Consider the following 70,941-nt stretch of genomic DNA (forward strand, 5'->3'; position numbering starts at 1 on the left):
TCATGTGATGATATGGAGTGGATCATGTCATTCAAGGAAGATCAAGCCAAGTGTTGACTCATGATAATGATCAAAAGACTTGATGGAGTTTGGTGCTTGTGTGGCATCAATATTTGGGAAGATGAAATAGAATGTGCAAGGCAAAGGTATGACTTGTAGGGCATTTCATTTCACCGGTCAAAGGTATGACTTGTAGGGCATTTCATTTCACTTGTAGGTGCATGACCGGATTTAGGATAGATGGCCGTACTATCAAGAGGGGCAAACTTGTTTGCATATCGGTCATCTAGAGCCACTTGAGTGATCTAACATTGTGATGTTGCTAGGATCGAGTGGCGTGGTGAGATCAAGTGAAAATCCTTTGAAAATGTTTGTGAAATGCTAACACACATGCACATGGTGTTCACGTGGTGGTGTTGGCACATTTGCAAAGGAGAAGGTGTTGGAGTTGAGGTTGATCAACTTGTGGGAAAAAGAATTAACGGACGGACGGTCTGGCCCTGTTGTGCGGACGGTCCGCTAGTATAATTCATTTGTGTCCAGAGAGGTTGTTTCTCTGGCTTGTGCTGAAAGGTTGTACTGCGGACGATCTGGCCCATGGGCGCGGACAGTCCGCATGTCACTTAACAAATTGACCAGAGACGTGTTGGGTCTCTGGTGGGTTTTAAGAGTGAAGGACGGACGGTCCGCCATTGGGGTGCGGACGGTCCGCCGGTCAGTTGAGAAAATGACCAGAGACGATTTTGCTTCTGGTGGGTTGCACGTTGTGAAGGGCGGACGGTCCGCTCAATGGGTGCGTACGGTCCGCCCCTCAAACTTTAAGTTTGTCTAGAGACGCTGTCTCTCTGAGTGCTCGGAGTATCTGAACGGCGGACGGTCCGCCAATAGGGCGCGGACAGTCCGCGAAGGGCTCTAACGGTCAACTCTGACACATAATCATTGCAGTTCTAGCCGTTGGTTTTGAATTGCGGATGGTCCGGTCTCTGTGAGGCGGACAGTCCGTGAAAACTCTGTTTTCACGAGATCTGAGTGTAACGGCTAGTTTGGGGCCTCCCTCTATAAATAGAGGGAGTGGCCGGCCATTTGAGGAGGCTGTGCACCTTGGGGACTTGGTGTCCATGTGTGAGAGTGCTTGAGAGCCCTCTACTCACTCTAACTTGATAGTAATCATCCGATTGAGTGAGAGAGCGATTCTAGTGCGAATACTTTGAGAGATTGCATCGAGTGGCACTAGGTGATCGTGTTGCAAGCCGGTGTGCTTGTTACTCTTGGAGTTTGCCACCTCCTAGACGGCTTGGTGGCAAGAGGCTCTGTTGAAGCCCGCAAGAAGATTGTGCGGTGCTCCGGAGAAGAGATTGTGAGGGGTATTGTGCTCACCCCGCGGGAGCCGCAAAGAGCAACTCTAGTTGAGCGAGACGTGAAGAGCAACAAGTGGTCCGGCCGGATCATGTGCTAGAGCTCGGTGTGAGCACTCCACGTGGGAGAGTGTGACTTGAGAGTCACCACTAGCAAGAGGATCGGCGGCAACCTTGGAGCTTGTCTCAACGGGGATTAGCTTGGTGGCAACCAAGTGAACCTCGGGATAAAAATCACCGTGTCAATCTTGTCTACTCTTCTCGGTGGTTTGCATTCTCCAAATCATAAGCCTTGTATTTATATTCATCTATCTTGTGCTTGTGTAGTTGCTCTCTAGTGATTAGTTAGCTTGTGTAGCTTGCTAATCATCTTCTTGCTTGTGTAGCTAGAAGTAGATATCCTAGTGTAACTAGTTAGCTTGTGTAGCTTAATTAGTTGCTCGTGCTTAGATTGTGTAGCTAAGCAAGTTGAGCTCTTGGATTTGGATTGTGTATCCTTGTGCTTGAGCATCTAGTGAGCTTAGGTTTGGTTTTGTGCTTTTGCTCATTAGAATTGTGTAGGAGCTCCCCCAGTTTGTGAAGTACTAGTGCTTAGGCTTGTGTGACTTGGCATTAGAATTGTTAGGAGAGCTCTTACTAGCTTGGCACTCCATTTGCTTTGTGTAGGATCTTTTTGGAGGTGCCTTAGAGTCATAGTTAGAGGGGTGAAGTCTTGGCTAAGCGAATAGTTTTAATTCCGTATAAGTTTCGGTTAGCCGGCGCAATTTTTTTTTAGAAAAGGACTATTCACCCCCCCCCCCTCTAGTCCGCCATCTTGACCCTACAGCTTCCGCGGCTCGTGTTGTGAGCGGCCGCGATTTAATTGAGGAATATCTAGCCGCGAAGGTCTGGCCATTGACAAGAGGTTGGTTGCCAGGTAGCTTTTTGAAGGTTCGGGTTGCCGGCTTGAAAGATAGGCTTCCCTTCCTTGTTTTCGACTTGAAGAAGCCTGACGATGTTTCTGATGACATGATCGTCGAAGAGATCGAGCAGGAGGCGATTGCTATCGCCGGTCCTTATCTGACGAAGGAGCGTGACTCTTTCGAAGCTGTTTGCCTCGAGAAAATCAGGGTTAACCGGAACTTCTTGAAGATGGGAGTTGTGTATGGCACTCGCGAAGCTCCTCGAGAGAGGAAGAGGGGGGGCGAGCGTTTCTGTGCCCCCCGCGAAGGTTTCCGAGGGTCGAAGATTCGCCTTTGTCGCTGGCGAAGGTTTCGCCTGTGAAAGAAGTGGAGCACCCCCCCCCCAAGATGAGCTCGAGGAGGACATGAGGTACTACCTTCGGAGCATGATGATGAAAAGGGGGAGGGGGAGAGGGTACCTGCGGGTGAAACCGACGGTACAGGTGGGGGCGCCTCTGTGGGTGCTCCAAAGGATTCAACTGCTTTGCTGATTGGCGACGATGAAATGGCTCCAGGTGCCGTGGATAGCCATTTAATTGGCGCAAAAGATAGGTTTTCTGAACTAGGTATTCCCTTGATCTCTAGATGTTGCGGGCGTGATGAAGGAGCTCGGGGAGTTGCTGGGGCTGGAATCTTCGGAGGCCGGGGTTTCTCAGTTCGCGTCGAGGAGTCAGCCTGCTCTCCCCGAGGACGTGGAGAGTTTTGATGCTGAGGGTAAGGTGCTCTGGTCCCAATTTTTCTTTCCGCTGCTGTGTGTGGTTTTGTCATGTGCCTTGGTGTGTATAGGTTTCATGAAGAGTTTGGGAGTCTATGGGACCGGGAGTCTTCGCCGGATCACGGCGTCGCTGTGCGCGAAGGTTTGTTCTTTGTGTTGTGCGGCGTTGAGTTGTTTTTTATTTTGTGATCTTGGTCTTGAGCCTAGTTTTTGCTTCAGGCTCTACTTGCTAGCCATGCAGTTGTAGGCAGCGCAAGGAAAGATGAGCACAATTTTCTGGCTCGCTCTACTGAGAAGGATCGCCTGATGGAGGAGATCAGCGCTCTGAAGACGGAAAAAGAAGCCTTGGAGAACCTTCGGGGATCTTTGAAATCTGAGAATGAGCTTCTGAAGGGGAAGGTTTCGGAGCAAGAGGAGACCATCGCGAAGATGTAGGAGAAGATGAACCTTGACTAGGGTGTCCTCGAGAATCTTCGGAGCGTTGTGGAGAAAGATGCTGCAAAGGTTGTTAACCTTCAAACTGAGGTTCGTCAGCTCAAAGCTGATGTCGAAAGAAAAAATGGCAAGATCTCGGAGCTTGAGAAGGAGGTTGAGGAGGACCGTGCGATGTGGGAGTCTACCTCACAGGACATCTTAAACAAGAGTGCAGCCATTCGCGAGGAATACCGAAAGGCTTTGGTGTCATTTGGTGCAGAGCCTTCGCCTTTCCCGGAGGACGCCGAAGGTGGTGCATCCGGGCTTCTTGATTGGTTGCTGAACGAGTTCGAAGATTTAAGCCAGATATTGTCCAGCGTGTCAGACAATACTGCAGTCATTGCCTGTGAGAGTGTTATGGCCGTTCTTGCCCACGAAGGTTGTCCGAAGCTTGAAAGGATTGGGCACCGGGACTACGTCTTCCCGGGACCTTCTGAACTTAAGGAGGACACTGCGAAAGTTCATACTGTGAAGAATCTTTTTCATCACAAGTTTTGGAAGGTTTCTGGTCGTGAGATGGTCCGAGAGGCCGCACAGCAGAGGCTAGAGGCGGTCGGTGTTCTATCTTTTCTTTTTGCCTTTTGGCGGGACTGATCTCCTATGGAAGGGATATGCTAACACATGTTTCTTTTTTCCTTGTAGGTGAAGCGGGCTCGGGAGGCGGCCAAAAGCATTGTGGAAGAGGGAGTACCTCCGGGGGATGTCGGTGGGAGCTTTGGCGCCAGCCCGCCGAAGGATCCTGCTGATGGAGGAACCCAGGTGGAGATTTAGTCCCCGGGTGAAGGGAATTTGTTTGTAAAGCTTTTTCTAAGTGATAAACTGCTTGCTACTTTGTTTAGACGATCGTGCTTGTCGGACCTGCTTTGGTTATTTGTCCGTTGCGGATTCATGGCGGAGGCATTGTTGCAAGCGGTTCCGACTGGGAACGGTTTAGTTTTGCTAATCCTAGTGCCAGTGTTGCAGAATTTTTGCAGTCGTATGGCCGAAACTTGTAATTAACCGGTTGTTGACTGACTTGGTGATGATTTGAAACAACTTATCCCATCCTTCGAGATGGTTTGGGTTTTATCCTGTTCCATCCTTTGAGGTGGCCTTGTTTTCGATATGTTCCATCCTTCGAGGTGGCTTCGCGAGCCTTCGGAAGGACGAGAGCTTTTGGTTCTAAAAAGCATCTCCCCCCTCCCAAGCTCTTGTTTCTCCGAGGATTGGTCCTTCGGAGGTTGTTTGCGAATACTTTCGAGAGCGGCTCTATAGGATCAAGAACACCGACTAGAGGGGGGGTGAATAGGCGGTTTAAAATCTAAAACCAATAACACTAGAGAAATTTAATTAGTAACAAAGGAAAGCCCTATGTCATGCTATTACTATCTCTAGATGGGTTTGCAACCTAGGGTGACAAGACACAAATCAAGCTCTAGTAAAGTAAATTGCTCAAAGTAAAGACAAGAATAAAAGAGAGCAAGAGTAGTAACCGAGCTTGACACAAGAATATATCCCGTGGTGTCGATGACTTGCCGGTCACCCCTAATCCACGTTGAGGTGGATTCCAAGAATCAACCGCTCCTCTATCAAGAACCTCTTGATCTTGAGCCGGCTTGAATCAAGGAACCGCTCCACACCTCGATTCCACTAGAGTTGCTCTTCACCACTCCGGTGAGGTGAGCACAAGACCTCTCACAACCGAAATCGGGGCTCCTCAACAATCTCCTTGGAGGTGCTCCACGAAATCCACTTCTCCAAGCCGTCTAGGGAGCGGCAACTCCCAAGAGTAACAAGTTGATGACGCTTGCTTGAAGTTTCCCTAATGCCACAAAGCTCAAACTCTTGATGCAATGCACTAGGAAGCTCTCACACTCTTAAAAATGCAATCTCTAAGCAAGTGTGTGTGAGAGAGGGATGCCTTAGCTCTAATGTGTCAAGAATGCAATCCAAATGGCCAAGAGAGTCACCCAATGGCCGGGCATTGGGTATATATAGACATCCCTCCAAAAACTAGCCGTTACACTCTTTTCTGCGAAGTCGCGGACCGTCCGCGGTTCAAAAACCGGACTGTCCGCCGTTATAAACCAGTGAGTCAGAGTGCATTTAATGCATGTCAGAACTAGCCATTAAGCCCTGGCGGACCGTCCGCGCACCAGTGGCGGACCGTCCGCAGTTAAGAGTTCCAACCCACCAGAGACTAACATCGTCTCTGGAACAACTTTGAGATTAGCCTGCGGACCGTCCGCGCCTCAGGAGCGGACCGTCCGCAGTTTAACTTTTCAGCCCAAACCAGAGAAACAACGTCTCTGGTACAAATTTGAAATTAGCCGGCGGACCGTCCGCGCCCCATGGCTGGACTGTCCGCCGTTCAACTTTGAAGCCCACACCAGAGAGACACCCTTTCTGGTACAAAAATGAAATACAGTAGCGGACCGTCCGCCCACCTGGGCCGGACTGTCCGCCAGCCTACCAGAGCCTCTGCAAGCTCTCTGGAACGATCGCGGACTGTCCGCCCCTCTGGGCCGGACTGTCCGCCAGCCCACCAGAGCCTCTGCAAGCTCTCTGGAAACGGGCGCGGACTGTCCGCCCCTCAGGTGCGGACTGTCCGCCGTTACTCAGTGAGCTCTCGAACTTAGTCTATTTCAAAACTTTTCAAAACGCCGTTAGCCCTCATGCATGCAACTAGACATTTTGAGCAAAATGGCACTAAAGACCCGTCAAGCATGAGTTCATAACCCCTCTTGATAGTACGGCTAACTATCCAACAAATCCGGTCACTTTTCAACCACTAAACGCCTTGTGACCGGTAAAATACAAAGGCCCTATTTTATACCTTTGCCTTGAGCCCGAGCTTTGCTCATCATCTCCAAAATTCCATACGTACACAACCGAATCTCTTTCATCCGTGGATCAACCTATACTCATTATCTCAAATGAAATCGTTAATCCACAAACCGTTGTCATTAATTACCAAAACTCGAATTAGGGGCCTAGATGCTTTCAATCTCCCCCTTTTTGGTAATTGATGACAACACTAAATTTTGGAGTGATAGAAGTTTTCAAGTCAACTTTATACACTAGGCATAAGGTGGACTTGGAATTGAACTTTGGAAGAACTTACTCATTTTCTTGAAAAATTTCAGAATATGGTATGAATAAATTTCCCAAGTTCGAAGAATAGAGAGAACTCCCCCTTGATATGTGCATATAAATTTTCATGAATACCAAGCACATATATATATATTTGAAACTTTTGACGGAGTTTTCCCTACAAGTGGAAATCGAGGTATACAAGATACAAGATATATAGGATATGAACTTTAACATGGTTAGCACAACCTCACAACCACAAGATGAACATAAATAGATAAGAGTAGCACAACCCAACATAGTTCATCACACAATACAACCCAAAAGTTCAAATCCAAACACAAGTCTTAAATAGAGATCAAGCAAGACACAAATAGGCATGAGTAGCAAGCGGAAGCCAAAAGCGAATGATCTCCATGAGATGTCCATGAGCTCCCCCTAGATCCAAGCACTCCAAAGCTTCTTCTCCCCCTTTGGCATCAATTGCCAAGAAAGTCAAACGGCTGGTGGAGGAGGTGGCGGTGGGTAGAACGGCTGGTGCGGGTAGAACTCTGGAGGCGGCACTGGAGCTGGAAACACTGAGTAGAAATGATCAGAAAACCCTGTGAAGGCTGTGCTGAAAGCATCAAAGCGCTGCTCTAGCTGCTCCTGTCTCTGCTCAAGCTGCTCAAACTGCTCAGAAGAGGGCAAATCCTCAAAACGTGAGTCAAGAGCTGCTATATCCGAGTGTAAACTCTCATGAAACCCCTGCATCTGAGCCATCATAGGCTGGAACATTTGCTGCTGCATGTTCTGAAAGTTGAGGTTCATCTGATTCTGCATCTGACTAGCCAACCCCGCAATCTGAGAGGACATGCTCTCCTGCATGGATGCAAAGTATGGATCAAAGTAGCCAGCTGGAGGAGCCCACTACTGCTGTGCTGGAGGATGCGGTGGTGGCATGGCATGCTGAGCTGCAGCTGCTCCCATATGAGCATCATCATCACTATCATCTTGCCCATGTGCTTCGTCATCCATATCATCTCCAGGGAAGGGAGTCAAAGGCCTCAAGAGAAAAGCATTGTCATTCTTGAATGGCCTGAAAGGAGTGTGCTTGCTTTCACATAACCCTCTGAAGCTAGTCTTAACCTTGATGATGGACATAATGTATGGAGCAAAGTACAAGTTCATCTCCATGTTAAGCCTCAAGTCTGCAAGCTGATCCATGATAAGAGCAATGACATTGATTCTATTTCCATTCATGACATGAGATATCACATTCCAATAGTGTCCTCTAATCTTGTCCTTGTTGCCACTCTTAGGCATGAATGTGACTCTAGCAATCTTATTGATCACTGCAGGATGATGCCTCAGACCCTGAGTGCCCCCAAAAGTTCTAGCAATTCCAAGATGTGCAGGCTCATAGAACATGGGATAGTCATTCTCATCTAGAGGGTTTTCTAACACAATATTCATACTTTGCTCACTAGTGATGAGATTATAATCCAATTCATTTGCCTCAGCAAACTGTGCAAATGTAGCACCATAGGTTCTTTTGCCAGTTGTCCACCTAAATGTTTCCTCAACCATATTGATCTCTAGGGTGGCATAGAACTGGCGTATCACAGTTTCATTCCAATCACACCTATGCTGCAGAAAATTAGCTAACCCCATTTGCTGAAATCTATCTACTAGATCAGTCATGACTTGTTGTTGTCTCATGTAGCCTATGTCAATGGTCTGATGTTTGAATACATTTTTCTTAACTAGATGACCAAAGTAAACATCTTTTTGTACCTCGGTTTTGAAGAAAAGAATGTTGGTGTCACGAGGTAAGCTGAATTGATCCACTGCTCTTGCATTGGCATAGCTCTCTGCAGTCCACTGACGGCTAGGTAGATCTAGCCCCATTAAATCTGTAATATCATCATCAACCCCTTCAGTCTCTTCCTCTGAAGACTCATCACCTGCATCTCCTACTGAAGAAGCTGCAGCCATCTCACTAACATTTGGAGCATAGTCCACATCATCCGAGTCATCACTGTCTCTTTGTCTTTTGGAAGACATAGCCTTCTTGATTTTAGAAGCTACCTTGATGATCTTCCGGGGTGGCCTGAGATCAAGATTTAACCATAAGAACAATTACTAAAGCAATAGAATGAATCCTTAATGATATAACTCAATTAAGCACTGATCTGAAAAAACTAATACTAGCGGACCGTCCGCACTTCTGAACGCGGACCGTCCGCGGTTTATGAACTACCACGGCGGACCGTCCGCGTCCAGCAGGCGGACTGTCCGCGACCCATCTGTTCTGCGCAGGAACACAAAATCGCCCTCATCTTTGATTCATCCACATTTTGAGTTTTGATTCAAATCCACCAACCAAAATTAAACTATAGCATCTCCTCATCACTAGGAATAAGATCCCCCAAGTATTTTCAAGAATCCATGGCTAAAAAATAGATCGGAGCATCTAACCCTAACTCTTTCCAATAAAGAAATCCAAGAACAAGAGTTAGGGATTCATTGAAATACCGCGAGGACATGATGCACTATCTTGAGAAGAGTCCGGGGATGTGCTCGGACCGTCCGGGAACCACTCCAAAAGGGCTTGACCTTGTCGTCTTCCCCACGTGCTTGAGAGAGAAAGAGAGAGACACTTTTGGAGTATGTGTTCGGTTTGGTGGGGGAGGTGAGGGGGACATCCAATATAAGTCAAGTCTGGCCGACCCCACAATTCTGTCCAGTCGCGGACTGTCCGCGGTCCTTTGGCGGATCGTCCGCCTTTGAAATTTTTACACTGCAACTGACTGAACTTCCTCTGCCCAACATGCGCGGACCGTCCGCGGTCCTTTGGCGGACTGTCCGCAATGAATTTCTGCGGTTGACAACTTCTCTGCAGAGCCTCTGGTGAACAAGTCCAATTAACTGCGGACTGTCCGCCAAATACCAGCGGACCGTCCGCGCTACCAAAAATCTGACAAGTCTGAATTCTGCCAATTTTCTCAATTCCAACTCCAATTTGGGATCATTGCTCATATAAAAATCCAAAAATCTCAAATATTGCATGAAAACCTTCAAACGACTTATATGAGCAAGTTTCAACAAGAATTCAAAAATAAATCGAGTAGAATCATGAAAACTCATAAATGGCTCAAAAATACCTCAAAAATTCGTAAAAATGAAACAAGAAGTGCATGAAAGAACCATATGCCACATGTGCTAGTTTTCAAGCCACATTTGAGAAGTCAATGATATTTAACTCATTTCTCAACTTGCAAAACCGAGATTCATCCAAAGGCTTGGTAAAGATATCGGCTAATTGATCATCCGTGCCAATACCATCAATCTTGATATCACCCTTGTTCACATGATCTCTAAGAAAATGATGGCGGATATCAATATGCTTGGTTCTTGAATGTTGAACCGGATTAGAGGCAATCTTCACGGCACTTTCATTATCACACAACAAGAGAATTTCATCAAATTTCACACCATAATCTAGAAGAGTTTGCTTCATCCATAATAATTGAGCACAACAACTTCCGGCCGAGATATATTCCGCTTCGGCGGTTGAAAGAGCCACGGAATTTTGCTTCTTTGATGACCATGATACAAGAGATCTTCCAAGAAATTGACAACCACCGGAAGTGCTCTTCCTATCAACCTTGCACCCCGCATAATCCGAATCCGAGAATCCAACCAAATCAAAATGAGCACCCTTGGGATACCATAAGCCAATATTAGGAGAATATTTCAAGTATCTCAAGATCCTCTTGACGGTGGTCAAATGACATTCTCTAGGTGCGGCTTGAAATCGTGCACACATGCAAACACTAAACATGATGTCGGGCCTAGATGCGGTCAAATAAAGCAAACTACCAATCATAGAACGGTAAAGCTTTTGGTCAACCGGGTTACCTCCCTCATCTAGGTCGAGATGCCCATTTGTGGCCATAGGAGTCTTGATTGGTTTTGCATCTTCCATTCCAAATTTCTTCAAGATATCCTTCACATATTTTGATTGACACACAAAGGTGCCTTCCTTGAGTTACTTGATTTGAAGTCCAAGAAAGAAACTCAATTCACCAATCATGGACATCTCAAATTCCCTAGACATCATTTCACCAAATTCCTCACAAAAACTTGGGTTAGTTGAACCAAAGATAATATCATCGACGTAAATTTGACAAACAAACAAGTCTTTACCAATATCTTTAGTGAACAAGGTAGTATCAACCTTACCAATTTTGAAGCCCTTAGAGATAAGAAAATCCCTCAATCTTTCATACCAAGCTCGTGGAGCTTGCTTAAGACCATAAAGTGCTTTAGAGAGCTTGTATACATGATTTGGCTTCTTGGGATCTTCAAAACCGGGAGGTTGCTCAACAAAAACAAGTTCACTAATTTTGCCATTCAAGAAAGCACTTTTCACGTCCATTTGAAAAAGTTTAATGTTGTGAGAGCAAGCATAAGCTAATAAAATTCTAATAGCTTCTAATCTAGCAACGGGAGCAAAAGTTTCACCGAAATCCAAACCTTCGACTTGAGTGAAGCCTTGAGCGACCAATCTTGCCTTGTTCCTCACAACCATTCCATCTTCATTTTGCTTGTTTCTAAAGACCCATTTAGTGCCAATAACATTATAATTCTTGGGCCTCTCAACTAAATCCCAAACTTGATTCCGGGTGAAATTATTTAATTCTTCATGCATAGCATTCACCCAATCCGGATCTCTCAATGCTTCATCTACACGGTTAGGTTCAAGAAAAGATACAAAAGAATAATGTTCACAAAATGAAGCAATGCGAGATCGAGTTTGGACACCCTTACTAATATCACCCATGATTTGATCCACCGGATGATCCTTTGCAAGAACATGATGAATTCTTTGAGGAATAATGGGTTCTTGAGTTGATGAAGAAGGTGCACTAGATGAACCAACTTGATCTTGTACTTGAGAATCATCATTACTTGAATCTTGTATATTTTGTTGTGCTTGATCATTTGAGATAGAAGTTGAAGGATTAACTCTAATAGAGATAGAAGGACCAACTTCATCTTCATCTTCTTCTCTTGGTCTAACATCACCAATTGACATATTTTTCATTGCATTTCTCAACCCATCACTTCTCACATCATCAAGATTTTCTTGTTCATTGTGAGACCCATTGGTTTCATCAAACTCAACATCATATGCTTCTTCAACAATGCCATGTGTTTTGTTGTAGACCCGATAAGCCTTGCTACTAGATGAATATCCAAGAAGAAAGCCCTCATCACATTTGCTTTGAAACTTTGATAACCGAGTTCCCTTCTTGAGAATATAGCATTTGCAACCAAACACTCTAAAATATGATATATTTGGCTTCCTTCCAATGAGCAACTCATATGGGGTCTTGTTATGAAATCTATGGCAATACAATCTATTTGAGGCATGACAAGCCGTGTTGATTGCTTCGGCCCAAAAACTATCCGAAACATTATACTCGGAGAGCATTGATCTTGCCATATCAATCAAGGTTCTATTTTTCCTCTCAACAAGACCATTTTGTTCCGGAGTGTACTTGGTTGAGAATTCATGCTTGATTCCTTTCTCATCACACCATTCCTCAACTCTTGTGTTTCTAAACTCACTTCCATTGTCACTCCTCACTTTCTTCACTTTGAGCTCAAATTCATTTTCGGCCCTTGTAAAGAATTTCTTGAATGTGTCATATGTATCGGCCTTGTCATGAAGAAAGAAAACCCATGTGTATCTTGAGTAATCATCCACTACCACAAGACAATAGCAATTTCCACCAATACTTCTATAAGTTGTAGGACCAAATAAATCCATGTGCAATAATTCCAAAGGTCTCTCGGTTGACATGACACTCTTAGTGGGATGAGTATTTGCAACTTGCTTTCCGGCTTGACATGCACTACAAAGCTTATCTTTATCAAACTTCACATTCTTCAAGCCAACTACTAAATCATGCTTCAAAAGTCGGTTGAGTTGTTTCATGCCAACATGACCAAGCCTTCTATGCCATAACCAACCCAAAGATGATTGAGTGAATAAGCAAGTGGACAAATTTGCCTCTTTAGTTGCAAAATCTACAAGATATACATCCTCATGTCTAAATCCCGTAAAGATGTGATCTTTTCCATCCAAGCTAGTCACTACAACATCATCTTTAGTGAAACTACACTTATATCCAAAATCACAAAGTTGAGTGACCGCTAAGAGATTAAACTTGAGAGAATCAACTAACAATACATTTGAGAGAGAATGATTGCTTGAGATAGGAATTGTACCAACTCCTTTGACTTTGCCCCGGCTATTGTCACCAAAGATAATGTCACTATAGCCACCAACATTCTCATCTAGAGAGGAAAACATCATTTGATCTCCGGTCATGTGTTGAGTGCATCCACTATCAAGCACCCAATGTCTTCCCCCGGACTTGTAATTCACCTACAAAGAGGAAGTAACCTTTTTAGGTACCCAAACTTTCTTGGGTCCTTGAACGTTAGTAACCACATTAGTGACCAAGACTTTTGGCACCCAAATGACATTCTTTTTAGCACCATTTATAGGTATCCCAACAAATTTTGCACTAACATTGCCATTTGAATTTTTCATAAGCATGTAACTTGAATCAAAGGATATGACTTTCTTGTTGGTGCAATTCTTCTCAACATGTCCAACCTTCTTGCATTTTTCACAATATGGCTTGCCACTACTCTTCACAAAGGTAGTTTTGGTTTGCACAAAAGCCTTCTTCCCTTTCTTAGGAATATATCCAAACCCTTGCTTGTTCAAGGTGAACTTTTGGCTTGCCCAACAATGATTAAACTTTGCTCTACTATCATAGCATTTTCTCAAATCATTTGTCAAGCAAGTAACCTCTTTTTTTAATAAATCATTTTTCATAATGAGAGATTCATTGCAAGATGAGTTATCAATTTTAGTGCACAAAGAACTAGTAGAGCTAGAGCCACAAGATTTATCATCAATTAAATCACAACTAACACCAATGCTCAATGTTGCTTTTCTTTCATGACTAAGCAAGGTATTGTGAGCTTCCTCAAGCTTCTCATGAGTTTCTTTGAGATTCTCATGAGAAGTCTTTAGCTCCTCATAGGAATCTTGAAGAGAAGTAAACTTCAACTTCAAGTCCCTCAACTTAGCCTTTTCCTTTGTCATGAATTCATCGGCATCATTAAGCATTTCAACAAGATCATCATATGAAAGTTCATCAAGTTCACCATCTTGTTGTACATTTGCACCACCCTTTGCCATAAGACAATGTGGCGTAGAGAAGAGTGATGGAGCCTCCTTGATGGCGATCCCGGCAACTCCCTTAGATGGCTTATCATCATCATCATCATCATCGGAGCTTGCATCGGAATCCCATTCAACAAAATATGCTTGGCCATTCTTTTTCTTCTTGATGAACTTCTTCTTCTTCTTTTCATCATTTTTCTTGTCCTTTTTCTTGTTTGGACAATTTACAATGATATGACCTACTTCACCACAATTGAAGCAAGTCTTGTCCACAAAAGGATTTTTTCTTGATGATTGACCTCTCTTGCCAAAGTTCTTCTTGCTCATCATTCTATTGAATCTCTTGACAAAGAGAGCCATCTCCTCATCCGATTCTTCTTCTTGGCACCCACTTTCTTCTTCATTTTTGCTATCTTGAGCTTTGAATGCCACACTTTTCTTTTTCACATCAATTTCTCCACCATGAGCTTCATCTTGAGACTTCTTGAACATGTCATGGGTGAGAATTTCTCCCAATATTTGTGTGGGAGTTGCGGTCTTCACATTTGACCTTACAAGTAAGGTCACAATTGTGTCATATCTTTCCGGAAGACATCTAAGAAACTTGTGGTTGAAATCCCCATCCGGTACCTCAAATCCAAGTCCCTTGAGGTCATTCACAATGTCATTTAGCCGGTTGAACATCTCGGCTATACTCTCATCCTTCTTCATGGTGAATTCACTAAAATTCCCTTTGAGCAAATATAACTTGGCCTCCTTCACGGTTGATGTGCCCTCATGAATTTCCATGAGCTTCTTCCATATGTCATTTGCATTTGTGAGACTCTTGACTCTATTAAATTCATTCACATCAAGAGCACTAAAGAGCACATTAACCCCTTGATCATTTAGTGTCTCATTTTCCTCATCTAGGGGTGTCAAACTCTTTGGGTCCAAAATGACATATCCATCATTTACTACTCTCCATAGCTTTCTACTCATGGCTTTGAGATGAGCCGACATCCTAGTCTTCCAATAATCATAATTGTTCCCATCAAAGAACGGTGGCTTCCCAACATGAATCCCATGATCACTAGTCATTGTTCTACTCCAAGATGGTTAAATTCTTAATTAATGGAGTACTTAGCTCTGGTACCACTTGTAGGATCAAGAACACCGACTAGAGGGGGGGTGAATAGGCGGTTTAAAATCTAAAACCAATAACACTAGAGAAATTTAATTAGTAACAAAGGAAAGCCCTATGTCATGCTATTACTATCTCTAGATGGGTTTGCAACCTAGGGTGACAAGACACAAATCAAGCTCTAGTAAAGTAAATTGCTCAAAGTAAAGACAAGAATAAAAGAGAGCAAGAGTAGTAACCGAGCTTGACACAAGAATATATCCCGTGGTGTCGATGACTTGCCGGTCACCCCTAATCCACGTTGAGGTGGATTCCAAGAATCAACCGCTCCTCTATCAAGAACCTCTTGATCTTGAGCCGGCTTGAATCAAGGAACCGCTCCACACCTCGATTCCACTAGAGTTGCTCTTCACCACTCCGGTGAGGTGAGCACAAGACCTCTCACAACCGAAATCGGGGCTCCTCAACAATCTCCTTGGAGGTGCTCCACGAAATCCACTTCTCCAAGCCGTCTAGGGAGCGGCAACTCCCAAGAGTAACAAGTTGATGACGCTTGCTTGAAGTTTCCCTAATGCCACAAAGCTCAAACTCTTGATGCAATGCACTAGGAAGCTCTCACACTCTTAAAAATGCAATCTCTAAGCAAGTGTGTGTGAGAGAGGGATGCCTTAGCTCTAATGTGTCAAGAATGCAATCCAAATGGCCAAGAGAGTCACCCAATGGCCGGGCATTGGGTATATATAGACATCCCTCCAAAAACTAGCCGTTACACTCTTTTCTGCGAAGTCGCGGACCGTCCGCGGTTCAAAAACCGGACTGTCCGCCGTTATAAACCAGTGAGTCAGAGTGCATTTAATGCATGTCAGAACTAGCCGTTAAGCCCTGGCGGACCGTCCGCGCACCAGTGGCGGACCGTCCGCAGTTAAGAGTTCCAACCCACCAGAGACTAACATCGTCTCTGGAACAACTTTGAGATTAGCCTGCGGACCGTCCGCGCCTCAGGAGCGGACCGTCCGCAGTTTAACTTTTCAGCCCAAACCAGAGAAACAACGTCTCTGGTACAAATTTGAAATTAGCCGGCGGACCGTCCGCGCCCCATGGCCGGACTGTCCGCCGTTCAACTTTGAAGCCCACACCAGAGAGACACCCTTTCTGGTACAAAAATGAAATACAGTAGCGGACCGTCCGCCCACCTGGGCCGGACTGTCCGCCAGCCTACCAGAGCCTCTGCAAGCTCTCTGGAACGATCACGGACTGTCCGCCCCTCTGGGCCGGACTGTCCGCCAGCCCACCAGAGCCTCTGCAAGCTCTCTGGAAACGGGCGCGGACTGTCCGCCCCTCAGGTGCGGACTGTCCGCCGTTACTCAGTGAGCTCTCGAACTTAGTCTATTTCAAAACTTTTCAAAACGCCGTTAGCCCTCATGCATGCAACTAGACATTTTGAGCAAAATGGCACTAAAGACCCGTCAAGCATGAGTTCATAACCCCTCTTGATAGTACGGCTAACTATCCAACAAATCCGATCACTTTTCAACCACTAAACGCCTTGTGACCGGTAAAATACAAAGGCCCTATTTTATACCTTTGCCTTGAGCCCGAGCTTTGCTCATCATCTCCAAAATTCCATACGTACACAACCGAATCTCTTTCATCCGTGGATCAACCTATACTCATTATCTCAAATGAAATCGTTAATCCACAAACCGTTGTCATTAATTACCAAAACTCGAATTAGGGGCCTAGATGCTTTCAGGCTCCCCACTTTCTTTGCAAACTTTCCCCGTAGTCAGGATTTTGTTTTCTTTGCGAGGCATGGTCTTTGGAGGAAGGCTGCAATGTTGTGCGGAAGCGTCCCCCCCTCCCTTGTAGTCTTGCTCTGAAGACTTTTGTAATGTATACTTTATTAGTGTGTGATATACACTTTGGACTTAGCCGAAGGTTTCTTGGCTTCGACTCGTTTTGAGTTGTCGGCCCCTTGGTATTTTTTTGTATAGTGTAGAATTTTGATTTTAGCTGAAGGTTTCTTGGTTTCGACTCGTGTTTCGAGTCGACAGCACCTTGGCTTTCTTAGTGTATAGTATACACTTTAATTTTTAGTCGAAGGTTTCTTGGCTTCTACTCGTGTTTCGAGTCGACAGCCCCTTGGCTTTCTTAGTGTATAGTATACACTTTAATTTTTAGCCGAAATTTTCTTGGCTTCGACTCGTGTTTCGAGTCGACAGCCCCATGGCTTTCTTAGTGTATAGTATACACTTTAATTTTTAGCCGAAGATTTTTTGGCTTCGACTCGTGTTTCGAGTCGACAGCCCCTTGGCTTTCTTAGTGTATAGTATATACTTTAATTTTTAGCCGAAGGTTTCCTGGCTTCGACTCGTGTTTCGAGTCGACAGCCCCTTGGCTTTCTTAGTGTATAGTATACACTTTAATTTTTAGCCGAAGGTTTCTTGGCTTCGACTCGTGTTTCGAGTCGACAGCCCCTTGGCTTTCTTAGTGTATAGTATACACTTTAATTTTTAGCCGAAGGTTTCTTGGCTTCGACTCGTGTTTCGAGTCGACAGCCTCTTGGCTTTCTTAGTGTATAGTATACACTTTAAGATAAGTATGTACAGCTTGTTACGGTTACGAGCTGTGCTGACTTAGTTATTTTCAACCTTGGTGCAAATGCGAAGGTCGATGTTTGTGACCCTGTGGTTGCTTCGACATGAGACATTTTCCTGAAGGGAATTATTCATATATTTTGGGGAATTTACATAGGAACCGCCTCATCAGAAATCTCACCTCCGAATTGGAGTTCCCTTCTGTGAGGAAAAGAGTACGGTCCTAGACTCAAAAGAAAGGGAAAATGACGCGAAGGTATGAGCGTGCTTATTTACCGCTCAGCCTTTTACAACTTTTATTCTAGACATGATACTTTTTGAGACTGTCAGCATTCCAGGAATGTTGCAGCTCGTTTCCTTCGATGTCTGCCAAGTGGTAAGATCTTGGCCTGTTGGAGTATAACACAATGTAGGGTCCATCCCACTTGGATTGAAGCTTGCCGATAGTTTCGGCGTTTGGCTTTCTTCTTAGAACCCAGTCTCCTTCGGCGATTTCTCTGTTGACTACATTTTTGTTTCGCCATTTCCTTGTTTCTTCTTGGTATGCTTCTAAATTTTTTGAAGCTTGCAAGATGTCGAGTTCTGTGAGATCTGCTTCTATCGAAGGTTCGATGTTGTTTAGAACTCTGGCACTTTTGTGTTTGAGTTCTTCTAGGCTCATGGCCTCGGCTCCATACAGCAATCTGAATGGGGTAAATTTTGTTGCTCTGCATTCAGTTGTGTTGTGGGACTAGATGACCTTCCGTAGTTCATCTGCCCATTTGCCCTTTTTCAGTCCGAATAGGCATTTTTTGATGGCGTTGAAAATTAAGCCGTTGGCTATTTCCACGGCACCATTGGACTGAGGGTGATAAACTGATGCGAACATGACCTTTGTTCCTACCGAGTGGCAGAATTCTCTGAACAGTTGAGAATCAAATTGCTTCCCGTTATCAACGGTTAGTTCTTTTGGCACTCCGAACCTGCAGATTATGTTTTGCCAGAAGAATTTTCTGACAGCTTCGGAAGTGATGTTCACTAGTGGTTTTGCCTCTATCCATTTTGTGAAGTATTCCACTACAACCACAGCGTATTTGTAGTTGCCTTGAGCTGTTGGTAGGGGACCGACCAAATCCATGCCCCATCTTTGGAGTGGCCACGCCGGAGGTATGAGTTGTATTGGTTGCGAACGTCTGTTTGATTTAGGTGCCATCATTTGGCATCCTTCGCAGGTTTTGACAATCTGTTCGGCGTCTTTCAACACAGATGGCCAAAAGAAACGTTGCCTGAAGGCTTTGGTGACCAGAGGTCTTATGCCAATATGAGATCCGCAAAACCCAGAGTGTATTTCCTTCAGGAGCTCCTGACCTTCAGCCGCTGTTATGCATTTTAGCCAAGGGGCTACTACACTAGATTTGTAGAGTTCGCCTTCTGATAATGTGTAGCTTCTTGCCCTTTGGAACATTCTTTTTTCTTCTTTTTCGTCCGAAGGTTCGAAGTGTCCTCGAACGTATGCCATGATTGGTTATCGCCAGTCTTCGCTTGCAATGGCATTGATCTGTTTTGCTTTTTCTTGCTTTGTGGAGGGCTTCGTAATTTTCTCGTAGAAAACACCCGGAGGTAGTGGCTCTTTGTGAGCAGCAGCCTTTGCTAGTTTGTCTGCTTCTTTGTTTTGGCTTCTTGGGATGTGGATAGCTGTGAAGCCATTAAATTATTTTTAACATGGCTCTTACAGTTTCTAGGTACATCTTCATTTCTGGCTTCTTAGCTTCAGACTCTTTTTCCACATGGCCGGTGATGACCTTCCAGTCAGATTTGATGACAAAATTTGGATGACCCAAAGCTTTCATCTTTCTGAGGCCTAGCAGCAGTGCTTCGTACTCTGTGGTGTTGTTTGTGCAGGGGTCTGTATTGCTGAATTCTAAGCGCGCGACATATCTTAGCTTCGCACCCGAAGGTGACTGAATGATTGCCGCGATGCCGACTCCTTCGTTACACCATGCGCCATCACAGTGTACTGTCCACGGCTCGATTGGGGCTTCTGCCACGAAGGTTGGGGAGGTCCAATCCACAATAAAGTTTGCCAGGACCTGGGATTTAATGGCTGTTCTTTTCTCGAAATCAATGTAATGTGTAAGGATCACCGGGGTGTCCGACCCTAGAGGGGGAGGCGTGAATAGGGTCGCTAATCGCTTTCTATCCTAGGGCTCAATCTATTTGCATAAGATAAACCTAACACGTCATACACATGCTAGTTATGACTAAGGTTTATCTATGCTACTCTCTACTTACCCCTAAAAGACTTGCAAACTATAGCCAAACCTAATCAAACTAACTAGGAAAGTAAAGGCACGCAAGAAGAGTAAATGCGGAAACATAATACGGTAAGTAAAGAGGTAAGGGAGAGAATATGCAAACTCCCGTGAAGACACCAAGACACACGATTTAACGTGGATCGGTTAGGACACCAAGTCCCTCCCTACGTCCACGGCCACTTGTCCAACACGAACAAGTGTGATGCCGAGTCTCTCCGCTCGATCACCGTCTTGCGTTCGCCACCAAGGTTCCCAGCAAGCAAAGGCAAAGTGACCCCAAGTCACCAAGACAAGGCCACCGCCACCGTCTCTCTCGAAGCGTCACCCACGGCACCGTCTTCACTATCGGAGCTTCTCACCAAGAGGGGTCTCCTTCCCCGCACAAAGTGTCGTTGCCACTCCACACCAAATCGAAGGGTCACACGACGAGTACAATGATTGCTTGCCGCAGCAAGGCTTCTCTCAAGGGAGCTCTTGCAAGAACTAATCCCTATTGCAAGCACTAAGCACTCTCACAAGTGTGCTTAAGCCTATATGATGTACAATGATGCTCTATGGTGGTTGGAGGTGTTCTTCAAGTGTAGTAGGCTTCAGCAACTCCAGCACTTCCAAATGAGGCGTGGGATGGCATATATATAGCCCAACCCTTCAAACTAGCCGTTGTGAAAAAGGCTGACGAAATCCCTTAATGCCGGTTGATCCGACGCTCAGTTTTTGTCATCACCGGTTTAACCAGTGAGTGTATTTTCCCAGCAACTAGACGTTACTGCTCCAACGGCTACTTGATCAAATGCACCGACGCTCTTGAAATCATCGTCGGTTTAACCGGTGAGTGCAAGCTCAGAAACCCCCCGAAAAATGGAGTCTCTGGACAACTGCACCGACGCTCACTTTGCCTTGATCGTCAGTTTAACCGGAGCCTGTAAAACTCCTGCTGTTTCTTCGGCCTCCAAGTCCATTACACCGGTGAGTGTAAAACACCCAACGCCGGTTAATCCAGTGTCAAACCCTAGCTCGCAGCTTCTGTATTCATTGCACCGATGAGTGCAATTTGTTCATCATCGGTTTAACCGGTGATAGCAAATTGTCTGCGTCTTGATCTTTTCGACTTGGATCGGGTGTAGCTACGCCGTAGGGACGGCCCTTCGGGCTTAGCTATGCCTATCTTGTCTTTGTCATCACTTGAACCTAAAAGCCTGAGAATGATCATCTTAACAATCATATTAGTCCAAGTGTTGTGTGTGTCATCAATTGCCAAAACATTATATTGAAATATGGTATGAGAGGCCATTTTCGCTACATAATGCTCCGAGAGTTCCGAAGCCCACTTGCTTATTCTTGCAAATGCTTCTCTGTTATGGAAGAGGTTGTGCAATGGTTGATCCGTGATTGCCACAATTTTATGACCTTTAAAGTAGTGTCTCAATTTTCTTGATGCCATGACAACGGCATAAGCGATTTTCTCTAACTCAGAATAGAATAACTTGGACCCTGAAAGTGCCTCTGAGGTGAAGTATACAGGCAGCTATTTTTGTCGACCTTCGATTGTTATTTCCACCACCAGGGCTGCGCTGACAGCCGTTTGTGAAGTGGATGTGTAAAGTAGGAGAGCTTCTTCAGGGTTGGGTGAGGTCATCTTGGTCAGGTTTTCTAAGTAATTTTGCAATTCTCTGAATGCTTTCTTTTGTTCTTCACCCCACTCAAATTTACTGGAGCTTCGGAGAGTTTTGAAGAACGGTAAGCTTCGGTCTGCTGAACAAGGGATGAATCTGTTCAGTGCTGCGATTCTGCCTGTCAATTTCTGCACATCTCTCACAGACTGTGGTTCTTTCATGTCTCGAAGTGCTCTAACTTTGTCTGGGTTTGCCTCTATGCCTTTTGTTGAAATAAGACATCCGAGGACTTTGCCTTTGTCTACTCCGAAGATGCATTTTTTCGGGTTCAGGCTGAGGTTTGCCTTCCGAAGGTTGGCGAAGGTTTCGGCGAGATCTGACACATGGTTCTTCATTTCTGCACTGGTGACCACTATGTCGTCGACATAGGCCAGTACGTTTCTTCTGAGTTGAGGGCCCAGGACTTTTGAGGACATTCGTGAGAATGATTGTCCGGCGTTTTTCAGACCTTCGGGCATTCAGACGAAACAGTATGTTCCGAAAGGGGTTGTGAAGCTTGTTTTTTCTTCATCTTCTCTCTTCATCCAGATTTGATGGTACCCGGAGAAGCAGTCTAAGAGTGACATTAGTTGGCTGTTAGATGCATCATCAACAACTTTATCGATTCTTGGTAAAGGGAAGTCGTCCTTCGGACAGGCTTTGTTTAGATCAGTGAAATCTATGCACATTCTCCATTTGCTATTTTTCTTTTTTACTGGCACAGTGTTGGCCAGCCAAGTGGGGTACTTTACTTATCTTATAACCTTTGCATCGAGAAGCCTTTGAACTTCTAACTTCACTGCTGCGACTTTGTCGTCAGACATTTTGCGGAGCTTCTGCTTTTTGGGCTTTATCTTCGGGTCAATGTCCAGCTTGTGTACTATGATTTCTCGGCTGACGCCGCGAAGGTCGCTGGCTGACCAAGCGAAGACATCTTTGTTTTTGGTTAGGAACTCCAAGAGTTCACATTCTTATTCTTTTTTGAGGGCCGCGCTAATTGTTACTTGCCTGTCTGGTAAGTGCTTGTCAAGTGGCACTTTTTTTACTCTGCACTCTTGCTGGAACGTTTCTTCCTTGTCCCTTTTTTGCTCTTTGAGTGGCGGGGGTTTTTTGTCAGCTTCAACCAGATGGATGTTTCTTTGTCCGGGAGCGACACCCCGTTCGATATCTCTGGCCAATTGTTGGTTGTCTTGGACTGTGATTACGCCTTTGATTGCTGGCATTTTCATGCACAAGTAGAGCTGATGGACGATTGCCTCAAATTTGTTGATGAAGCCACGGCCGAAGATCTCCCCGAAGGATACTGGAAGAGTTATCTTTCCGATGGCATTTACACGTTTGCCCCCGAAGCCGATGAGCGGGACATCCGCTGGCTGCAGGAGGTTGCGGTCGAAGGTGCTTGAAAAGATGATATCTGCGGAGCTTCCCGTGTCGACCAAGATTTTTCCGATGGTCCAGCCTTGTATATTGGCTTCGATTACTAATGCATCTGTATGGGGAAAGCTGAGCAGGTTTACATCTTCTTCAGAAAACACCATGGGCATGTGAGACCATTTTGTTTTTCGGACAGGTCCATCCACCATGATGGAATGAACCTGTCGAAAGCAGTTTCTTCTTTGTTTTTTGTTCTCGAATTCTAGGGATGACCCTCCGAATATTGGCATTATCATGCCGAAGGTTGGTAGTGCTGCAGGCTGGGCATTTTGGTCGGTTTGGTTTTCTTGCTTGAGTGGGGGGCCTGGTGGAGGTGGGGGCAGCTCTTCTTGGTTTGCTTGAGCTGTGGGCGGGGGAGGCAGCCTTGGTTGCTTTTGCTGCGGGGGTTGCTAGTTGATAGGATATGGATTGTAGCCGAAGGTTGGCACTGTTTGGAAATGAGGGTTAAAAGTTGGTTGCGGAGGTTGGAATTGCAGTGTTTGCTGGGCAGGCCAGCTGGTGTGCGCTACGAGTTTGGCATTCTTTTCAGCTTCCATTCTTTCAAGTGTCCTTTTCTTTTCGGGACACTAATTAGTTCTGTGGCCAGCATCTTCCCCATGAAAATGGCAGAACAATTTCTGCGGGCCTTACGAAGGTCCGTGGCCTCGGCCTCTTCCTTTTCCGCGGCCCCTGTTGGACCTGCCCCTTTGATGGTGTTTTTTGGAGCTGTTGTTGTCTTGCTCCTTCGGAGGTTGTGTGGGTGGTGGGATTATGTAAGGATCAAATTCTTCTTGTTGATCTGTATCTTGCGAAGGTTCAACAAGGAGTATGTACTGATTTTGCTGATTGGTGTTTGTTTGATTATTTTGTTGCCAGCTCAGCTGTTGCCTCATTAACTTTCTTTGTTCGACCCTTCGCTTGTGGTCTGCTTCGGACTTTGCATATTTCTCTACCTCCGCATACAGTTCTGACAGTCTTCTTGGTGGCTCTCTGTCGAGGTGGGATGCCAATTGGCTTGGGAGGAGACCTTCGATGAATTTGGTTATTGCGTCTTTCTCAGAGAAGTTTGGAGTTTGTGCTTTTTTCTGCACAAATCTCCGAAGGTACTCGGGTAGTGGCTCTCTGTCCATCTGTATGCAGCTGAATTGTTGTAAGGTGTTGATAGATAATTTTTTGAAGACTTGAAAGTCTTGCTTGAGTTTTTCCTTGAGCTGCACCCAACTTTGAATTGAGAGGGGTTGAATGTAGGAGTACCAGTTTGCAACTGGGCCTTCGCATGCCATGGCAAAGGACTTTGCCATGATGGGACCATCTCTGCCAGCCGAGGCGATTGTAGCTTTGTAAGTCATTATGAATTGTGCTGGATCGACTGATAAATCATATTTTGGGAGTTGGACTGGCTTGTAGCCGTATGGCCAGGATGTTCGCTGCAAGGCAATTGACAGCGGTGATGTTGAGTCGAATGGAGGGTTTGGTTGGAAGTGTTGATCTTGATGTATATGAGTTGGCTGGCGAAGGTCTTGACCTTCGTGGTGTCTTGAATATCCAGCGGCTGCGTGGGTGTTTGAGGGCTCTTGCGGTTGCCCAACTTCTTCCTGCATTTTCTGGATTTCTGCTTGCATTTCTGCAACTTTGCGTTTTGCTTCAGCTAGCCTCTGAGCTTGCTTGGCTGCTCTCTTTCTGGTCGCCAGTTGATTGGCCAGGTGAGCTTTCTTCATTTCTAGGGCGCGAAGCTGAAGGTTGAGTTCATGGTGCGCGTTTTGTTCAAGCTGGTCATCTTCAAGCTGGGAGAGGTTGTTTAGTGTTTCAGCCTCGGTTGTTGTTGCTGCTGCTGCTGCTTTTTTGCCTACTGCCGCGGCCTTTTTTGCCTCAATAGCACGTTCTGCTTGGATACGCTTTTCTTTCTTAGCCAGATGGAAGGGGGTTGGTTCGATTGGAGGAGATTGTCCGATGGGGACTTCGTGAAGGTTTGAACCTTCGGCGTCAGAGGCGCCCTGGTTGGTGGTTTTCTTTCTTTGTGGGGCCATCGTAAGGTGATTTTCGAGCTAAGAACATGGGTGGGCGTGTCTGTTGGGATCTTTGGCACGATCACCGACAGGGAATATAAAAAGTAAGCTTCGGATAGTAAATGAACGCTTGGGAATAAATTGCACAATCAAAATTGCACTATAATTCGCCAAATGTCCGACCCGTACAACGTTGGGTGGGAGGGGGTATTTATACCCCCAACCTTATTACAGCATTCCAAGAATGCTCCTCCAGTTCTTACGAAGGTTAAGAGTTTACATCGGGGGTGTTTGGTAATTTCACTAGGTAGGACAGTCCGAATTGGACACTCCTACTCGAGTCACATGTTACATGATGCTTGGTGACCTTCGATGGGAGCCTTCAGCGAGCTTCGTGATGCTCCGCCCCTGTCGTTCGTCACCTCCTTGTCGACCGTTGCGTCCCGAAGGTTCTGGGCATCACCTTCGAGTGCTGGACCTTGACGAGTTCCTTGAACCTTCGGCGACCGGGAGCAATCATCGTCCCTGTTCTTACCAATCAAGAAGAGAAAAAGAATGATCCATTGTGGTTAGCGAAAGTTGTGACCTTCTACGAACCTTCGGGTTACGCCACCTTCGCGAGGGGGCGATCCCCAACACTAATTGCAGAACTCTAGGACTACTTTGCAAGACGATTCTAAAGAGGTATATTAACCCATGATTAGTGGGTGATTACTGCAGCATTACTGTAATAATTATGACTTAGTTATGCTTATTAGATTCGTCGCGCCAAATTACACTTCGTTGAGCCATCTTGAACGTACACTCGCTCGTCTATTATATTGCATCCTCTCGATTTTACCGTCGACAGTATCACACATACTCGCAAATTAAATATGAACATTTCGATCAAAGAAACATATTTTTTATTAACTCGGATAGTCAGGAGAGATATATAATAATAGAGCAAGGATAATAATACAGTTAGCATCGAGTTTGATGTTGTAGCCACATTATATAAAATTGGCTAATAGCTTATTCATATAATAGAGTTACCAAGACATAGGTCCTGTTTGGATACTCTAACTTGGTCAGAAGTTATAGTTAGTTTCTAGCTCATGACTAACTCAAAACTAACTCTAACAAAAAAGGCCTTTGGATGCAAGGGTTAGAGTTAAATTAAATGCACTTTTCCAATCATTTGACCTCTTTCCCAGTAGGATTTGGTGTGGCCGGCTCTTGTGTGGGTGTGATGTGCTGCGAGAGTGGCGGAGAAGCTAGGTCGGAGGAAGCAAGGAGTCGACGAGGGCATCGTGCAATGCCTTGACGACCGCCGGTAGGAGCTCCCCACCGAGCTCCCCAAGCAGGCGCACACCATCCTCCAGTTCCGCAAGGAGGCTGCCGCCGTCGCCATGGAGGCGGGTGCCGACACAGATGGGGGAGGACGGGCTGGCGGCGCGAATCGACTCCTCCAGGGCCGCCAGCGCTCCTAGAGGGGACCCGAGGCGTGGATCTGGGAGGGCAGGCTGGCGGCACGGAGGGTGGAGGGCGGGCCAGCGACGCGAATCAGCTCCTCCGATGCGGCGGGGGATGCACAACCACAGCGGCGCGGGCAAGCTGACGCGCACGCCCTCTCCTCCTGCTTCGTGACGGCAACGGCGATGGCCGCCACCTCGCCATCCTCGCCGCCACCGCGGCCTGCACGCTCGGCGCCGCCACGGGGCCGCGCGCCTGCTCCGCGGCCGTCTCCACCTCCGCAGCTCGCCCGGGTCCTACATCTTGGGCGGCAAGGGCGGCAAGGGCTGGCTGGCGAGGGTGGGGCGGCGCGGGGGGAGGGCCGTCAAGTGGGGTTGGCGGTGTGCCCCTGCTCGCGATGGGATCTGGTCGGAGCGGGGACGGAGGGGCGCCAGTGGCAGATCTTGGGGCGCCGGTCGAAGCAGAGACGGGCGGCGCCAGTCACGGATCTGGGGGCGCGGCGAGGCTTCTCCTACTGTGAGGCTCCGAGGACGGCGAGGGCGGCGTGGCTTGGGGCGGCGGGTAGGGCGGCGAGGCTTGGGGCGGTGGGGAGGGGCAGTGATGGAGCTCGCGGCGTGCACCCCCCCCCCCCCCTGTCGCGACGAGATGGGGTGCGGAGGGAGAGACCGAGTCGGCTACAAACGAATCCCCGAATGGAAAAAAAGTGGGCTCTATTCCAATCCACTCTGTTTGAATTTTTTTGGGTTAGATGAGCTCAAAAAACCAACTCTAACTCTAACCCATGGATCCAAACAGGGCCAGAGACTCGATCATTAATCTTACCCACCTCCCTCCCGTAATTTTTGTTTAACTTGTGCTGTTCTCTTCTCTCTCATATTCTCTCTCTTTCAACCCATTGCAAATGTAATGTGACAACTCCTTTATTCTTTTACATTATCTTGTTATACCAACTGGTTTAACGGTAAAGTTGCATATTTACATGTCACTCCATTATTATTAATATTTAAAAGATACTATTCCCGAGGAACCATCTCACCGGTCAACAAATGTGGCGCTGTTTAGTTCAAAAAAAATTTCTACCATACACGTCACAACAAATTTTTAAATACATGCATGGAGTATTAAATATAGTTGAAAAAAATAATTAATTACATGGTCTAACTAATTAGCATAAAATAAATCTTTTAAGTCTAATTAGTCCATAATTAAATATTAATTGTCAAATAACAACGAAAGTGTTACAGTATCAAAACTTAAATTTTTTGACAAACTTAACAAGGCCACATATTTAAATATTTAAGGTTATGGCCAGCTAGCATTGATTTCCCATACCAGTACCCTCGGCATATTCAAAAGCACTAGCCCATCATGTAATCATGTACTTACTACAGTACAACTCGATTTAAACACTCATACCGACCCCACACGTGAAACACGAGGCGGCTGGTGAAGAATCAGGAACGCACCTGCTAGGGCCTGCCTGGACACCGCCAGAGCTACCCACACAAAGCTCAAATTATTGTCCAGCATTTATTATCTGCATCACATCAGGATGACATTTGTATCACATTCACAGCCAGATAATATTAAGGGATCATTTTGTTTTTCTCGATTTAAGGTATAAGTCACGTCACATCGAATATTTTCACATTAATTAGGAATATTTAATCACGAGATGAATCTATCAAGTCTAATTAATCTATAATTTAACCACTAATTGCTACAGTAACTATCCGCTAATTCTGTATTAATTATACTTAACATATTAATTCCAACTTATGCAATTAGTTTATATTAAGTTGGCATCTTAACATTCAAATTGACATCTGAGTATTTGATGTGAGAGGAACTTAAAAAACTAAATTAATTGCGGAACTCTAGAACTAGAGACGATTCTAATGAGGTATAATAATTCATGATTAATGGATGGCTACTGTAGTTTTATTGTAGTAACTATAATTTAATTAGATTTATTATATTCGTCGCGCCATACATTTATATGTGAAAAAGTTTTGTAAATAGTCTGCAAAATTCTTTTGACAAAAATTTTGAATCCAGTGATCCAAACAGGGGCTATGCCTTGGGGCTCTCTGTACCACGATGATTTCTACTGCATTTATTGTCCCGCTTCTGCATTTATTGTCTTATCTGAATATTTATTGTCCAGTCCATATAAATTAAAGGTACCTCAACTGTCACGACAGGCTCGTTTGGTTTCCTCGTTAATTTTACTCCCTCTATTCTAAATTATAGGTCTTTTAACTTTTTGAAGTCAAATTTGACCACTCATTTTATTCAAACTTTTTGCAAAATATTATTTTTTTGTTGTGACTTGATTTATCAATACAAGTTTTTTTTAAAAAAAATAAATTTAATTATATTTGTATAAATTTTTTGAATAAAATAAATAATCAATTTTTAGTGTAAAAAAATTAAACAACCTACAATTTAGAACGAAAGGAGCGTCCTCTCTTTACAAACCGTACAGAAAAATTTAATTAATACTATCATACCAATTTACGTGGATCTAGGATACGACTTCATTGAGCCGTCTTGAACGTACACTCGCTCGTCTATTGCATCCTCTCGATTTTACCGTCGACAGTATCACACATACTCTCAAATAAAATATGAACATTTCGATCAGAGAAACAGATTTTTTTATTAACTAGAATAGTCAGGACTCAGGAGAGATGTATAATAATAGAGCGAGGCTAATAATACAGTTAGCATCAAATTTTATATTATTGCCACGTTATATAAAATTGACTAATAGCTTATTCATATAATAGAGTTACCAAAACATTGACTCAATCATTAATCGTACCCACGTCCCTCCCATAATTTTAACTTGTTCTGCTCTCTTCTTTCTCGTATTCTCTTTCAACCAATCACAAATGTGATGTGACAACTCCTTTATTCTTTTACATTGGCCTTGTTTGGTTTCTCCGTGTTAATTTCTAGCCCGAATTTTTTTCATGCACAGAGTACTAAATGAAATCTATTTGCAAAACCGCTTCAGGGATAAGTGTAATTTTTCGCGACGAATCTAATGACGGTAATTAATCAATGATTAGCTACAGTAATGCTATAGTAACCATTCTCAAATCACGCGGTTAAAGATCTCATTAGATTCTTCAGGATTTCTAGTGCAGAGATTCTGAAGTTAGTTTTATAAACTGTCATTATTTGGTATCCCTAATTATTGGTCAAAATTGCTATAATTACTAGCGTAGCACAAACCAAATAGGGACATTATTTTGTTATCCCTGCTGATTTAACGGTGAAGTTGCATGCATTATTATTGTATTTAAGGCCTTATTTAGATGAAAAAACTTTTGGATATAAAACATTGTAGCAATTTCGTTTGTATTTGGTAATTATTGTGTCATCATGGATTAACTATACTCAAAAGATTCATCTCGCAAATTACAGATAAACTGTGTAATTAGTTATTTTATTTAGCTATATTTAATAATTCATGCATGTATTGAAAAATTCGATGTGATGAGAAATTTTGTAAAATTTTAAAATTTTGAAAGAAACTAAACAAGGCCTAAAAGATACTCCTATTCACGAGGAAGCATCTCACCGGTCAACAAATGTATATTTAAAGCTATGGCCAGCTAGCATTGATTTCCCACCATCGGCATATTTAAGGCCACGGCTCCTACACCATCAAAAAAAACCTTCTCAAGCCAAAGGCCACCGCATAATACAATGGCTTCAGCTGCAAAGCAGAGCAAGAAGCTGCGCATCCTTGTGATGCCCTTCTTCGCCACCAGCCACATCCTCCCCTTGACAGACCTTGCCTTCCACCTCGCCGCAGTTAGGCCGGACGATGTCGAGGTCGTCGTCGCCGTAACCCCGGCAAACGCCCCCATTGTTCGGTCAGCCCTTGCAAGGCGTGAGCCGAGCCATGCCAGCGTCGACGTCGCCACCTACGCCTTCCCAGCGGTGGACGGCCTCCCACCAGGGGTCGAGAACATGTCCACCGTCTCAGCCGCGGACTCATGGCGGCTCGAGATAGCAGCCACTGATGAGGCGCTGCTCAGGCCGGCTCAGGAGAGTCTCGTCAGGGAGAGCTCCCCTGACGCCATCGTCAGCGACCTGCACTTCTTCCGGTGGAACGCTGGTATTGCCGCCGAACTTGGGATCCCCTGTGTTCTTTTCAATGTCGTGGGTATTTTCTCGACGCTAGCTACGTGGCGCCTTGCCTTAAGCGGCAATGTTAAGGACACCCCTGCTGGTAGTTCGGTGACCATTCCTCAGATCCCCGGTCCAGAAATAAGTATGCCAGTTACCGAGCTATCAGAGTTTTTGAGGAACCCACCGGTATTTGACCCGAGCGCAGGTGCTCACTTCATGATGTTGCTTAAGAGTTGTGGCTTTATCTCCAACACTTTCTTTGATCTTGAGCATGAGTACTGTGAGAGCCACGAGCACAGCGGCTATGTGAAGCGAACCTACTGTGTTGGCCCGCTTTCACTGCCCATGTCACCACCAGCAAGAGCCGGTGCTGCTGGCAGATCAGCTTGCCTGGATTGGATGGACACAAAGCCTGCCCACTCCGTTGTATACCTGTGCTTCGGCAGCCTGACAAACTTTTCGGAGGCTCAACTTGATGAGCTAGCCCTCGGGCTAGAAGCCTCTGGTGTGCCGTTCTTGTGGGTTGTCAGGGTTAAAACATGGGAGCCACCGGTAGGGTGGAAAGATCGTGTTGGGAGCAGAGGCATGGTTTTCAAGGGTTGGGCACCACAAACCGATATACTCCAGCACCCAGCGCTGGGGGCTTTCGTGACGCAATGCGGGTGGAACTCCGTCCTGGAGACAATTGCGGTCGGCGTGCCTGTTCTGACATGGCCCATGGTGTACGAGCAGTTCCTCACTGAGAGGTTTGTGACTCATGTGCTACAAATCGGGGAGCGCCTGTGGCCGGAGGGCGCTGGGCGGCGTAGCACGAGGTATGCAGAGCATGATGTGATCCCTGCTAAGGACATTGCGCAATCTATTGCCAAGTTCATGGAGCATGGAGGTGCTGCGGAAGCCGCGAGGAGGAGGGCAATGGAACTCTCTCCAAAGGCTCATGCGGCTATTGCAGAAGGCGGAACCTCTAACCGTGATCTGCATCAGCTTATTGATGATTTTATAGCAGCAAGAGGGCCTACAACGTCATGAATACATTGTAAGTACAACTTGTTCTCTTTAAGTATCACTGTGGATGGTACTTCCATCCTCCTTATACATGCACTAGTCCTACTTACCGGCGGGTTCCACCGAACACAGGGCCCACAAATTAGTGGGATGAGTTCCTCTGCCGTGCTGCAGGGGAGGCTCATCCTTTAACCTTCATATATCTAGAGCATTTTGTACTTAAGGTTAATTTGGATTTTATGACTAATCTGAAGTATGGCAGCAGGAGAATCCAGGTGGAACGCAAGGATTAATTTCATGAAGAGGGGGGAGGTGGCTACCTATAGATGCCACATGGTGTTTCAAGAATAAAAGTTGTTGTCCCGCAACCGGTTCACTGCAAAATGTGTCTGCGAGCAGACATCTCAGAGATGATATGTATTTGTAATTTTAATAAACTAGTTGAATGCCCATGCATTGCTACGGGAGTCGATTTTTTTAACTCGGAAAAAGAGTATACAAGGACAAATCACGATGCAAATCAAATAACCAACCGAATACCAACAGTCTGAGCTAAAAATTTAATTATAAAAAGATGCAAATCTGCCAACAAATAACGTTGGACGGGATATGCAATACCATCAATAGAAAAGTATTCAAGAATTAGCAGACTCGATAGGTAGAATTACATGCATGGCTGGACTATGACATCTCGAGCTGCAGACACATAAGCATGTTAATATTACATCATTTATAGCAATAGAATCTCCTTGTACACAATATTCTTTGTGTACATACCATTTCTTATCGGTGTCTTTTTCTTCTCATTATCCAATATTTTTTCCCTCTGCTTCACCCTTTGTTTTCTCTTGCCCTTCTTCTGGGATTTCTTCTTATCCTTCTTTTCATCTTCCTCGTCGCCTTTGTCAGCATTACGTGGTAGTGCGAGGATCTTAATGTTTGATCTGGCAGTTGCTCTAGATAGCGCAACATACAACTGACCATGTGAGAACACGGGTTCGGGCAAGTACACCCCTACATTGGGAATAGTTTGCCCTTGTGCCTTGTTAACCGTCATGGCAAAGCTGAGCCTAATAGGAAATTGCTTCCTCTTGAACTGGAATGGGAACATCTCATCATCTGATGGGCATAAGGGTATTCGAGGGAGAAAAACCCGCTTTCCAGCATACTGGCCGAATACAATTTCAGCGTTGATTGAGTTCTTTGCGAATCCTCGTACCACCAGTCTAGTTCCGTTGCAGAGTCCATTCGCAGGGTTGATATTTCTAAGCAATATGATTGGGCAGCCGATCTTAAGCTTTAGCACATGTGGAGGTAAACCATTAGGGGTCAAGGTGTTAAGAAACTCCGAGGGGTAATAGTTATGTGGATCATCAATTGCAGAGTCGAAGCTATGATAAACCATCTTGTCCCCTCGAAAACTACTGATCATCTTCATATTAATCATATCCACCCGCTCATTTCTTGTTGACAAAATCGCTCTCGAAGTGATGTAGTCTCTACTTGCCATGTTCTCATTCAGCTTTGGGAATATGCATTCAATCAATCTATCAACATCCTTACCATCTCCAGTATAAGGCACGCATATACATCTCCATCACCGTTTACCTCCTCTGTTCCACCACCAATGCGCAAGAGATAATATGCAAACCATGGGTCGCTATGTGCCCGCATGTTGCGCACCAACTTTAGATGCCGAATCCAATCCCAAAGGTACGACCTCCGCAGCGAAGCATCGACTATTTGAGCCCTCGACCCCTTCCGAACAACAGGGATGACCTGTCTGAAATCTCCACCGAAAACAACAGTCTTCCCACCAAACGGCAGCTCCGGCCGATCCATTATATCTCTCAAGCTTTTGTCAAGAGCCTCCACCACTTGCCTCTTTGTCATTGTAGCCTCATCCCAAATTATAAGAGATGTTCCCCGCAGCAGCTTTGCAGTACCACTTTGTTTCGTGAAGCTACATAATCCACCATCCTCAATAGTAAGTGGTATTTTGAAGCATGAGTGGGCGGTTCTTCCACCAGGCATGATGGAGGCGGCAACACCAGATGTAGCTGTCACCACAGCAAGCTTGTTCTCACTACGTACTCTAGCGAGCAGGGCCCTGTAAAGAAAAGTCTTCCCAGTGCAGCCAGGTCCATCCACAAAGAACAAGCCGCCCTCATCCGTGTCAATCGCGGCCATGATCTCATCATATGCAGCCCTCTGCTCGCTGTTCAAGGACTCAGACAATGCCACATCATCCACACTGGGAGCTATGCTTGCCTCCTCAAAGATCTCACGTGGGATACCGCTTGCTGTGTCATAGGTGTCATCGATATCGGGTAGTGGGAATGACTTTATGTCCTTCCCCATCGATTGCAACATATTTCTAAGTTCAATCAGCACCATTTGTTCCACGGCCGTGGGGGAAGGACAGTTGCGTCGGTAGACCTCTGACATTGCATCTAGATGTTTCTCCTATAGCCCGAACACATCACTTGGCTCGCAGAATACCAAAATCGTTGCAAATAGCCTTCGCAGTGAGGACGGCATCTGGTACATTGTGGCTTCTGTAAGGCAATCATCAAGTGTGGTATCTTCTTCGATCAAACCCCTTTATTCTGCAGCCTCTCGAAATGTCGGCTGCAACACACCGTCCACCGTCCTCAAATGCTGATATGAGGTAGCACCGGTGATGTGATTTAAGAGAACACGAAGATAGTAGTGTTCACCTTCAGCCGGATGAGCCGAGACAATTCTACCAACTTGGCCACGATTTTTATATTTTCTCCACTGCCAGAACTTTCCATTAGATTGCCAAGTAAAATGCTCTGGGAAGTCATGGTAGAGGATTCCATGAGCTTTATCGTGTAACCTATTTGCCTCGAAGTACGCCGTCAGCATTGACTGTTCGACCCCTGGACGGTTAACCACATCTTTGATCTTCTGGCGTTGATGGAATGAGACCATGTGCATATCAGGAAGATGAAGCTACAGCTGCTTCACGGGCGGATGGACCTTACTCAAGTCAAATCTGTATTTCCTCCATAGCGCCTCTGGAGGTGTAACCCACCTGGCTTCTCTGTATTGCTTGATCTCGTCGATGTTTCCCTTTTCGTCCTCCTTATCAGATTCTCTCACAGCCACGGACGCTCGGTCATGCCCCTTGTATATGTATTTGAACAAATATTTCACAGACTTAATGCTCCCGCATGCCTCAACATTGATGTGGCAGTTGAACAACCGCAGTAGGTAAGGGTTGTAAGGGACGACCCATTGATTGTCCAGCTCATGGCCCCGGATTTTTTCCTTACGCCCGTCATCACGTCGCCTATAAACGGGATAAGAATTCTTGCCCTGCGAGGTGGCCTCACAGAAAGGGCGCGGGTAGTGGTTCTTGCATGACCCACGACTCTTCGTGCACGGGCAATTCATATTTAGCAAACCGCACGGCCCATGCATCATATGCTTGGTGACCATCTTGTACAGCTCCGGGTACTTCTTCTTATTCGGTAGTTCGGCTGATATAAGAAGGTCATACTGCTCGGGGCACGTGAGTTTGAACTTGTTGCGCATTATAAGCAACCAATGGGCATGCGGCAATCCCCTCTTTTGGAACTCAACGACATATACATAGGCCTGGACCTCTCCAAGGATGTGATCTTCGAGCAAACTTTTCTTCAACTCCTCAAGTTTTGCCCTGAAGACCCGGGCGATGAGATCTGGACGATCCTGTGGTGTCTGGCCCAGGTAAAGTGAACTCCTGATCTCATCTCAATTAGGATTGCAGGTCATCGTGAGAAATATATCAGGTCTACCATACTTTCGCACCAATGCCATAGCATCCATGTACCGCCGCCTCATATCCCGAGGCCCTCCGATGAATGACGTACCCAGCACAGTACGCTTGCCAACTAAATCTGCTCGACCCTCGCTGGCATGAAGACTGTCAACAAGAAGACCCTGGTATAGATCAGCCCTTATCTGATCCTGGTTATTACGGATGTAATCTAAACGAGAGCTCTCGATCTTGACGTATGTGTCCACAGCAAACTGCTGAAAAAGACGCTTGCCATGCAATATTGGGTTAAATATTCCTGGCCGCATATGAAAATTGTAGCAGTAGTAATCACGTATAGACACACATAAATTTCCGGCAGAATCTGCACATACAAAAATATTATATTAGTGACCATGATTGCACGTCCTGCGAGATACACTGCATGAGTTATGTCAAAATAAATTACCTAGATCATCATCACCATTACCTTGCCCACGTTGTCTGCGTATCTCACGAGCGTCATTCACTTCTTCCATAGTAACACTTGCCTTTGGAATCATGCTGTGCCATCCCAGTTCACCTCTTGGAAAAAACAGAGGGTACGAAAGTGCATCGTAGCACCCATGATATGACCGGATGCCATGTATAGACCTATCCTTCCCTTGCTGGAGAACACTATGCTCGAATTGACCTCGACGCTCGCTCCCTTCTACCCATACAGCAGCCACTTTGGATGTGAGCGGTGTGTTATATGTTCTCTGGTCTAACCGCTGATCAAGGTTCAATTCCATGTGATAGTCATGAAGATTTTCATTCTGCCCGAAACTCCTGAGATGTTCAGAGTACGGATTGCCACTCATGATGTCAACCAACTTCTGAATCACCTCCTTATCCATCTCTACGCACTTCTTCCGGCACTTCTGGAAACGATACTCAAGGCTCGGGTCGTCATCATAGAAGTAAAGTTCCAGGTGTCTAGGTTCCTTACCATCTTCTTTACCAAACGACATAATGTTATGGTAAATTTGGCCATGCGCACGAAATGTGTATACCCCAGCAGTCCTCATATTGGTGGTGATACGATCAAGCTGACAATACAGTGAAGTGAATGAGAAATGCCCATTGAAAAATCTGCTATTAGCACGAAAGTGCCTAGCATCAGCATCTGAACTTGACCACAGCCTCATGAGCTCGGGTGGTGTATCAGGTGTGGATAGCTCAATCTTCCCACTGCGGCAGCAGAATTCGGGGGGCTCGAACTCAAACTTCTTCGCGTTGCATTCCGGGCAGTTCTCAACAGGCTCCAACATATGGGTATCCTCAGGCATATTGGCATACACTGCGTCGTACGGATCAGATACATCTGGGATTGAACCAGAGTCATCATCTGCATCGTGGAGTGGGACTTCCTCTTCGGTGTCGTTATCTAAAGTGGAGTATTTAAGTAGTAACGTGTTAGACATATTTAGCGATGCTATTAAAGCATCTTGGAATTTGTCTTCATATGGAAACATATGTACCTTGGCCTGCAAAGAGGTATCCTTCAAACTCCTTGTCATCCTCCTCGAATATCACGTCCTCATCACAATCATCCTCGGCGCAATCATCCTCGGTTGTGAGTTAGGCACACAGGTTAATGAAATGAATGATGTCATGTGCGAAAGAAATAATAATATTAATCTAAGAAAATAAAGAAATTACCATCATCTATACTATTTGTACATGCTGGATCACCTGTATATTTTGGTTTGCTTTGGTCAAGATCATCTATAAAACATGTAACACAATTTTTGGTTAAGATAGGTTTTAAGTTAGAATACATGTATCAGCATGAAAATATAGTAATTGTAACTACCTTCCATAGTATTTGCCGATTGAGTCGGGGGTTGCGGTAAACTGACTTCTTCCTCATTGTCTTCATAAACGCCTTGATCTTCATCTACCGTCCGACAAGATTTTCTTGCCATTTTTGACGCAAAATGTCGATTCCGACGTGTTAACAATGAATGTCTTTCTCCGTGCGTAACATGATACCTATGGTTTAAGCGGCCAGCAAGCATTTCTGGAGCCTCAAGATCAGGTGATTGTTCTTCACGTGGTGGTGGTGGTATGTAGATTGGCGTCCAGTCGACTGGTGTCCAGTCGAACTAGGGTATAGTCACATCGATTGCACTTACTTTTGCACCATCCTTAGCTGGATCCAAAATTTCAGGGACATAATGTAGATTCTCCATGGCAATGGAGTGAGGCTGCCGTCTATTCTTTGTCAACTCATTTCGTCTTCTTTTAGTAGGATGAACATTTTCACCATTCAATGCAACAGCCTAATCTACAAATAGTAGATTGTACAAACATAAGAATATATAGTAAAACTCAACCTAAATTCTGGTTCACCAAATGGAATGCAAGAAACTCGTATTCTTTTACTCATATCATGACAAGCACACATACTCTAAAACCAAAATAGAAATACATGAGAAAAATATTACAAAGCAGGTAGAAGTATTAAAACGTCCAGCTAATTTGTAAAAACCCTGAAATCTTGACCCATCCAGACTACAGATAATGTATTTATAACACCACAATTTCGGAATGCATCTAGCACCTTTCTTTTTTCGATGCGCTTCACGCAGCCTCAGATTTCTTGCATTCTTCTCTTCTTGTGACTTTGTTGCATACCTTGCCCTCTCCCTTTCTCGCTTACGGCGCATATTATCATTGTTTGCTGATGGTGAATTGTGTGCACTTTCAGCCCCTGACGTTGTAAGTATTAGAACATATATAGTAGGCGCGATTGTTTTTCTAATACAATTACTCCCCCCTATCATGTTATTCATTGGTTACCTCCATTAGTGTGGTTTGTCAAATCGCCAAATGGAGCACGAACACAGTTTGTTTCCATGAGATTCTGATCTTCTAAAAATCACAAATAATGAAAAAACTAAAATTAGCCGCATTCAATGGTATAGTAAATACAAGTAAAATACATTAGTTCACGGCACAAAGCAGATAAGAGATTTAAAAAGATGCAACTAATTGGCATCAAACCATGAGATTTTGACCCATCCAGATTACAAGGCAATGTATCTGCAACACCACAAATACGTAATCCATCCATCACCTTTCTTTTTTTGACGCGCTTCACGCAGTCTGAGATTTCTTGCATTCTTCTCCTCGTGAGACATTGCTGCATACCTTGCTCTCTCCCTTTCTCGCTTACGTTGCTTATTATCATTGTTTGTTGACTGTGAATTGGGTGCGCTCTCAGCCCCTGCGGTGTAAATAGCAGAACATTCATATTCAATGCTTCCATCTTTCGAATGCAATTAACCCCCATGATCATGTTTATTCATTAGTTACCTCCATTGTTGTGGTTTGTCAAATCGTCAAATGGAGCGCGAGAACAGTTTTTCTCCATGGAATTCTTTTCTCGGACTTTGCTGGAAACACAAGGTTTATAGTATTATTAACAAATGCAATATCCGTATGATTATGTTCTGAAACACAAATAGTTGATCAAAAAGAACCATGGAGTAAACTTACAGTTGTTGTTTCTCAAATAATGATGCGATCGATCAGTCCTTGCCAAGAGCTGCAAATGTTAGACACCGGTCATTTCCGCGACAAATGAAATGCTATACACCAGTATTTGCAAAACAGGAACGATTATCCCTTTGCTTATAAAGAGAACTGGTATAACCTTATCAACAAAATGAATAAAATATGAATTGTTTTTGACAGATTTCAACTTATGATGAAGCAGGCAAAAAATGGATACAATTGGGGATCTTCCTAAAGTGGAAAATGGTGCCAGCAAACTCACTCTTGAGGTAACTACTGCTCCAACCCATCCATTTTTGTTTTCTTTCTGAGAGTTATATGCTAAATGAGCTCCCTGTTATCTTGTGCAGTATGGAGGTGAGCCTGTGTCTTGGTTCCAGAAAAAGATTAGAGGGAATATGATGGCACTGAATGATCACATATCCAAGGAGATGAATGAGCTGAACCTCATAAAGTGCCAACACATTCCAAAACGACCAGGTTGTGACTGGCATGACCTGCCTGATGAGAAGGTTGTTCTAAACTCTATTGTTGCATCTCCTCTATTTCTGTGGCTGGACACCTTCCTGCTGTCAATGGAATGCTAACTCTCTTGCTATGCTCACAGGTGAAACTGTCAAATGGGCAGATGGCAGACCTGATACCTTGGTGCCTGCCGAACACTGCCAAGAGACACAATCAGTGGAAGGGTCTGTACGGGAGGCTGGACTGGGAGGGCAGCTTCCCCACATCTGTCACAGATCCGCAGCCAATGGGCAAGGTCGGCATGTGCTTCCACCCTGAACAGGACAGGATCATCACAGTCCGTGAATGCGCCCGGTCTCAGGTACACTGCTGGACATTGATCTCCATTTTTGCAAAGGAATGACTGACCCTCAGGATTACACCTGTTTAACACGATTGAATCTGGGGCTGTGCAGGGCTTCCCTGACAGGTATGAATTTGCAGGCAACATTCAGAGCAAGCACAGGCAGAATGGCAATGCTGTACCCCCGCCTCTTGCCTACGCGCTTGGCAGGAAGCTGAAGGAAGCCGTTGACGCCAAGTGTCAGGTGGCTGGTGTGACTGCGGCTGCACCATGAGAAGTACTCTGGTGACCTGTGAAGCTAAGCGCTGAGGTTGTCCTACCTTATGAGAAGCATTCCTCCGCTGACCCATGGAGCTAAGCGCTGAGGTCGTCCTAACTTAGAAATAGCAAAGAACAGAGTAATATGTACTGTGTAACTATGCGAATTGGTTGCGGTTTTATCCTAGTCGTGTGAACCCCCCCAGAGTGTATATGCTAGATAAGTGTTGATTGCTACCCTGATTCAGGGTAGAGGTATTTAATAGTACCTCAAATTCATTGTCTTTTCAGTTGCCACACTCATATGAGCACTGTGGTCTTTTTCTTTCTGATCTTAGAGCTAGGTTTTTTGAGTACATGTCCATCTGTTTCTCATTCCTTGACGTAGGGCATGTCCCAATGCATAAAATTCTAGAAAACATAGAGAAACAGCTATAGTAAAATCATTAGGTTGGCTTTTGGCCCTCATCTGATCCAGTTTTGAGACAACGTTGTTATAAATAACTAATGCCTGTATCAAGCATAAACTTTTCCTGAAACTGATGCAAGGGAGTATTTCTATGCTCCGGGGGACCAGTTTGATAAACCCAACAAACCCAAAGAAACTGAGCTATTTTCTGATTGTTCATGCAGGCAATAGAGAAAGACTTATTTGATGGCAGCTTGATAACGAATAGGAGCTTATGCTAGCTGCTAGATGCTCAACAGTGCAGAATGATTGTTCTATGTGAAACTGAAAAGCTCCACCAATAAAATTTTCTTACTGCATATACAGGAAGGAGAATAGAATTGGTCACATGACATTCTCTTAGTGTTTCGATAATTTCAGTAGACCAATCAATTGCCCCTACCTTCCAAATCAGAAACACATGGTGCCCTACCCGAGGGTATATGCCTTTCTTAACCTATTTATTATAGATGTATGGCTTTGACATGCCCCCACGATATTTCCTTTTCTTATCGTTAATGGCTAGAAAGAGAGGTTGGTGTAGTCCATACATCTACTATCATAAACCAACTATGTACTGGTATGCTTGCCTATTTGTAAATCCTCTGGACTGTACTTACTCGAGAGAAGTAGCTCCCTTCCATGAAAAAGACTCGAGAGAAGTACCAAACTAATTTGATTATCCACGGGACCAAGAACCTCTAAATCCCACTTTTAACTGGCTAACTCTCAGGGCGAAGCCACATAGTGGCCCGTGGGTGCAGCTGCACCCCCCAAAAAAAGAAAAACCAGTTATAGCTCTCAACATTTGGCCCTATATGCACCCCTCAAGGCCCAGTATCCTACACCCCCCAGCCCAGCTAGAAGCCACGGCAGCCCATGGAAGCATAGCAGCAGGCCAGCAGCCAGGACCTAGGCGCTGCAAGCCTGCTCGTCTCCCGACTCTCGTCCGCTCGTCTTTGTTTTTTCCTCGGTTCTTCCGTGTCTAATGCCGTCCGCGCCGGCCCTCTGGCTCCTCGGCTCCTCGCCTCCTCGTGTCTTTGCACAACTCAAGCGGCGCGACACGAGGCCGAGGGAAGATCCGCAGATCGCTGCTACTCCCCGATGGCAATCTACAGGACTGCCGACTGCAGCCTCCCTTCGACAAATCGCCACCGACGGCCGATGCATCCAGCAAGTACCAAGGTCAGGGAATAACTAGCTTTTTTAATTCGCCTACTTCTTTCTAAATTAGTCAATTAAACTAGTTTATTACATACAATTTAAAACTTGAAAGCCCTAATTGATTTTTTTATGCAGACTGTATTAGAGAAATATTTACATTTATTAGAATTGTGTACTATTGTAGGCCGAGGGAAGATGAATATATTGATCCAAAGAAGCGGAGGCACAAATCTGGAATAACAAACAACCACTACTATCGGGTAGATTGTTTTAATGATGTTATTGATTGGCTACTTCAAGAGCTTGATGGTCGCTTCAATGAGACGAGCTCAGAATTGCTTGTTTGCTCTGCTGCTTTTAGTCCAAGAGACTCATTTTATGATTTCAATATGGAAAAGCTGATGAGCTTAGCAAAGTTTTATCCACATGATTTTGATTCTGGAAATTTGAGGGACCTTAGCCATGAGCTTGGCCTCTACATATCTGATGTGAGAGATGACGATAGGTTCTCCAACATGCAAACTATTGCTGAGCTTTCTCAAAAAATATTAGCGACCGGAAAACATGAGCGCTATCCAATGGTTTATCGACTTTTAAAACTTGTACTAGTATACGCTACAGCTACAGTGGAGAGGTGTTTCTCAGTCATGAAGATTGTGAAAACATATTTACGCAATCGTATTGGTGATTCATACATGAGCAATAGCCTTATTTGCTATATTGAGAAAGTCACCAATGAGGCAGTAGTTCGCTGCTTCATGAAAATGCAAGGTCGTTGATTTGATGATGAAGATTGAAGGTGATGTATTATATTTTATCATTGAATCATTGTTCCTTCATGAAAAAAAATAAAAATTGAGTCGTAAGTTATTTGTTTATTTTTTCAGGCCATTGGATCATGGACATCTTTGAAGATATGAAGTCAACTGATTAATTTTGCTTATGTAAATATTATTTTTTTCACGCAAAGCCAAGCCAAAACAAATATTATTATAGACTTCTTTATTTTAGTAAATATATCTTTTTCTCTTTATTATTGTCGCACCCCCTCCATTTCAGTCTAGCTTCGCCATAGTCTCTCATCGAATTAGTTTGTACTCGAGGAGCAAATTCATCACGAGCCATTTGGCGCCGATTGCGAGGCCAGAGGAGAGTCGACCCGGCTTGGCTGAGGACAGGAGGACGGAGGATCAGGGAGAAGCGAGGCAGATTCACCAAAGGGAACGGGCGACGGACGAGCAGCCGCCGGGAGAAGTCGAGGTGCGGTGCAGGGTGAGGGCGCCGGAGGGGAGGGAGGCGTGCTGCCCTGGTCCGTCCGGTGGCGCGTACGGCGCGGCGGGCGGGGTCGCGTGGCGTGTGGACGGCGCAGCGGGCGGGGTCGAGCGTCGCCGCGTCCGGCGCCTCCGGCGCGTCCGTCGAAAGGTCAAGGGACGGATCGGCGTTGCCGGGTCGACGGCGCGGCGGCCGGGCCGCGGCGGGCGGGACGTTGCGGGAGCGGCGGCCGAAACTACTCGCGAGGCGAGGTGCGCTGAGTGGGATAGATGGGGTGGGCGCGGTTTTCTTTACTCGGAAGGCGCGCGCGCGGTTTTTTTTTATTCGCAGCCGGCGGACACAGGCAGCTGGGGCAGACACATATGAGAGAGCGATGCGCGGCGGGTGGGGGAGGCTTCCATTTTGAAGTATAGATTGCAATGGAAGTTGATGGAAAATGAGTGATAATAGGATGTTTACAATTTTTTATTGGTATAATAATTAGTATTCTGTGCTCAGATATCATCACATTAAGTTACTTCTTTTTTATGAGTATCCAATTGTTAGCACTTTAATTTGAGTTTCAGAAGTTGAGAACCATAACTTGATTGCATATGTAGATCACTCACGGCTACGCCATTGAGTAAATTAAAGAATGATTCCTCCCCAGCGCAGGAGAGGATTTCACGGGCCACGTGCCCCTCGGACAGCTCGCGCAGCCGTCCCCAGCGAAGAGCATCCTTTTGATTTTGAGGATTTCTTGCGGCATTACTCTCCACCATCACCAAACCTAGAGCATAATTATCCGAAGTAATTGCAATATTGCAAGTGTATGTAAATTATATAATATATATAGTCATTGTGTTGTTAGATACAAATACAAAGCTAGATACAATTACGAATATGCAAACGCCTACAATAAGAATATGAATTAGTTAAAACTAAAAAGAAAAGAAGAGAAACAAAGCAAATAAAAAAGAATCTAGTACCAGTTGGTAACACCAATCGCTACTAAACTGTTGCCCCAAACACTCCATGCGTGGCGAGCAATTTAGTACCAATTGGTGTTACCGAGCGGTACTAAATATGCCATTTATTACATGTCATCCTGACCGGTACTAAATGCAAACGCATTTAGTACCTATGGGGCGGTACCGGGCGGGAAAGCGATTCTAATCGGGAGTTGATACTAATGCTAAGTTTTCTAGCAGTGTCTATTCTGCACAAATACTCAACTAAATAATCGATATTGTTTTAAGTAAAATAGTTTCTTCATCTTCACCAATTTTACTAGCTGATTTGAATGGTTTTCCTATCATTAGCATAATTACCCATTTTTAAATGCCCAAGCTTGGGCTTGGTGCTAAGCAACTGAACTTTGATCTTGAGGATTCTATGAGTCAGCTAAGCCACTAGAAACTCATCACTTTTGTTCGATTCCTGGATCTTTCACTCACTATGTGAAAATGAAAATAGGTAACGTGTTATTGGTAACCGGTCTAAGAGGCCCTTAACAAAATCGCTAACCGGTAATGGGCGTTGTCTATGACTGTTACTAATAATATCTCCATGCCCATTCCTGACCTGACCACTTAACGCTTGTTACTGATAACCAGTTATTCGTAACAGGCGTTGAACAAAGCCTGTTACTTATCTTATTGGTAATAGACCACGTTATATACTCGTTACCAGTCCGCTGAGTTCGGACCCGTAACTTTATTACTTCATTTTGATTTTCATTGCTCTCTCTCTGCCGTCGATGAGATCTGTAACACCCAGGTATTAATCCTCGGTAATTAAGTCAATTAAAGTGATTAGTTTTAAACTCACACGGTAAAGCACAAACCAAAACATTTCCTGTCAGCCTGGCCCATACCGGTCTGGCCGGTAAGGGCGACCGGTCTGACCAGTCTAACCCGAGTGGGTGGTTTTTGGGGCCCCATATCATTTAAACCTCACTCTCTCTCTCCCAACCGCTCTCTCCCCTCACCAGAGCCGGCTCAAGCCCGAGCTCTCTCTCCCTCTCCTCTCATTTCTTCCCCCAAACCCTAGGACCCAAATCCATTCATCCTCCATTGATCCAAGGCCCAAGGGAGCTTCATTTGGGTGGAGAATCATCCTTCCCGCGTGCTCCATCCCGGGGTGCCTTGGTTTCAAGCTCTTGAGGCAAGGACCCAAGGTAATAGCTTGTGGTTTGAATTGATCTCTTGCTCTAGGGGGATTTAGGTAGTTTCCTTGGTCATGAACCTTTGCTTGCACCTTAGGCTAGAGCCTAGATGGAATTTGTGCGGTGGAATCAAGTTCTTGTGGGGAAAAAGGATTCATTCAAGGTAATTTAGGAGTTTGGATCGATCTCTTGTTCTAGAAGGTTTTTAGGTGGTTTTCTATGGCCAAAAGCATCCACATGAACCCCTGAACTAGATCCTAGGAGGTGTTTGCAGTTGACGGACGATTTCTGCCACACCCAGGATTCTAGGTTCTGGTCTGGGTAGGACCGGTCTGACCGGTCGGAGGAACCGGTCCGACCGGTAGCTTGCTGCGAGAGTAGGACCGGTCTGACCGGTGTTAGAGACCGGTCTGACCGGTATAGCTGGGCTGAGCAGGGGTAAATAGGTGGTTGTTGATACAATTAGTTGGAAATTTAATTGGGTATTGATTACTTGTAATTTTTATAAATCATGCATGTATTCTCATGTCATATGCATATGCACATGTGTAGCAGCCGCGGCAGAGGAGGTCGTATACGAGGTGGTTACGGAGCCACAGGAGCCGCAGGGGCAAGCCCCGCCGGAGGAGGTTCGCGGGGAGTCGGCCCAAGGCCCGGCTAACCCCAGTGTGTTGCAGCAGACGCAAGGCAAGCCCCGGTGCATGTCCTATTATTTTAAATTATGATTCACTACGTATATGTTTTATCTATTACTTGTGCATTACGTATTGGGAATTGATTGGAACCCTAGCTGCATGATCCCTAGGTTTCCTTGAGTTTTTACTAGTATGACTAGGTCGATAGCGGTGCTAGGCTAAATAAGTCCGGTAGAAGTCGGGTGACTTCGTGTCACTCGCGAGACACAGAAAACTTTAGAAGCCGAGTAATTGCCGGTTACTCGCGAGATATTATTATTATCTTTATATATACTTCAGTATTTGAGAAATGGTTTGAAATGGATATGGAGATGTGAGACCGGGCGGGGATGATGGTATTAGGTTTGGCAGCAGGAAAGGGTTCCTGGGTGTCTTAGCCTCGCCTGTGTCGATTAAGGACCGGTCGTTGTGGCAGTGCCGATCGGGGATTGAATTGTACTAACCGCATGCCATGAGTAGAAGGTAGTCGAAACCGGTAAGCCTAGTACTGCCTCGCTTCGAAAGTACAGAACTGCATCACCACCCCGTAGGGCGAGTCGAGTAGTCGCGGAGAAACGGGATGCACATGTTTACTTTTGGTGGTCTCACGTTGAGCTCGGCTGACTATATGAAGGTGGGGTGGTTCTGTAGTTCGAGGCGGGGAGGGGAATGATTGGCATGTATAGTCCGACGGGACAAATACGTGCCGTGTTGGTTAGGTCCACCTTGCAAGGGTAAATCGAATCGATTCGCCGTGTCTCGCGGATATGAGGGCCTTGATCTCTTTGTCACCTCGTAGCGAATGAGATAGGATATTAGAGATATAAAAATGGATACTACCCTGAATCTTTAATTGGATGCTCCAACATGCATGTGTAGACAGGCAAACATTAGTAAGAGTCTATCTACATAAAATATGCGGATAAAATATTGAAAGTAAGGATACACCTCTAGATGCTATTTCTGCAAAATAACCACCAGCCAAATGCCGTGCATGTCTAGATATGTGGACTAAGTTATACCCACTGGTCGGGTAAGCCTTGCTGAGTATTAGTATACTCAGGGTTTGTTGCCACAATTATTATTTCAGGACACCCAAACGTCGATTTCTGCCCATGCTGCGTTAAATTCATCCGCAGAGATGCAGAGGGGTGGGAAGTGGTGGAGAGAGACCCTTCCGGTTAGAGTGTTGTTGGGTTGTACACTCGAGGGCTGAGTGTTCAGCCCCTCTGTTTTGCGCAGACCGGTCTGATCGGCCCATAGGACCGGTCTGACCGGTGGAGTCGGCAGGCAGTGCCGACCGGTCCGACCGGTTGGTAGAACCGGTCTGACCGGTCTTGAAGGAGCAGAACTGATGGAAGCTAAAGTAGTTGTAGGATCTTTTATATTCGAACTTCAGGCACATCTATTGTAAGTTTTGTAAATTATTTATGTATTTGAACTCAGCTTGTAAAACTTAATGTTCGTATCGTGCTCGCTCTTGTATTTTTAAGTAATGTGTTGTGCTTGTACCATCTGCGCCCGCCTTCGCGTGGGACTATCGGTGTTGTTTCGATCGGGCCGTGGGTTGAGAAAGGATCGCCAAATTAAGCCGTTAAGCTAATTCGCCCGATGTGTTCAAATGACGGCCATTATGCTTAATTAGAGTTTTAATTTGGCGGTTCCATCACAAGATCCCCTCCACGCCTCCACTATCCTCTGCCTCAGCCTGCACCCACGAGATCCCCTCCCACACCGCTGCCTGCGTCCATGCTCGCGACGCCTCCCTTGAGCTCATCCCGACCCTAACCCTAGGAGCCGCCTCCGCACCGGCGCTGTGCTTGCCGGCTAGATCCACGCCGGCATGGCCTTCTCCAACCTTAGTATATTATGGATCTACTCCGACGACACAACATCCTCTTCACTGACCTCAGGCTAACGCTGCTCGTCCCCCACCTCGGCACCGGCGCTGCTCCTCCCAGAACTCAGGCCGACAAGATCTCCACTTCCTTTGTCGTCGCCGTCTCGTGCCCACACTCACGCCCTCCTCATGTGCCCCACCCACGCCGCGCTCGCGCGCTGGATTTGGGCGCGGGGCAGTGCTGTGGCAGAACCGCCCGAATTAATCTGACTCAAGTGCGCTAACCATCACCATAAAGGTAATCCCGGCTAACACGCACTTCAAATGGAGTAATCCGACAGTCCAGTCGTGTAGAGTCCCGATAAAACCACCTGAGCTGCATTCGAAACTCAAAGCTTACATGCAACTCACACGAAGGTGAGTCCGGAGAGTACAACATTTCACAAATTCTTACATCACAGAGTCTTAACTTAAATATTACAAACCGAGTTTGAAATCTTAAAAAGGTACTTGAAATTCAAATTGAAAGTAGTTCAGAGTTCAACTGCAGCGGAAATAAAGCGAGTTCTAAACGATGATACAAGATGTCATGATGAAGACCGTATATGACATCACTCGGCATTGACATCGTCGGCCGGAGTCGAATCCCATTCCACCGACCAACCAGGGGGTAAAGTACACGGCCAAGTCAAGCTAGCTACCTGATCTTGAAACGTATCACCTGAAAACAAAGTTGAGCCACAAGCAAGGCTGAGTATACTAATACTCAGCAAGGCTTACCCGACTAAGGGTATACTTAGCCCTTAATCTAGACATGCAAGGCTTTTGGCTTGAGAGGTTTGTTTTGCCGAAAAGCATTAAAGAGTAGATCCTTAATTTCAGGTTTTAGCTTCCAAAGTCTAGTTCAATTAACCATTCTAGGTGAGCATCTATCCAATAGCATACATGGTGGGAAACAATTATCTTTCATTATCCAAATAGCCATATTCATCATCATCATCTTTCACTTCTTACTCTATGTGGCAAAAGGGTTAAGCAGTCTCAATATCCGTGAGAGACGGACGATTCGAATCGAATTTGTTAACCTGGCCAGGCAGACCTAAACACACGCATGGGAACAGAGTCGCCCACGCAACAGTTCCCTTCAAATCCCGCTTCACGGAACAGGCCCACCGCCCTCAAGTATAGCAGTACGACGACTCTATACTCGCCATTAGCTAGATGTGAACGAGTTCAAGACGGTGGGAAGTATGTTCCGGCCTCGGTTCAATCCAGTACTTAAGCTTACCAATTACCATATTCTCGGCATGTGGTTAGTACGTTCAAACGCTTAACCACCACTACCACACACTGCGGCCTTATCCATTTTCACTAAACAGACGGGGCATCACAAGTACCACAACCCCGCCCGTGAGCCTTATAGTTGCAGTATGTAGTGGACATTCAATTCCTATAATTCTCGCGAGTGACAGGAAATCACTCGACTTCTACCGAACCATTAGCCTAGCCAACTAGCAACCTAAACCAACTAGTGTTCAAGCATAGGTACCTAGGATCATGCAACTAAGGTTTCAATCAACTCCTGTAAACGTAAATGCACAAGTATATAGAAATATAAGCAGTTGCATAAATCTACAATAGATAGGACATGCTCCGGGGCTTGCCTTGCTAAGCACAGTTAGTCTTGGGCTCTTCCGAACTTTGGTTCGGGTCTTCGGCGGCTTCAGTTAGATTAGATTGGGCTTCACGCTGTTCACTCTCGGACTCCGGCACCAGCTCGTACGTACCGTCGGCGAGAGTAGTCAAATCTATACGACATGCATATGCATGAGTTTACATGATGATCTGAATTCATGATTTAATTCAGTATAAAGTTGCAAACCAACACAACTCCAGTTAAGTTGGAGATTATGTTCTCTTTATTGGGCAATCGTTTATAGAGTACTATCTAACATGATTTTATTCATAAAAGGACTAGGAGTTGGTCGTCTTTCATTTTCTTGACATGTAGAAATGGTATTTTTCTTAATTAACACTATACTAACCTGTAACACCATAACTAGGGTTACATATACTTGCTGGTACTGAAATTTTTATGCAAGGTACATATCTAAGTAACATGCCTACTGTGAAATTTTTATGCAAGGTACATTAAATAGCTACTACTAGGAGCAAGATTCATTTATACTGAACAAACCATACATGTAAAGATGCTACAATTTTTACTGAGGCTTCCTACTCTTATGTGGCATTTACTGTTAATTTTTCAGATTTTATGGAGCATGAAAAAAATAGAGAAAAATATAGTTGTATGGATCAAAACTAATTTTCATAGACTGTTACACTAATTTCTAGAGGTTCAAACTTTACCAGAAGGATTTAGTACTCTAATAGAAGCTCTAGTAAAAAAAATAAATTTTTCTATATAGAGAAACTATTTGTCTTTATTTAGTACATTTCTTCCTACCATAAATTATTTGGATCAGTTTGGCTTAACTAAAAAATTTTCAAACTTTTTCTGAGGAATACATGAATCACAATAGAGCAACTGTAAAAGTTTCAGCTAATTAATATTAGCAGAACAATTTTTATAAATAGAACTATTTATCCTAGGCATAAAGCAAGGTCTATTAAATCTATAGCTAGATTTTTCCTATGGTCATGAAACTTTTACACCGAGCTACACTATTTGCTACTATACCACTATCCAAAAATCAGAACCAGAACATGCATACAACATGAGATACAAATAAAAGCTACTTATTTTTGTATTTTAAATAGGGAAAACACTATTGAGAAAATAAAAACGTGCATGTAACAAAAGTTGTAGATCTACTCACAAGGATTTCAGAACAGTTGAGTTTGCATTTTTACGATTTTTCTACGAATTTATATAGATTTTACAAGTTCGCTGTTTTTGGAAACAAAAAGAAAACAAAACCGACTCTTGCATATATACCCCTGGAAGGTTTTGGGGAATTGCAAATAGGTCCCCGCCGGACTTAACAGGGGAGGGGCGGACCTTGGGGACCCAAATCCGGCGAGGTCGCTCGCCGGCGGTGAGGGGGAAGTGGGGGATTAGCACCAGGGGCTCAAGAGGAACCCGTAGGTTGTCTCGGTGTGCGCGGAGGCGGTCTGTGGCTCACCGGCCACGGTGAGCAGGGGCGGGTTGCACATGGTTGGAATTGAGGATATTGTTCTCAAACAACAAGGTGATATCTCTTTGCACTTCTCTAACCATAGAATCCCTTCATTTATTTATTTATTTTTCTTCTCTTCTCATACATTTTTTTTCTTTTCTCTTTATTCTTCTCTTTTTTTTTCTCTCCCGAATTTTCTCTCTTTGTTCCGACCCTTTTCATAAGACACTTTCTATAAAACATAGATAGGCAAATCTCCAAAGTGTCTCCCTAAGTTTTTGGAGCCCGAACCGAGACCAGAGAGGCCTAGGCCGGCCGGCTCAAGAGGTTTAGGCCGGCCGGCCTGGGGCTTTACCAAGTCGGATTCGGTCCATCTTTTGAATACTCCTACCTTTCTTCATCCCAAAGTTATGTTTTATACAAATCATGCGCAGAAACAGAACATATCCTCATAATTGGGTTGTGGTCAAGGAAAACAATAATTAACAAGAAAATCTCGGGTTCGGGTTTTGGAATCCGGTAGATCTCATGAGTTGTTCCAATGAGGAATTCTCATTACCGAATATTGACGGGGCTAGCAATTCAGAGATGAAAAATACGGACACGATCATTGCTCGAAATTAAAACTCCCAAGAGAAAGAAATCCTGACTCAACTCAATGCACATCCAATGCTTATGGTGGAACGAATATAGCTTTTGGATGATAGGATTTTTACTCTCGACTTGTCAAGAACTTGATCAACCTTATGTTTGTAGGGGTTTTATTATTTTTATGAAATTAAAGTCCTCCAAATCATGCCTTACTCGCAAGCGTAATCAAAACCAAGTGCTAGATCAAAGCTCAAGTGTGGGTATTATCATGGACGAATAATTTACTAAGCTCCACAAATAAGATATAAATTTCATGACAACGCTCGTGAACAATTGCTTTAAAGAAAATAAAGTAAAACTGTATGCATAAATGAAATTGCACAATCCAACAAAAACAAAGACTCTTTTTATTTTGTTTTCATGACTCAACACTAATTTAAGACTCACTCTCACACATGCGAAAAATAAAGCACACAATGCTAGACTATGACTCTCACACAAGCGAAAAATAAAGCACACACACGACGAACTTTTGAGTAAACAAAGATCAACAAAATTGAATCTACGAGTCGTCACACCTTCCCCCCATGCTTAGATTATGCGGCGTCCTCGTCGCAATGATATAAAAGACGGGTGTGACACTCGTCAGCGTTCTCAACGGCACCTCGGGCAATTGCATCTTGGACGCCCTCCTCCTTGCTTGAGTAGATCTCCGACCATCCCGAATAACTTCCTTATGTTGCGGACAAGGAAGTTGTAGTCTTTTTCGGCCAACATCTCGATGTCGTCCATCCTTCGATCCATTGCCATGATTCGATTGTAGCACCTATCAATGGTGGCGCGGAGATCCGCGATTTCATTGCGGCACTTGAAACAGCACCCGGAGTAATGCCCACTGCGGTTGGGGCTGTCATCCTCGGGCTCGTCGTCGTCCTTCTTCTTCTTGCCGCTATCACCTCCGGAGGGGTCGTCTTCCTCTTTTCTCTTCTCTTCGGCCCACCCCGGCCAATCATCATCGTAGTCACGACCGGTGGCGCCCCATGAACCGGGGCTCATGATGCTCTCCCAATCGCTATCCCCCGCATAATCCTTCGGCTCCGGGGTGTGCTCGATGTAGTTCTTTCTTTTAACTCCGAGGAGGCGCAAGGAATGCCTAGGTGCGGGTGGCTTTTTGTCTTGTTGCTTCTCGCCTTCGTCTTCGTCGCTGCTGATGACGGCGACCACACTTTGGGCTTGAGCTAGCTTCTCGTTGTACCATTGAAGGCCCTTCCCTCCGACGCTCATGCTTGCTTGAGTATTGAATTTCTTCGGAGGGGCTTTCACTTCACATTGCTTTGCTTCGACAAGGAGGGGCTGCGCACCGGTTGCCGAGATGGGGCTAGGTGTCTTTGGTGTGGGGGTGTCGGGCGTCCAACCCCTCTCCTCGATCTCCATTGCTGCAATCATGGTTCTTGCGCTCGCTGGACTGGCCATTGTCGATGTCTCTCTCGAGGTGGTGGTGTAGATTGAAAAGTATGAGAGAATAGATCTACCCCACCCCTCTATTTATATCCCGAAAAGACTTCGACGAGAAGTCCAAAATCTCTTCGGTTTTGGCATGCGAAATCTATAAGGCACAGGTTTGAAATTTTCTTATCTCGTACCTACCAAAAAATGAGACCGATTCTCACACGAAGTGGCTTAGGCCGGCCGGCCTCGGGGTGTTGGGCCGGCCGGCCCAGGGGGTTTTTCAGCCCCCTGGACTCCAACTTTTTCCGAGGTGCACACCAATAAATTCGAAGCCTATGTTTTACTCAAAGTTCGTCCAGAATGGAAATGAAAATAAAATCTAAAAGAGAGTATTTACAAACTTACCTTGCTTAACGTCGTTAGGCTTGACGTTCCGGTTCCTCCTCCATGGTGTATATGTCGATGTAATGAAGGGGCACGATGTCGGGCTCCAAGAATACCTTTAGTCGCTATCCGTTCACCACATATTGGTCGCCTTTCGCATCCATGATTGTCACCGCTCCCGTGGGTGAAACCGAGTGTACGACGTATGGTCCATCCCATTTGCTTTGCAATTTTCCTTTGCCAAAGAGTTTGAATCTTGAATTGTAGAGTAGGACCTTGTCTCCTTCTTTGAAATTCCTTGTTTTGTAATCGTTTGTCGTACCATCTCTTCATCCTTTCTTTGTAAATTGATGCACTATTGTACGCTTTCAATCTTAACTCCTCCAATTCGCTTATTTGGATTCTCCTTTTAATTCCAGCGGCTTCCGCATCAAAATTCATCTCCTTCATCGCTCAATACGCCTTATGTTCTAGCTCAACCGGCAAGTGGCATGTTTTTCCATAAACAAATTGATAAGGAGTCATACCAATCGGGGTTTTGTGTGTCGTACGATATGCCCATAGTGCATCATCTAGTCTCTTCGACCAATCTTTTCCTCCTTTTACCACGGTCTTCTTTAAGATATCCTTCAATTGCTTGTTCGAAGTTTCTGCTTGTCCGTTTGTTTGGGGGTGATAAGCCGTGGACACTCTATGTTCAATTCCCAATTTCTTCAAGCATTTACCAAAATCTTTGCCCGTGAAGTGTGTTACTCCGTCACTTATCAAGATTCTCGGGACGCCATATCGAGGGAAGATAACCGATTTAATCATGTGTATGGACTCCTCCGTTGATGCCTTCCGACATGGCATAGCTTCAACCCACTTAGAAACATAGTCCACCATCACCAATATATGTTCAAACCCATGTGAGTTCACGAATGGTCCCATGAAATCGATTCCCCAGACATCAAATAGATCTATTTGCAAATTGTAGTTCAATGGCATGGCATTCCTTTGCGAGATATTCCCCATCCTTTGGCATTCCGGACAAGTCGAAACAAATCTTTTCGCGTCTTCATGCATCTCGGGCCAATAGAATCCACTAGCCCATACCTTAGCTTGAGTTCTAAAGTGCCCATAATGTCCTCCATATCCCGACGAGTGACACTTTCTTAGAACTTCTTCACGTTCCTCCCTCGGTATGCATCTTCTTAGGACTCCATCTTCTCCATATCTATATAAGTATGGTGGATCCCAATAGTATTTTCTTCTTTCCGCGATCACTCTTTTCTTTGCATTCTTGTCCAAGTGATCCAAGGGCATCCCTTTTATTGCCCTTATTATTTCATTCATCCAACAATCTTTGTCGAGAATTCTATATAGGTGATCATCTCTCATTTGATCCTCGATAGGTTCTTTTCCATCATCTCCATGGTTCATCCTTGATAGGTGGTCGGCCACAACATTTTCTGCCCCTTTCTTGTCCCTTATCTCCACATCGAATTCTTGTAGCAATAGGATCCATCGAATCAAGCGTGGTTTAGCATCTTTCTTGGACAAGAGATACTTGATTGCCGCATGGTCGGTATAAACTATCACCTTTGAATTTACTATGTATGATCTGAATTTTTCGAAGGCGAATACCACGGCAAGCAATTCTTTATCCGTTGTTGCATAATTAACTTGGGCTTCATTGAGAGTCTTGCTTGCGTAGTAGATAGCATTTACCTTTCCCTCTTTCCTTTGTCCAAGAACGGCTCCCACGGCGTAGTCGCTTGCATCACACATGATTTCAAAAGGTAGATTCCAATCCGGAGGTTGCATGATAGGGGCACTTATGAGGGATTGCTTGAGTGTTCGAAATGCGTGAAGGCAATCACTATCGAAGATGTATTCCACATCTTTTTTGGAGAAGTTGTGTCAATGGCTTGGTGATTTTCGAAAAATCCTTTATGAACCTCCTATAGAATCCGGCATGACCGAGGAAGCTCCTCAAAGATTTGATGTTCGTAGGTGGTGGCAATTTCTCCACGGTTTCTATCTTTGCTTTGTCCACCTCTATCCCTCTCTCGGAGATAACATGACCGAGAACAATTCCTTCTTTCACCATGAAATGACACTTCTCCCAATTAAGCACAAGATCAACCTCTACACATCTTTTAAGAACTTTCTCCAAATTTGCCAAACAATTTTCAAAGCTAGTACCATGCACCGAGAAATCATCCATGAATACCTCCATAATCTCTTCTATGAAATCTGAAAATATAGCCATCATGCACCTTTGAAAAGAAGCGGGCGCATTGCACAACCCAAAAGGCATCCTCCGATATGCAAAAGTTCCATACGGGCAAGTAAATGTGGTCTTATGTTGATCATCCGGATGAATAGGTATTTGGAAGAATCCCGAGTATCCGTCAAGGTAACAAAAGTGTGAATGCTTTGCCAACCTTTCTAGCATCTCGTCAATGAATGGTAGTGGAAAATAATCCTTCCTCGTTGCCTTATTCAATTTTCTATAATCGATGCACATCCTCCATCTCGTGATGGTTCTTTGTAGTATCAATTGCTCCTTCTCATTTTTCACAACTGTGAGTCCTCGTTTCTTTGGAACGCAATGCACGGGGCTTACCCATTCACTATGTGGCACGGGGTATATTATTCCGGCATTCAACAATTTGATAACCTCCTTCTTTACCACATCACGCATAGCATGGCTCAACCTTCTTTGATGTTCTACGACCGGCTTGTATTGCTCCTCGAGTTGTATAGGATGTGTGCAAAAAGCGGGGCTAATACCTTTCAAGTCGTTAATCGAGTAGCCGATCACCTTTTTGTGCTTCTTCAATAAATTCAGCAACTTCTCCGTCTCTTTCGGGCTCAATTCGTCGCTAATAATCACCAGAAAAGTCTTGCCCTCTCCCAAAAATTCGTATTTCAATCCCTTGGGGAGTGACTTCATCTCAACATCGGGCGCACCATCCTCTTCTTGATCTAACTCTCCAATGTCTTCAAATTTTTCTTCCTCCAAATTCCCGTGTTGCGGCTTCAACTCTTCTATTGTTTCCACTAGTTCTCCGTCTTGATCATCTTGAGCGCCTTCATTCTCCAAAGCGCGTTGGAGAGGATCCCTGAAAGAATCAATGGAACGAATGCTCTCTACCTCTTTGTTATCAAGAGATAGAGGTGAAACAAAAGACGGTTTTGAATGAAATTCGAATGAGCGCTTCTCTCCATCTAGATCAAAAGTGACAATCCCTTTTCCAACATCTAGAACAGCATTTACTAATTTGAGAAAGGGTTTTCCAAGGATTATGCCTTCATGCTCATCATCACTAGCATTAATCACAAAAAAATCGGTAGGAATTTTTTTACCCGCTATGGCAACATTTAGACTTCTAAGCACTCCTAGCGGTTTGATTAATCTACCATCTCCCATGATTAATTTAATGATTGTGGCATCTAGGTTTGATGTTTCGTTAAAAAGCTCAACGTAAATCTTGGAACTCAGCACACTAACATGGGCACCAACGTCACATAAAATATTGCAACATTCTATTCCTTCTATCATGCAATCAACACGAGGTGTGGGTGATGGATTACCTTCGCCTTGATCACTTCCAATCGCATATACTTGGGCTATGTGCGCGTAGGGTGATGATTCCGAGTTCACTCCTAGGGTCCTTTTGATCTCCAGCACTTCGTCCAAGTCAATCTCTTCCTCTTTTTCTTCAAAAAGTTTCCGAATAATATCACCGGCTGATTCCTTGCCAAATGTATATCCCGTGTGATTATCCGGCGGGAAGTCTTCCGCTATCACCTTCGCCATTCCTCGCTGATTTGGATGCGGTCTTGCTTTGTCGAACAATCTTCCGAAGTCAATTGGTATCCAATCCATTTGCTCGAATTCCCTTAGCGATTTGGCGGTGCCCATGGTTCTTCCTTTCTTTTCCGGGTCGTCTTTTGTTGCACTCCGGATTGATGCTTCTTCATCGTGGTTTGTCTCTATGACTTTCCCATGCTTCGGTTGTTCTTCCTTCACTTCCGATGCCTCTTTTCTGAAAATTCCAGCAAGCACCCGCACTTGAGATTCTTCCTCGGAGCTTGCCGAACATCGTTTTTCCCAATCTCTTCGCATGGCCGCACCCTTGCTGATTTTTTGTAAGAGTTGGGCGGCTTCCGTGAGTGTTTTCTCCATGAGATCTCCTCCTGCACACATTTGAACAAATTGCATGCACTCGGGGGTTAGGGAAAAATAAAAAGTATGCAAGAGTACTTCACCGGAAAATCCGAGCTTCGGTCCTTGTTCAATCAATCCATTGAATCTATCCCATGCTTGATCTATCCCTTCTTCTTCTCCTTGCGCGAAGTTGATCACTTGCTTCCGAATATGTTGAACCTTGCTTAACGGAAAGAACCGCTCGCAAAATTTCTTCATCAAGTCATCCCAATTTCCTTTTACCTCGAAGGATGCAAGTGCAAACCATCTTCTCGCTTCTTCCGCAAGTGAGTATGGGAAAAGATTCCATCTAAACCAAGCTAGCGGAACTCCGTCTTGTTGTACCATGTTGCATAGCATTGTGAACCACTTGATATATCTATATGGGTTGTCCGTCTCATCTCCTCTAAAGGGGTTTGCTGCCGCCATCTTGATGATTTGAGGCTTGATCTCGTACTCGGTGGCTCGCAACACCAAATCTGATTTTTCCATGTCGAAGTCCTCCGATCGCGGGCTTGCATAATCCCTCAGTGATTTTTCTCCTTCCTCCATGTGTTGAATGAGATGGCCCATCTAGACAATCAAAACAAACACAAAAAAAACAAAAAATTTCTAGGGAAAAGGTTAGGTGTTAGTAACCAACAAAATTAATACAAAGTTAAACGTAGCAAAATTGCTTGTTCCCCGGCAGCGGCACCAGAAAAGCTTGTTGACGCTTCTTAAAGCGCCAATTTACGTACCGCAAGCGCACGGATCGTGTAGCTTTTCCCTTAGAGTATTCCCCCAAGGTTTATCAATCCACGGAACAAGTGTATTACTATGCTTAACTAAGCACTAATGATGTTGGTAAAAGATATATATTGAATGATTGAGTGTGAAATAGATCTAATCTAACCAATCTAATTTAATCTAGACTAGTGAGCAATGATAGATGTGTGCACAAGATATGAAGAGCATTTGTCCATAGGGTCTAGGATTACTAGAGATGTAATCGCCAAGCAACGAAGAACAGATCTAATCTATCAAAGGTGTGTTCCAAGATCAAAACCTTTCCCTCCCGCATACTGTCACTACACGAGGATAATCGGTAACGAATCAACAAGAACACGATAGTTGATGTAATCTAAGTAAACCATGCAAGAGCAAAGCAAACCCAAAGCCAAATCGCGAACTATTAGGCATCAAAGCATCATCAACAAGAATTGTGATAGATCAATCTCATAAAGGATTCGGCAATTACAACTCAAGATCTACTTACAACCCCATGAACAAACGAGGACTTTACCCCATGAAGCTAAGCGAAGCGTAGTCGATCATGGTGACGAAATCTCCAGCAAGGGATGGATCCCTTGCTGTCCTCCAACTTGCAGCGGCGCCGAGGGACGATGAGGCCTCCGGTGTCGCCTTTCTCTTGTGTCTAACTCGAATGGATCGCTGGATGCTCTTTCTCTGCGATCTCCTCGATCTCCCTGGATTGCTCCTCTTTGACGGCGGCTTTGGGGTATTTATAGGCAGATATAGTCGGCGGTTTTGGTAAAACATAGATTAGGGTTGATGCATACTTCGCGCTGAAGAAAACCGAGATCGATTGGACTCCGAAAAGGGCTAGGCCGGCCGGCCCAAGGACTCCAGGCCGGCCGGCCTGGGCCTTTTCTGGCCCCTTTCGGTCCCATCTTTTGTGTGTTGATTCTTCCTCTTATTCCTCATCTTAGCCCAGTTATAACCATGCGTCAAAACATCTCCGAAAATGTCCAATTTCCTGCCAAAACACAACATGCTCCAAAATCCAGGACAAAATCGAAAACGGTCAAGTTCGGGTGCCAAGTGGCGGGTTAGTACATGAATCAACCCGAAGAATTTACCAAAACAACTCCTAATCATATAGTAAAATGGGTACTTAAGGAGCGCCAACAGCAGGGGCGGGCGGCGGGCGGACGTGGCGGCGGCGGCGCTCCACCGGCTTTGGGCGGTGGAGGTCGGGTCGTCGAGCACCGGTGGGAGGTGGGGGAGCTCGTGGGCGAGTTGGTTTGGGTCGAGGAGGGGCGGAAGGGATAGCTCCGCGTGGACAGGGGAGGGGCGGCAGCAATGGCAGCGGCGGAGGTGGTGTTCCGGTGGCGGTCTGGGGGCGGGAGCAGGCCGATGAGCTTCGCCTGATGCAGGAGATGCTCGTGGTTGGGTTGAGTTGGCTCGGCGGTGGCCTGTAGGGGGACCTCCACGGTGAGGTTGGTCACGGCGGCGGCAATGGTGAGGCACCGGCGGTGGCGCTGGTGTTCTGGCTTGGTGGGGCAAGGAAAGGCGGTTTGGCAGCCCTGGGAGGTGGAGTGGGTGGTGGTGAAGCTGCTCCGGGGTGGGCAGGGGTGGAGGCTGAGCGGAGGGGGCAGCTCGACGGCGAGGTCGAGCGGCGGCACGACAATGGCGGCGGCTGTGGCTCGCGGGCGCGCGAGCAGAGGCTTGCCTCGCTTTTATGGGCGAGCAGGAGGAGGAGAGGGGCTGGGCACGTCGGTCTCGGGGCAGGGAGGCCGGCCGTGGCGCGAGCGGCGCTTGGCCGGTCGCGGCTGTCGCCGAGCGTGGCGTGCGCGGTGGAGTGGGGAGTCAGCGAGGGCGGCGTGCGCGCTCGAGTGGGGTGGTGATGGCGCGGCGCAGCGAGGCAACAGCGCGGCAGCGGCACGGGTGCGGGCGTTCGAGTGCTCTGCGCGGCGCGGCGACGGCGACAGCACGGAGTAAAGGAAGGGAGAAGAGAGAGAGAAAGAGAGAGAAGTCAGAGAGTTGACCTGAAATTTCTCAAAATTTTCAATGGAAGCTCGAAAAAGTTTGAATACGAAAGTTGTTCAAAATTCAAAATCCTACAACTTTTGTTTCAAGCATTTTCCCAATTGAGGTTTCGTTTGAAAGTTACAAATTCAAATTTAAATGCAAAAGAAATTACCCTATACACATGGTTTTTCGAATTTTTCTCCAAATTTTGTGTGCTAACTTGAAAAACTTTGGACATGAAAATTGTTTGTTATATGAAACTCTACAACTCTTGTTTTGGGCAAAAATTTAATTTAAGCTATGGTTTGCACTTTGTATTTTCGGATCTTTTCAGCGTTTTCTGAAATTAATTATGGGAGAAAAAGTAATGTGGATCGACTTATCATTTCATATGCAAAAACTCACTTTCTTCCCATGGCTTCAACTAGACTTTGGTTTATTATGATTTTAGTGAGGTGCCTATGAAATTTCACAAGCAAACTTGCATCAGTTTAAAAGCTATTTAAAGTTTTCGACCTATGCACATATACACTTAGACACACATGCATACACATCTATTTCAATGTTTCTCGGTTAAGGATGCATGATTTGGTGCTAATGACTCTGGTTCATCTAATTAAACACCTGGGGTGTCACAGCCTACCCCCCTTAAAAAGAATCTCGTCCCGAGATTCGGGTGAGTAAAATTAGAGGGGAATGTGCATGTGCCTTGGAGTGAGATTTGGAAAACACCAAAATTTTAGTTTAGATATCCTTCAATGTCCCGCGTGTCTTCATCCTTGGTATGGTGACTCCTGAGGATCTTATACGTATATGATCGAATAGTTGCACTGACACATGCATAGCACGGAAAACAACAGGATCAACTCTACTACTACTTGAGGCATTTTAACCCGAGATCTTATTATGTGGCATAAGCAAGGTTTTCTCAAGACATTCTTGCTCAAAATTGCTTTTATTTTAATGGAGTTGATGTTTGTTTGAGAAAGATGCACACTTATTCAATGCCATGATGTGTTATAGAAATGCCAATATGCCATGAGACTGTTGGTACGAGGTGGCAACTTATGGGGCAGATGTGTGGTTGCAATTAGTTAAGGCACCCATGGGATCAATGTTTGCGATGACGCAATGCACGGATGCGATAACCTATGCATTGATGAAATAATGCATATGGTGTGAGGCCTTGGTTATGATGTGCCGGTCATGATGCATGACTGATGGTGCACATGTTGGAATGCATGTTAGCAACCGTGGGAGTCATGCAGATACTCCTTGTTATTTTTATTTTGACCCGAATCAGAACCCAAGTCATCACATTATGCAGGTTGCGAAAAATAGTATGTCGCGGAGTTGTTATCGCGGACTATGATACCAGCGCACACCTAGTGACACAAGCGTATGGCTGTAGCGCATTCGAGGCCCTAGGTTCCGTCGCGGCACCATATGTCAGTGACAAACACCACAACAAGATGAAAATATAGCAACCCAAATAATGTGCATGGCTAGGAAGGAAGATAGAGCCTGGTGAAAATCAGAAGTCCTTCCTAGATGCATATGATGTTAATGGAGACGGAGCCCCAAAAATGCAGGTGATTTAGCAATGGCAATGCCACAACCATGCATGTAATGATCCTACATGATATTCTCGTATTTGTATGCACCATTTTTAGTTTTCAACAGAATTATATGAGCAAGAAGAGCAACTGAGATTTCCTATAACTCATCCGAGGGAAGCACCTTTACTCCTCTTCGAAATACTAACTAAGGAGCTAGGTGGGTTGGATAGGAGAACATACCCTTCCTTTCTGGTGTACCTTCAGGAAGATCGGCAAGTGTGGTGACTTTGACCCTTTGTTGCAGAATAGTCTGTCTCATGTCCTTATTCTTGTTGCTCTGTATAGAATCTTGACCCTGTTTTGGTCATCTGGGCTGGGAGCAGTCTCGAGCAAAGTGGTTAGGATTCCCACAATTGAAGCAACATTTCATCTTGCTTGAACCACCAGGCGGTTTGTTAATTAAGGATGTACTGGCAGGCACACCTACTGAACCTTTCTTTGGCGTAGTGCACCTGGCAAGGTCCATCGTTCCCCAGACAGGCGAGCGAGTTCTTGCTCTTAGGACGGTGTTGGCGTTAATAGTGTTGCTAGTCTGCCGTCTACCACGTGGAACGAATTCTGTGCATGTAATTTCCCATCCAGCCAAGTCTATGTCGCTTGGGCCATGCTTGAGAGTCCGACACGTTAGTTGGTGATCCTTAAGCTTCATCGGAAGTCGTGATGGTGGCATTAGAGAGTCGGAGAAAACATCCTTTGTCTTCGTTATCTCCTCATTGAGCTCTTGATAGCCTACAACCTGAGGTTGGTGGACCTTGTGCTCATCCGGTTGAAAGTGTTGTTGCAGCAGGAATTGACCAATCGCTACCTGTCCCTGGACAAGCTGTCGAAGCAGAACAGTCTGGACATCCATGAATTCAGCCAGGTTGCACGGTGGCGGTGGCGGTGTGGGCTGTTCACTACCACTAGCACTTCCTAAGCCTTCAGGGGTATCGTGTATCCCTGGATCCATCTGCAATGTGCAAATTTTTCCTTTAATTTGGGATCCACAATAATTCCATGCTGAATAGGATAAGTGTGGAAAGATGTCGAACTCAAACGGTCACAGACATGCTGGGGGCAGAATACTGGTCTTTACCAGAAAATTCATATCTCCCGCTCTCTTCCACCAAAAATTCTCAAATTTCACCCGAACATGCCTAAGATAGTTGGGCACAACTTTGCTAGTCAACCCTTGGGCTATATCAGACTCTAAGATGGTCATATATTTAGGTTTTCCAGTGACTGTCCACCCAGAAATTCCAGCAAACAAAGAGCTAGTAAACTGAGTGTGGTAAGCCAAAAATTACCAAATTTTAACAGTAGCTAGATGAGTAAATTTGCTACAAGTTTGGTGTTGAACATTTCTGCAAAATACTTCTATCAGATGGCCTAAAAACTCATGCCGCAGAAGTGCTCAAAAACTAACAGAAAACAGGGGTGTCAAAGTTCCTAATGTAACCCACTGCCTACTAGATTAAAATTTTTCAAATTTAAACAGCAACTAGTAGACAAATTTTGGAACAAACTTCTCTATTGGCATATCTGCAGATAAAATCATCTCTCAGGGTACAGCAAAAAGTGACAGATTTCTAAATACACCTTAATCGAGAGATAATGAACCGTGCTCATGTGCAAACCTTAATATTCCCAACTAACCCACATTCATTTTCATTGGCTTTCAGTTTATGATCATGATGCATGCACGACCTATTCGTCCTCATAAGGAAAACAATTGCCAAATAGCTTTGGACTTACGGGGCTAGCACCGGTGGCATGGCACAATTCACGGCTCTCCCTATATATATCTAGTCGCATATCTAACCGTTTCTTAACTTACGTAATCGTGGTTAGTGTGCAGAAAATTGGCAGATATATATTCATTGAACCTTTCATGCCAGCACTCATGAAAGCGTCCCCATACATTATCGCTCACTATAGAAGCGGCATCCATGCGTCCAACACTGCACGGACAGTGCTCATACGCTACCGAGGCGACGTATTCACGGTTTCTTTTACTCCCAATATAATCGACCGATGGTCGGTATATTGGCAGCTGCTCAAGGAGGCCACTGCTTGAGCGCAGCGTTCGGTTCGCATCACCGACGGGAAGGTCAAACTCTCTCAGTTGACTGAGGATCCTTACCGTCTTACCTTAGCGTAGGTGCGTCGTTACAAATGTAAAGTACTGAATTTAAATTACTGAAAGGAATGTGCTGGAAGTTAGTTATAATTAAACCATAAGTTAGATAGCCACCTAGTAACTCCCATAATTTTCCCTAGGGCTTTACGTACTATACACAATCCTTAGCGAACCAACGTATTTTCCAAATGCGATTGTGTGGCTCAGTTTTAAGGAAAAGTTTTGAAATCTTGTCGCACTCTCAGGTGTGCGCTTTGTTCGGCTCTGATACCAGCTGTGGCAGAACCGCCCGAATTAATCCGACTCAAGTGCGCTAACCATCACCATAAAGGTAATCCCGGCTAACACGCACTTCAAACGGAGTAATCCGACAGTCCAGTCGGGTAGAGTCCCGATAAAACCACCTGAGCTGCATTCGAAACCCAAAGCTTACATGCAACTCACACGAAGGTGAGTCCGGAGAGTACAACATTTCACAAATTCTTACATCACAGAGTTTTAACTTAAATATTACAAATCGAGTTTGAAATCTTAAAAGGTACTTAAAATTCAAATTGAAAGTAGTTCAGAGTTCAACTACAGCGGAAATAAAGCGAGTTCTAAATGACGATACAAGATGTCATGATGAAGCCCGTACATGACATCACTCGGCATTGACATAGTCGGCCGGAGTCGAATCCCATTCCACCGACCAACCAGGGGGTAAAGTACATGGCCAAGTCAAGCTAGCTACCGGATCTTGAAACGTATCACCTGAAAACAAAGTTGAGCCACAAGCAAGGCTGAGTATACTAATACTCAGCAAGGCTTACCCGACTAAGGGTATACTTAGCCCTTAATCTAGACATGCAAGGCTTTTGGCTTGAGGGGTTTGTTTTGCCGAAAAGCATTAAAGAGTAGATCCTTAATTTCAAGTTTTAGCTTCCAAATTCTAGTTCAATTAACCATTCTATGTGAGCATCTATCCAATAGCATACATGGTGGGAAACAATTATCTTTCATTATTCAAACAACCATATTCATCATCATCATCTTTCATTTCTTACTCTATGTTGCAAAAGGGTTAAGCAATCTCAATATCCGTGAGAGACGAACGATTCGAATCGAATTTGTTAACCTGGCCAGGCAGACCTAAACACACGCATGGGAACAGAGTCACCCACGCAACAGTTCCCTTCAATTCCCGCTTCACGGAACAGGCCCACCGCCCTCAAGTACAGCAGTACGACGACTTTGTACTCGCCATTAGCTAGATGTGAACGAGTTCAAGACGGTGGGGAGTATGTTCCGGCCTCGGTTCAATCCAGTACTTAAGCTTACCGATTACCATATTCTCGGCATGTGGTTAGTACGTTCAAACGCTTAACCACCACTACCACACACTGCGGCCTTATCCATTTTCACTAAACAGACGCGGCATCACAAGTACCACAACCCCGCCCGTGAGCCTTATAGTTGCAGTATGTAGTGGACATTCAATTCCTATAATTCTCGCGAGTGACAAGAAATCACTCGATTTCTACCGAACCATTAGCCTAGCCAACTAGCGACGTAAACCAACTAGTGTTCAAGCATAGGTACCTAGGATCATGAAACTAAGGTTTCAATCAACTCCTGTAAACGTAAATGCACAAGTATATAGAAATATAAGCAGTTGCATAAATCTACAATAGATAGGACATGCTCCGGGGCTTGCCTTGCTAAGCACAGTTAGCCTTGGGCTCTTCCGAACTTTGGTTCAGGTCTTCGGCGGCTTCAGTTAGATTAGCTTGGGCTTCACGCTGCTCACTCTCGGACTTCGGCACCAGCTCGTACGTACCGTCGGCGAGACTAGTCAAATCTATACGACATGCATATGCATGAGTTTACGTGATGATCTCAATTCATGATTTAATTCACTATAAAGTTGCAAACCAACACAACTCCAGTTAAGTTGGAGATTATGTTCTCTTTATTGGGCAATCGTTTATAGAGTACTATCTAACATGATTTTATTCATAAAAGGACTAGGAGTTGGTCGTCTTTCATTTTCTTGACAAGTAGAAATGGTATTTTTCTTAATTAACACTATACTAACCTATAACACCATAACTAGGGTTACATATACTTACTGGTACTGAAATTTTTATGCAAGGTACATATCTAAGTAACATGCCTACTGTGAAATTTTTAGCTAATTTCATTGAGCATATTAATTATTAAAAAGACATTAAACAGCTACTACTAGGAGCAAGATTCATTTATACAGAACAAACCATACTATTAAAGATGCTACAATTTTTACTGAGGCTTCCTACTCTTATGTGGCATTTACTGTTAATTTTTCAGATTTTATGGAGTAGTAAACAGAGCATGAAAAAAATAGAGAAACATATAGTTGTATGGAACGAAACTAATTTCCATAGACTGTTACACTAATTTCTAGAGGCTCAAACTTTACCAGAAGGATTTAGTACTCTAATAGAAGCTCTAGTAAAATAAATAATTTTTTCTATAGAGAGAAACTATTTGTCTTTATTTAGTACATTTCTTCAAACCATAAATTATTTGGATCAGTTTGGTTTAACTAAAAAAATTTCAAACTTTTTCTGAGGAATACATGAATCACAATAGAGCAAGTGTAAAAGTTTCAGCTAATTAATATTAGCAGAACAATTTTTATAAATATAACTATTTATCCTAGGCATAAAGCAAGGTCTATTAAAATCTATAGCTAGACTTGTCCTATGGTCATGAAACTTTTTCACCGAGCTACACTATTTTCTAGTATACCACTATCCAAAAATCAGAACCAGAACATGCATACAACATGAGATACAAATAAAAGCTACTTATTTTTGTATTTTAAATAGAGCAAAAACTATTGAGAAAATAAAAACGTGAATGTAACAAAAGTTGTAGATCTACTCACAAGGATTCCAGAACAGTTGAGTTTTCATTTTTACGATTTTTCTACGAATTTATATAGATTTTACAAGTTCGCTGTTTTTGGAAACAAAAAGAAAACAAAACCGACTCTCGCATATATACCCCTGGAAGGTTTTGGGGAATTGCAAATAGGTCCCGCCGGACTTAACAGGGAAGGGGCGGACCTTGGGGACCGAAATCCGGCGAGGTCGCTCGCCGGCGGCGAGGGGGAAGTGGGGGATTAGCACCAGGGGCTCAAGAGGAACCTGTAGGTGGTCTCGGTGTGCGCGGAGGCGGTCTGTGGCTCACCGGCCACGGTGAGCAGGGGCGGCGGGCAGACGTGGCGGCGGCGGCGCTCCGCCGGCTTTGGGCGGTGGAGGTCGGGTCGTCGAGCACCGGTGGGAGGTGGGGGAGCTCGTGGGCGAGTTGGTTTGGGTCGAGGAGGGGCGGAAGGGATAGCTCCGCGTGGACAGGGGAGGGGCGGCAACAATGGTAGCGGCGGAGGTGGTGTTCCGGTGGCGATCTGGGGGCGGGAGCAGGCTGATGAGCTTAGCCTGATGCAGGAGATGCTCGTGGTTGGGTTGAGTTGGCTCGGCGGTGGCCTGTAGGGGGACCTCCACGGTGAGGTTGGGCACGGCCGCGGCAATGGTGCGGCACCGGCAGTGGCGCTGGTGTTCTGGCTTGGTGGGGCAAGGAGCGGCGGTTTGGCAGCCCTGGGAGGTGGAGTGGGTGGTGGTGAAGCTGCTCCGGGGTGGGTAGGGGTGGAGGCTGAGCGGAGGGGGCAGCTCGACGGCGAGGTCGAGCGGCGGCACGGCATTGGCGGCGGCTGTGGCTCGTGGGCGCGCGAGCAGAGGCTTGCCTCGGCTTTTATGGGCGAGCAGGAGGAGGTGAGGGGCTGGGCACGTCGGTCTCGGGGCAGGGAGGCCGGCCGTGGCGCGATCGGCGCTTGGCCGGTCGCGGCTGTCGCCGAGCGTGGCGTGCGCAGCGGAGCGGGGAGTCAGCGAGGGCGGCGTGCGCGCTTGAGTGGGGTGGTGATGGCGCGGCGCAGCGAGGAAGCAGCGCGGCAGCGGCGCGGGCGCGGGCGTTCGAGTGCTCTGCGCGGCGCGGCGACGGCGACAGCACAGAGTAAAGGGAGGGAGAAGAGAGAGAGGAAGAGAGAGAAGTCAGAGAGTTGACCTGAAATTTTCTCAAAATTTTCAATGGAAGCTCGAAAAAGTTTGAATACGAAAGTTGTTCAAAATTCAAAATCCTACAACTTTTGTTTCAGGCATTTTCCCAATTGAGGTTTCGTTTGAAAGTTACAAATTCAAATTTAAATGCAAAAGAAATTACCCTATACGCATGGTTTTTCGAATTTTTCTCCAAATTTTGTGTGCTAACTTGAAAAACTTTGAACATGAAAGTTGTTTATTATATGAAACTCTACAACTCTTGTTTTGGGCAAAAAATTAATTTAAGCTATGGTTTGCACTTTGTATTTTCGGATCTTTTCAGCATTTTCTGAAATTAATTATGGGAGAAAAAGTAATGTGGATCGACTTATCATTTCATGTGCAAAAACTCACTTTCTTCCCATGGCTTCAACTAGACTTTGGTTTATTATGATTTTAGTGAGGTGCCTATGAAATTTCACAAGCAAACTTGCACCAGTTTAAAAGCTATTTAAAGTTTTCGACCTATGCACATATACACTTAGACACACATGCATACACATCTATTTCAACGTTTCTTGGTTAAGGATGCATGATTTGGTGCTAATGACTCTGGTTCATCTAATTAAACACCTGGGGTGTTTCAAGTGCACTCCCCTCCGGCGAATCAATGGCGTGGGCGACACTCTGATTGCTAGGGGCTCGCACGCTCACTCTCCAACTATGGGCATGCCAACGAATTTTAGGTAGTTAGGGTGTAGTTTCAAGTTGCAATTCCTTAGGAATTAACTGTTGGCCAGTATTTATCCTGCATTCACTTCTAAGATTGTCTCAAGATAATTTTCTATCTTAGAATTGCTAATGACATTTATGCTGTCTTATCAGCCATCCTGACTGCAAGCTGGTTGTTACTCATGATGACTATAGCTTCTATGTCTATTAGCACTCCCGATGCCCCCGAACTTGACAATGCGAGCCCTTAGGGTGCATCAAAATGCGAAATGCCTGCTTGACTAGGGGGAACAAATTAAAGAGCTCGACATCTCTGAAACCAAGCCCACCCCCCCCCCCCCCCCCCCCCAAAAAATTCTGGTTTGATTATAGCATTCCAGGCCACCTAGCCCGTTCTCCTCTTCCCTTTACTTTCCCACCAGAAACGACGGAGCTGACATTGATATGTTCACATAGCCCCATGGTAGCTTGAAATAGGACATTGAATAGGTCATCACAGATTATATGTGAGTGGTTTGAATGTTAACACTTAACCGGGTTGTGTGGTTTGGATTTTGCTTCAATCCTTATTTAGTCTGGTGGAAATGGTTGCTCTAGCTATTAGTTCAATTTGGTTTGGTTTTAGAAGCAAATAAATTGGCTTGATTTGGTTTGGTTGTTCCTACGTTGAAATTGAGCAAACCCATGGCGGAGGATAACGCGCGTGCTGGGCACCATTGGTCTGCTACTGTCCGTTTTTTTTTTTTTTGAAGCAAGACTGTGGGGGAGATCCCCACAGCAGAAAAACTCATTTTATATAAACAAAGGGAACAAGGTTCTTACACAGGAGAGTTAACTGAAAGCATCTAACCAAAAGCAAAAGGCCGATCGAAGATCTGCCTTGAATCTAACAACTGTAAGTGGCATTGGGACAAAAAATTTTGGAACCATCTTTCTTGGCTTTGTTCTCGTCTATCGAAGATCTTGTCATTTCTCATTTTCCAAAGCTCCCAGGCAGCAATCATCGAGGCCTCCATGAAGAACTGCATGTTGTGGGTATTTCTGGCTTGAACAATTCTATCGCCTAGGTTCAGTGTGTTGTCCCAGGTGAAGCCAAGTCTGTTCCAACACTGAGTTGCAAATGGGCAGGTGAAGAAGAGATGGTCGATTGTTTCCTCTTCATCTGAGTCACAAAGCACACAGAGGTTGTCCTCATGCACATGAATATGCCTTCTTGTGAGCATTGTTTTCGTATTCAGTCTGTCCACTAGCAAGAGCCAAATGAAGAACTTTATTCTTGCGGTGCAGGATGATTTCCAGATGATCTTGTAGATTGGATCTGCTTCAATGACTTGGTAGGCATGGGTATAAAATTTCTTGGAGGTGTAATCGCCTCCCCAGATTGTATGCCAGGTGTCTATCGCATCTGCATCAAAAGGGATGCTTCCAACTGCCAGCTCAAGTTGCATTAGTTCCTCTAGGGCTTCCTCAGATAAAGGTAAAATGAATATTGAGTCTAGGTCCCCAGCATCAACAACATCTCATACTGAGAAAGTCTCCAACTTAGAGAAGGAAGCGATTCTGGGGAACATAGTAGCAAGTGTTTCCCCAGCCCATTGATCCTCCCAGAAATAGATCGAAGTGCCATTGCCAACCTTGCAGCGAGCAATAGCACGATATAAGCCATGTAGGCGAAGGATGTCCTTCCACCAGAAGGAGCCCATTTCTCTTGCTGCATGCGGGACTTTATTTTGAAAGTACTTGAACCAGATGAGCTGCACCCAGGGAATTTCCATTCGGTTGTAGAATTTGTGTAGCTGTTTCATGAGAAGCACATCATTTTGCAGACGGAGATTGATCACCCCAAGGCCTCCTTTATCCTTCGGCATTTGCATTGTTTCCCAGGCGACAAGGTTCCCACCTTTCTTCTTTTCTGAATTCCCTCTCCAGAGACACTGCTTTCGGATCCTGTCAATGTTTTCAATGGCGCCTCATGGTAGTTTGATTGTACACATTAGGTACGTGACTATTGGAGTGATGGCCGTGTTGATCATTTGTAGTCTCCCCGAGCAGGAAAGCCAGGTTGCGCAGCCAGACAGCCTACGCTCCACTCTGTCCATGATGGGTGTGAGGTCTTCCATTTTGGGTTTTGTGGTGCCCATTGGTAAACCAAGGTATGTGAAGGGTAATGTGCCTACTGAACATCCAAAAGTTTGGGCAAGATGGTTCATCTTTTCAGCTGAGGTGTTGATTGGCAACATTTGTGATTTTCTATAGTTGACTTTTAGGCCCGTAGAGTCTGCAAAGGAATTGTGGACAGATTTGAGAAAGAAGAGTTGCTTTTGCATCTGCCTGCATAATTAGCAAAGTGTCATCTGCGTATTGTACAATTGGGTAATCTTCTGTGGGCTGAGGGATCGAGGCCGTCAGAAGGCCCATGGAAGCTGCTTTGTTGATTATAATTTGTAGGAG

At 45.0% G+C, this 70,941-nt stretch overlaps 4 protein-coding genes and 2 long non-coding RNA genes across 8 annotated transcripts in view; 3 read left to right on the forward strand and 3 right to left on the reverse strand.

Moving 5' to 3' along the window:
* The first annotated feature begins 30,007 nt into the window (after positions 1-30,007).
* On the forward strand, positions 30,008-31,968 carry LOC120712212 (UDP-glycosyltransferase 73C4-like). 2 transcript variants are annotated; one of them, XM_039997934.1, is made up of 2 exons: positions 30,008-31,537; positions 31,769-31,968. In XM_039997934.1, exon 1 carries the CDS (start codon positions 30,073-30,075, stop codon positions 31,528-31,530), a length of 1,458 nt encoding a protein of 485 aa, XP_039853868.1. In that variant the 5' UTR covers positions 30,008-30,072; the 3' UTR covers positions 31,531-31,537; positions 31,769-31,968. The 2 variants fall into 2 exon arrangements, with proteins under 2 accessions (XP_039853868.1, XP_039853867.1); XM_039997933.1 differs by having other exon boundaries at positions 31,772-31,968.
* Positions 31,969-32,236: 268 nt separating this feature from the next.
* On the reverse strand, positions 32,237-33,867 carry LOC120713378 (ATP-dependent DNA helicase PIF1-like). The gene is made up of 2 exons (XM_039999359.1): positions 33,070-33,867; positions 32,237-33,028 (listed from the first exon to the last, which is right to left on the reverse strand). Exons 1-2 carry the CDS (start codon positions 33,865-33,867, stop codon positions 32,237-32,239), a joined length of 1,590 nt encoding a protein of 529 aa, XP_039855293.1.
* Positions 33,868-34,485: 618 nt separating this feature from the next.
* Positions 34,486-37,509, reverse strand: LOC120713379. Its single transcript, XM_039999360.1, has 5 exons — positions 37,453-37,509; positions 36,796-36,883; positions 35,742-36,701; positions 35,388-35,657; positions 34,486-35,267 (listed from the first exon to the last, which is right to left on the reverse strand). Exons 1-5 carry the CDS (start codon positions 37,507-37,509, stop codon positions 34,486-34,488), a joined length of 2,157 nt encoding a protein of 718 aa, XP_039855294.1.
* Positions 37,510-37,673: 164 nt separating this feature from the next.
* Positions 37,674-42,894, reverse strand: LOC120712214. Its single transcript, XR_005690757.1, has 6 exons — positions 42,730-42,894; positions 38,819-38,867; positions 38,636-38,715; positions 38,397-38,546; positions 38,120-38,191; positions 37,674-38,030 (listed from the first exon to the last, which is right to left on the reverse strand). It is a non-coding gene; the product is annotated as an uncharacterized LOC120712214 (long non-coding RNA).
* LOC120712213 (DNA (cytosine-5)-methyltransferase 1B-like) lies at positions 38,870-40,283 on the forward strand. The gene is made up of 4 exons (XM_039997935.1): positions 38,870-39,105; positions 39,187-39,348; positions 39,444-39,662; positions 39,757-40,283. The coding sequence occupies exons 1-4, from the start codon at positions 39,046-39,048 to the stop codon at positions 39,916-39,918; spliced, it is 603 nt and encodes a 200-aa protein (XP_039853869.1). The 5' UTR covers positions 38,870-39,045; the 3' UTR covers positions 39,919-40,283.
* A 25,570-nt stretch (positions 42,895-68,464) lies between the features above and the next one.
* The window catches only part of LOC120712215, a 5,219-nt gene continuing 2,742 nt past the window's right edge, over positions 68,465-70,941 (forward strand). For both annotated transcript variants that reach the window (XR_005690758.1, XR_005690759.1), the window contains exon 1: positions 68,465-70,941. This exon is cut by the window's right edge. This is a non-coding gene — a long non-coding RNA (uncharacterized LOC120712215).

The sequence above is a fragment of the Panicum virgatum genome, chromosome 6K (genome assembly GCF_016808335.1).
Source record: "Panicum virgatum strain AP13 chromosome 6K, P.virgatum_v5, whole genome shotgun sequence".
Taxonomy (NCBI): domain Eukaryota; kingdom Viridiplantae; phylum Streptophyta; class Magnoliopsida; order Poales; family Poaceae; genus Panicum; species Panicum virgatum.

Bases quoted from the DNA above. Each gene is read 5' to 3' on its own strand.
- LOC120712212 (XM_039997934.1), top strand. From the start codon at position 30,073: ATGGCTTCAGCTGCAAAGCAGAGCAAGAAGCTGCGCATCCTTGTGATG.
- LOC120712213 (XM_039997935.1), top strand. From the start codon at position 39,046: ATGGATACAATTGGGGATCTTCCTAAAGTGGAAAATGGTGCCAGCAAA. The intron at 39,106-39,186 runs GTAACTACTGCT...TATCTTGTGCAG, and splicing joins CCAGCAAACTCACTCTTGAG to TATGGAGGTGAGCCTGTGTC. The intron at 39,349-39,443 runs GTTGTTCTAAAC...CTATGCTCACAG, and splicing joins ATGACCTGCCTGATGAGAAG to GTGAAACTGTCAAATGGGCA.
- LOC120713378 (XM_039999359.1), bottom strand. From the start codon at position 33,867: ATGGGGAAGGACATAAAGTCATTCCCACTACCCGATATCGATGACACC. The intron at 33,029-33,069 runs GTAAGGATGTTG...ATATTCCCAAAG, and splicing joins CGTGCCTTATACTGGAGATG to CTGAATGAGAACATGGCAAG.
- LOC120713379 (XM_039999360.1), bottom strand. From the start codon at position 37,509: ATGGAGAATCTACATTATGTCCCTGAAATTTTGGATCCAGCTAAGGAT. The intron at 35,658-35,741 runs GTAATTTATTTT...TTGTATGTGCAG, and splicing joins TAATGGTGATGATGATCTAG to ATTCTGCCGGAAATTTATGT. The intron at 35,268-35,387 runs GTACGTCATTCA...ATCCTAATTGAG, and splicing joins TGGCAAGCGTACTGTGCTGG to ATGAGATCAGGAGTTCACTT.